The sequence below is a fragment of the Oryx dammah genome, unplaced genomic scaffold, assembly GCF_014754425.2.
Source record: "Oryx dammah isolate SB20612 unplaced genomic scaffold, SCBI_Odam_1.1 HiC_scaffold_18, whole genome shotgun sequence".
Lineage (NCBI taxonomy): Eukaryota > Metazoa > Chordata > Mammalia > Artiodactyla > Bovidae > Oryx > Oryx dammah.
Genome location: NW_024070202.1, coordinates 41,075,830 through 41,147,918, shown reverse-complemented (window position 1 = coordinate 41,147,918; position 72,089 = coordinate 41,075,830). Strand labels below are relative to the sequence as shown.

The window sequence follows — 72,089 nt, the reverse complement described above, 5'->3', positions numbered from 1 at the left end:
TACCTGTCCTCTTTATAGTCAGACTTCTAAAAAAAAAAAAAAAAAAACAATTCATTACTTACTGTCACCATTATCCTTTCATTCCTTGAGTCATGACTACCTGACTTTGTTAAATGTCACTTTTCAAAAATGTTGTCAGTGACACCAGTGTCCCTAAATCCAATGGATATATACATAAAACTAATTTTTAAAATAATTTAGATTTACACATTTATCATTTATTTAATCATTCTTCTTTTCATGTTTCAGACATTCCTTCCCAGATTACTTTTTTTTTTTGTATATGTAAAACTGAGACTTCCCTAGTGACTCAGTGGTAAAGAACCCATCTGCCAATGAAGGAAATACAGGTTTGATCTCTGGGTTGGGAAGATCCTCCAGAGGAAGGCATGGCAACCTGGTCCAGTATTCTTGCCTGGAAAATCCCATGGACAGAGGAGCCTAGGCTCCTCAATGAGGTCACAAAAGAGTTGGCTGTGACTTAGTGACTAAACAACAATATGTAAAAGTATTGATATTTTTTCTCCATTTTTGAAAACTTCTCCCATGTTTTCTTGTTCTTACACACTCCCTTGTCTGAATCCTACTTTTATTTTCCTTTCCTTTTCAGTGTACTTTACAATCTTCTCTTCTTGGTCAAAAAAAAAAAACAAACAAACAAAAAAGAAACTTCCACTGTTCTTATAGGCTGTATCCCAAGCTCTTTTTCCTTTCTACTGTATGTCCTTAATCTTGCTTGAACCCATATTTTCTATTTTTCCTGATGCTTCACAAATGTCTGTCTGCAGATGATACTTCTGTAACCTCTGGGTAAGAATTTCTAATTACCTACTCAGTTCTAAGGGGATATATCCCAAACATCTCAAATTCATTTTGTTTTAAAATCATTTTCTTCTATTCCCTCTTCCTTCCTCAGATCTGTTCTTCTTCTACCATCTCCTACTTCAGTATGTCTCCATCACCCCTGAAATTTCCTCCCCCCGACTGCCCACTAGGCCCCTACCGTATCTGGCAGCAGTGAATTCATCACCAAGTTCTTTGGGTTGGCCTCCAGAATGCGTTAGAAGTCTGTCTGCCCTTTTATTCTCCATCTCTGTTGTCCTAGCTTAGGCTGTTATCTCCTTCTGGAACATTTTGAGTAGCTGCCCACCTATTGTACTAATCTAGCCTTCCTTCCTCTATAGTCATTTTTCCATACCACACCCAAGGTGATCTTTTCAAATTGCAAATCTTATCATACTATTCTATTTTTGAACATTTGTTTTTAAATATAGACAGAAATCATTGATGTATCTTAAAAAAACCCTATGCGATCTGATCTTTTTAGCCTTTCCCCCTCTTCCTCTTAGAGCTCTCACCACCAGAGCCTTTTACATACACAGAATTTCTTTTACCTCAGGGCCTTTGTTCATGCACTTACTGTGGCCTGGAAGCTTTCCTTTCCTCCCTTCTTCTTGTTACTGCTTCCTCATCCTCAGTTCAAGTTTCAGTTCAGTTCAGTGGCTCAGTTGTGTCCGACTCTTTGCGACCCCATGAATCGCAGCACGCCAGGCCTCCCTGTTCATCACCAACTCCCGGAGTTCACTCAGACTCACGTCCATCGAGTCCGTGATGCCATCCAGCCATCTCTTCCTCGGTCATCCCTTTCTCCTCCTGCCCCCAATCCCTCCCAGCATCAGAGTCTTTTCCAATGAGTCAACTCTTCGCATGAGGTGGCCAAAGTACTGGAGTTTCAGCTTCAGCATCATTCCCTCCAAAGAAATCCCAGGGCTGATCTCCTTCAGAATGGACTGGTGTGATCTCCTTGCAGTCCAAGGGACTCTCAAGAGTCTTCTCCAACACCACAGTTCGAAAGCATTACTAAGAAAAAACTTCTTAGCCCCTCTGACTAGATCACTATTTGCATGCTATTAGCTAATTGTGTCTTATTCACTGTTTTCATAACACATGCTGCATTTTATATTTATAATGTTATTAATTTCTGTAGTGAATTTCTCCCTCCTAAACTAGAAGTTCCAGGAAGGCAGGATTTGTGCTTGTTTTTGCTCATCATTGGAGCTCTCTAATTTGATGGAATGCCATTCATTAATAGGTGGATAATATATATACATTTACTAAGTAAATTAATAAGTGAATGGTTTAATAAATTTAAGATTGGCAATCCTATCTTTGTTATATAATTCTTGTGAATATACATAGCTTATCTACCTTACTAGAATAGTCTGTTTTGAAAGTGGACACTAATCTTACCCACTCACAATTCCCTCAACTGTCTAAGTTGGAATATAATAACTAATGTATAGTAAGCAAGCTTCATTAACATTGAAACTGAAAAAAATACAAGTGAAAATAAAATTTAATTAAAATCAGTGTTTTATTTTTGGTGTTTTAAGCCAAGTTTCTCCTACTGCCTACTCATAGGTATCAGAAATTCTTGGGTGTTCTTCATACCAACAGAATTAAAATAGGAATCCTTTAATCTATATTTTTAAACAATTGCTATTGGTGTTAGCAAGAAAAGTTTATGACACATCAATCTAATGCAGTTCAGTTCAGTTGCTCAGTCATGTCTGACTCTTTGTGACCCCATGAATCGCAGCACACCAGGCCTCCCTGTCCATCATCAGCTCCCAGAGTTCACCCAAACTCATGTGCATCGAGTTGGTGAAGCTATCCAGCCATCTAATCCTCTGTCGTCCCCTTCTCCTCTTGCCCATAATCCCTGCCAGCATCAGGGTCTTTCCCAATGAGTCAGCTCTTCGCATGAGGTGGCCAAAGTATTGGAGTTTCAGCCTCAGCATCAGTCCTTCCAATGAACACCCAGGACTGGTCTCCTTTAAGAGGGACTGGTTGGATCTCCTTGCAGTCCAAGGGACTCTCAAGAGTCTTCTCCAACACCACAGTTCAAAAGCATCAATTCTTCAGTGCTCAACTTTCTTCACAGTCCAACTCTCACATTCATACATGACCACTGGAAAAACCATAGCCTTGACTAGATGGACCTTAGTCGGCAAAGTAATATCTCTGCTTTTGAATATGCTATCTAGGTTGGTCATAACTTTCCTTCCAAGGAGTGAGCATCTTTTAATTTCATGGCTTCAATCACCATCTGCAGCGATATGTCTATATTTACAATAGATACAGTGATAAGGAAAAACCAATGACATCATGCACACATGTCTAAGGAAAAAATATCTTTCTTACAGTCTTCCTACTTTCCTTCTTTCTTCATCCATATGTCAGTATTGATATAGCCCCAAATCAGAGTCAAGTTTATTTACAATAGACTTACAAATCTTGCCTTTCTTGTCCCCTGATTCATAAGTACACTTTGGATTTCATCTGACCAATTTTTGCTAAGGGCAGAAACACCTTTGTCCTGTGTGATAAAGAAATTGTTACTTGTGACTTGAAGTCAGTGATTCACTAGTTAAAATTAGATGCTGAATATGTGTTTGTACCTAATGATGTGTATTATATCCTAATGATGTCTCATACATTTTATTGCCTATTTTTGGGGAAGTCTCAACCTAAGCAATAACATTTTTCTAGGTTCAACTCTGGAGGTTAAATCATCTGGAAAATAGCTAGGCTGAGAAAGCCACATTGGGATTATTTCAACAGTGTTTCCATGAAAAATTAGTGTCAAGGAAGACTTGTATGCAGATGAGTGACCTCATATTGATTTTATGCAAAGGAACAAATGATTTCCTGGAGAAACAGAGAATCTTGTCTTTGGTTCAGCATTTTACAATGATGATAAATCAGATAAATGACATTCTGATGGTTCTAGTTTTGGAACAATTAAGATTTCTGTCAGGGTAGGATTTGTGTTTCAGCGTTACAATTTTATAACTTAAAAATGGTGTTCAATTCACTTCAGATACTCAGGATGAAAGCCAGATATCTGGAGAACTCCCAGGACTTCTCTTTATTCAGGCCTTTTTTTTTTTTTTTTTCAATAAAAAGAAAACTGCTGTAGCAAGTAGTATCATTCAGAAAAAAGCAGCAGTGCTGGCTCCTGGCATAAAACCATCATCCACAATATGGCCTCTCCAGGCTCGGTTCATTGCTCTCTCTCCTGCAATCTTCACACTGTCAGTTATTAAAACTGCCATTTATGGTGCTGGAGTCTGTTCCCTGTGTCCATGATCTAAAGGAATACAAACAGCACCCTTATTTCATTGAAACTATGTGAACACATCAGGATATGCTGAACAGAATTGAAAACCAGAAAGTAAGTAGAAAAGCCTTTTGTCCCAAGGACCTATTACAAAGTCTTTGCAATAATGCTATTGCTATATTACCTAATATTTCCCAAGGGGATTCTCTAGTAGCTCAGATGGTAAATCATCCACCTGCAATGCAGGAGACCCAGGTTTGATCCCTGGGTCTGGAAGATTCCCTGGAAAACGAGATGGCAACCCACTCTAGTATTCTTGCCTGGAGAATTCCATGAACAGAGGAGCCTGATGGATTGCAGTCCCTGGGGTCATAAAGAACTGGACACGACCAAGTGATTAACACACACACAGTATTTCCCAAAACATTAGCTGTAAAAATAATGGATCCAAAAAAGAGTTCTTACACTCTGTCTCCTTCTCAAAGGTACACAGTGTTAAAGAAACTTTTAACTTAATTTAAGTTGTCAACTGAAAGGAAAATACACAATGTCAGAGTCGTGTTTTGAATTTCCATTTTTGTCAGGCATCTTACTAAGGACCATAGCTGGAGAAACAGCCTCTCAGACAGCTCTGAGGAACTGCTCCAAAGAGATAAGAGAGGAACAAATACCTAGTTAAATTTTTAGCTAGGAAATACATGTAGTCAAGCACACGTCTTGGTTAAATCTATTACTGCCAAGCACAAAGGTCTCCCACATTGCAGGCGGATTCTTTATCATCTGAGCCACCAGCGAAGCCTAGGAATACTGGAGAGGGTAGCCTATCTCTCCTCCAGGGGAACTTCCCAACCCAGGAATCGAACCAGGGTCTCCTGCATTGCGGGTGGATTCTTTACCAGCTGAGCTAGTTTCTGCTATACATCAAAGTGAATCAGTTATACCTGTATATAAAACCCCTCATTTTTACCACAGACCACTGAGTAGAGTTTCCTGTGCTAAACAGGAGGTTATGGATCAGGAGATTGGGATTAATGTATATACATTGCTGCTGCTAAGTCGCTTTCGTCGTGTCCGACTCTGTGCGACCCCACAGACGGCAGCCCACCAGGCTCTGCCATCCCGGGGATTCTCTAAGCAAGAACACTGGAGTGGATTGCCATTTCCTTCTCCAGGGGATCTTCCAGACCCAGCGTTGAAACCCGGGTCTCCTGCATTGCAGGCAGATGCATTACCTCTGAGCCACCAGGGAAGTGACTATATTTGCAAAAGATAAAGAAAATTTTTGCAAAATATAAAGAAAAATTCTTTAACCTCATCTTTTTAATCCTGTCGACTAAACAATAGTCACAACCTGAAAATATTTATTTTATTTGGTGATGTCAGCTAGGAAAAGATATACAACTTGACAATTGTGAGTTAAGTTTTATTTGGGGCAAAATGAGGACTGCAGCCCAGGAGGCAGCACCCCAGATAGCTCTGAGAGACTGCGCCAAGGAGGAAGTAGGGGAAGGTCAATATATAAGATTTCGGTGAAAGGAGGAAGTTCAATACCATTAAGCACTCATTTTACAAAAGATTTTCTGAGGATCTGATGTCACCATGAAGGGATTTAGTGCTTTTCTAGATATGAGGAGATACAGGGGGTTGAGATCATAAAATCAGTTCCTAAAAACATCTATCTAAAGAACTGCCTCACTAGATTGCCTGGAGCACAGAGTGCCTCACTCCACCCTGAACTCCCTCAAGGGGTGTTGACTGTCAGCAGCTACAGCAGCACAGGGTTCAGTCTCCTTAGAGGCAGATGGCAAATGTCCTTTTCGTTCAGTCTTTGGCAGCGCTCTTGGCAAGTGCCAGTTTGTAGTTGACAGAATATTTAGGACTCAGAGCCCAGGGGACAGCATCTCTGTAGCTCTGAGAAAACTGCTCCAAGGAAGCAGGAGGGGTAGTCAGGCCATATACAAGTTTGCAGCAAAGGGAGCAGGAAGTCTGAACATCAAAGATCAGGTATCAAGTTAAGGCATTTAGCATTGTCTCTATGGGAAGATACATACAATGCTGGCAGCAGCAGCGTGTAGGAAGATGCATGCCTCTGGCCTCACTGAATCCTTTCCTTTCATATGCATCCCAGCTCTCTGAGCTATCCCCTCATAGCTCAGTTGGTAAAGAATCCACCTGCATTGCAGGAGACCCTGGTGTGATCCTGGGTCAGGAAGATGCCCTGGAGAAGGAAGAGGCCACCCACTCCAGTATTCTTGGGCTTCCCCTGTGGCTCAGGTGGTAAGGAACCAGCCTGCAAGGTCAGAGACTTGCTAGAGTTCAATTCCCGGGTTAGGATCCCCTGGAGAAAGGAAAGGTTACCCATTCCAGTATTCTGGCCTGGAGAATTCCACGGACTGTATAATCCATGGGGTTGCAAAGAGTCAGACAGGACTGAGTGACTTTCCCTTCACTCAGCTATCTGGGGCCAAATCCTGTTTCCTTGTTGACCTTAAGGAGTGGCAGATGGTTGCTTCTCACTCCCCTAGCTCTTCAGCAGTCGCCTTGTGGGAGTGGCAGCATCTGCTGTACTACAACTTTGGGAGGCCTTGTTCACATTTGGGGGGCAGAAACCGCTGAAGACTATGACATGCTTATCCATATGGCAGGAGATATTTTCATTTCACAGGATACTACTTCTAAATATTTTCTAAACTTCCCCCTCCCTCTCAGCCAAGGGCTCTGTTGTACCATGAATCCTCTTTCTATATCTCTATGCAGCTTCACAACTCCATGTTAAGCTTTCTACCCCCTCTACTAATAAACAATCATCTCTTCTAAGCACTTCACACGTATTATCACATTTATTCCTGCGCTCTGACCTATAACTGTTATTATTTCCCTCATTGTGTGAACATGGATACTGAGTAGTTAAGAACCTTATTCCAAACTATGCAACTCATCAGGGACAGAACTAAGTTATCAGCCCAGATGACAAAGAACCTTCAGACACCATTGTTCTCTATTTATGTTCTGTCCACATTAGAGAGCAGGTTTCACTTGGGTGTTTGCCCTTAAAAGCAAGCGCCTTTTCTCTTGGTGACTCATAGCATCTTCTCACACATATGAGTCCCTGTGACAATGAATAAAAAGAAACCCACATGCCGAAATTATAACTCTGAGTATTATTACAGTACAATATAGTAATTATGTATCATATTCATTATGGAACTTTAAGGAAAGGGTAAAATATGTTGAATATATTCAATCTCAGAAGACAGAATAATTTATAATATAGTTAAATTGTTCATTATGGTTTAAGATACCAGAATTTGAAAGGAGCAAGTCCTCTACTGATCTGAAAATATCGTGTTTAGCAAGAAGTTTCTTGTACAGACAGGTGATCAAAAATAAATGCTGTTTGAGCTCTAAATTGGCAGTTTTTCATACCCTGCTTACACAACTTACACATCTAAATGTAAGATTCTCTTTCAAAATTTGTGCTCAGCTATACTATTCCTGCTTGTTGCCACTCCTTGTTGGTATGGAAATAAGATATGGCACCACATGGGTTACTTGGTGAAGTGATTAAAACTGCAGCATGTTTTTATTATAGCTCTAATATCCTTAGTCAGCTGATGGCTAGAGATTAATGTCACAATTAGTATGTGGATGTTTGATATGCCTGCCTCCTGGGTTTAGAACACTTGTAAAATGCTGTGGGCTCAGCTGGGCTTTTTGTGGCCAGAGCTCACAAATGTAATATAAATAATCTGATGGGCCTCTGCTGAGATGGGGTTTGAAGATAGGCCTCTCATGGAGTAATACTTGATTTAACTTAGGGGGGAAAAAAAAGACTTTCAAAGTGAAAATATTGCTTTCAGAAGGTAAATATCACAACACTTTTTTTACACTGTTACCTGATCATCAGAAAGTCAAATTGCCTGCACTTACCATCCACATTGTGTGAGTTTAATAGATGGCAAGCTGCTTGTCATTTTGTCTGATCATGCATGAAGGAGAATTTGCTTTTTCAAATCTCTTTAAAATTCGAAGCTTACATTTTTAGAATTGAAATACAACTGAGAGATAACACAGACAGTCCATAGACAGTAGAAATTTATCGAATCTTTAAGCTTTTTTTCTATGTAATCATTTAAAGTCTCATGAATTATATCAGAAAAATTTAAAATTCCCAACTGGTTGGCTTAAATTTGTGAGTTCAAGAAAGACAGGTAGGTTTCAATAGTTTAAAAAACATTTTAAAAACAATATTTAGCAAAGGTATGTTAGGTCTTCATGAAGCATGAGGTGATGAAGGCAATCGTAGTTAGGAACTTGGCTCAATTAATTTACAGCAAAAAAAATTAAGATTTACTAGATTTGATAGATTTAACAATTTAAGAAAGGACATTAGAAGAAATCTAAAAATGTTATGATCTTCCTTCCTGTTAAATATACATACACACTCATATGATTAATGGAAATTACCAAACACCTAAATTTGTGTCAAAGATCACAGTTACTAACCTCACCAAGATTAAGTCTTTACTGACTTCCCACTGAAATCTATCACCAATATTCTTATGCATCTCAGTGAAGGAAGTATCTTTTATGTAATATTTTTAAATGTGAGAAATTTTAAGGAAAATAATAGATTCAAGTTATGGAAAACATACTTATAAGAGTTCCACTATTATCTACTTATGGGTTTCCCTGGTGGCTCAGTTGGTAAAGAATCAAAGCAGGAGACCCAGGTTCAATCCCTGGGTCAGGAAGATCCCCAGAAGAAGGGAATGGCAATCCACTCCAGTATTCTTGCCTGGAGAATCCCATGGACAGAGGAGCCTGGTAGGCTACATTCCAAGGTGTCGCAAAGAGTCAGACATGACTGAATGACTAACAGAGATTATCTACTTACATTTGTAGATATTAAAGGGTCATTGATCTGTTTATAAATTCTCCAAGTTACATTGCAGGTTTTTAAGTGTAAGCATTTTCTGAAAAGCTGTAATAGAACTTTGATCAAGTATGTTTGATAATCTTCTGGAATGTTCCAGGTAAGGGTTATTTATAGTATAGAGAGAACTAACTTTAAAAGGGACTGATACTTTGATGAAAATATGATTTGTTTGTAAGGTGGTTGTGTACAGAGCAAATTCAGAGTCTGTCCTGCTAAGGAGATAAAAGTTGCTTTTGAAAGACTTGAGACTTAACAACAAAAACAAAAAGAATAGAAAAATATTAGCAGTATATTTAAATCTTCTAATTATTTTTAAAAATATCATTAAAAGTTATGAAACAAATGTTTAAAGATTATAAACATTAATTCTTTTATTGTTGGGTTTTGCTGTTTTTACGGACTTCCCTAGTGACTCAGTTGGTAAAGAATCTGCTTGCAATGAAGGTTCAATCCCTGGGTTGGGAAGATCCCCTGGAGAAGGGAATGGCAACCCACTCCAGTATTCTTGCCTGGAGAATTCCATGGACAGAGGAACCTGGTGGGCTACAGTCCAAGGGGTTGCAAAGAGTTGGACATGACTGAACAACTAACACAGATTTTGCTGTTCTAAGATAGTGCTTTATGTGATGTAATTCTCCCTTTGTGAACAATTAAGGCAATGCTCACACTTTAAAGCTTATTTGTTTATACAAATGGACTAATTATTATAGGATTTTGTAATGTTCACTTATTCATTATCCCAAACTTCAAAAAGAAAAAAAAAATCTATATGTCTTATATGGCTTCTCTGGATCAAAAATCTCATTTCATATCTCTAGGACGTTTAAATGTGTCTCTGTTTATAGAGGTGTCAGGCTGGCAGGAAAGGCAACACTGGTGTTGTTTTCTTTCAGATGTCTATAGGATATGATAGCTATAGCTTCTCTCAATAGTAGTGTGTTTGACTTCTCTAGAAACATGTCTGTTCCTACTGATACCAATAGGATGTGGTAAATGGCTTTGGGAAACAGATTGTTGACATATTTATGTAGATTTGTTTAGAATATTAAATTGGTATATTGATTTACCAATTGGAAATTTTGCCAAATGCATTCAAGATTTTTTGCAAGTCTGACTTGAGGAGAAACAAATGATGTTCTTTTACTATGATACATCATTTTCTTTAGATATTTTTATTTCTTCCTACCCCACCAGGAGAAGGCAATGGCACCCTACTCCAGTACTCTTGCCTGGAAAATCCCATGGATGGAGAAGCCTGGTAGGCTGCAGTCCATGGGGTCGCTAAGAGTCAGACATGACTGAGCGACTTCCCTTTCACTTTTCACTTTCATGCATTGGAGAAGGAAATGGCAAGCCACTCTGGTATGCTTGCCTGGAGAATCCCAGGGATGGGGGAGCCTGGTGGGCTGCCGTCTATGGGGTCACACAGAGTCGGACACGACTGAAGTGACTTAGCAGCAGCAGCAGCAGCAACAGCAGCACCCCACCAGGAACATTAAGATAGAGTTAAAAATGGTAAAATACACGCACAGAGTAATAGAGCATGAATTTACTTGCCTTCCTTATCATGATAAGGCTTACAGAGCAGGAGATATAGGGTGAGCAAGCACATAGAGTGGTAGTTAGCCAAGATCTGGCAGGTGAGGAGAGAACTGAAAAAAGTAAAAACCTAAAGGTTGAGTTAATTAATCAATGGATGAGAAGGACAGTGTTTTAGGAGGGAACACATTTGCAAGTGGATTTAGACTACAGAATGGCAAAGATGGGCTAGAGAGGAAAAAAGGTACCAGGTCAGGGAGACCATGTAGATGTTATGACTTTATGATGCTGGAGAGCCATGGAAGCATTTGAAGCCCTGTAATGTAACTGTTCTGCATTTCAGAAAGTCCATCCTGTCAGCTGGGTGGAGAATAGATAGAAAGTGGCAAGAATGGATGTTGGGCAGAGAGTTTAAGGAGCCAGGAATCTCTGCAAGAGAGAGACTTGAACTAGACAGGGGTGGTGATGATAGAAAAAAAGCAAATAAAGAAAGATTTAAGATGTAGCAACTGAAGCGACTTAGCAGCAGCAGCAGAGCAATAATAGAACTTGTTGAATGATTTAAGATAGGTAACACATGAGAGAAAGTAGGGTAGAGCCTGAGGTCTGGAATAAACAACTGAGAGATCACAGGAGGAGGGACAGATTTTTGAGATTAATTAAACTTACTAAATCCTGAGTTTAATTGTTTAAATGTTGAGTTTTACTTGTCTGATTATGTCCCCAAAGGCAGTTAAAGTATACATCCAGGGGTCAGGAAACTGATCTTAGTTAAAGAAAAATAAAGGTGTAAAAGTACTTCTGATTTCTAGATAAGAATTTCATGACAGAGGAGACTGGCAGGCTACAATCCACGGGGTCGCAAAGAATTGGACACGACTGAACAACTACTATTTGCATCAGACACAACTGTGGAAAACCCACATATGGGCTCCACCCTCAGGAAGCTAACAGTAAAGTGGAGAAATAAATACACATCAATATCTGTGTACAAATATTGTATACAAATATCAAACCTACACATAAATATTTCATTGTAAATGTCAGCAAGGTATAAAGAGTAGATTTATTATAAAAAGCTATACAAGTATGAAGCAGGTGAACTTGTATCTCTGAGATCTGCGAACCCCTGTCTCAAGATGTCAACACTGATTTAACATCTGAAGAATAAGCAGGGGCCCATAAGGCCTGGAGTGGGAGCGGGCAGTCCCGACAATAAAACAGCAAGAGCTAAGGACCTGCTGTGTGAAGGACCAGGGCCTGTGCCCTGACTGCTAGATTTAACCTGAAACTGTATTTTAGAATGAGAGTGATCTAAGCTTTCAGGAATTTTAAAAAAGTAGAACTGATTTATTACTCTTGGGCAACCCACTATATAGGTCTGGGGAGGGCAGACCTATATCCCAGGGTAGACAGAGATATTGGATATTAGTACTCATCTGTTTCAGTCAGAGAGGTCATTATGGGGATATGACCTTATTGTTTATTAATTTGCTAAAAACTTATTAATGCCATTACGTATGTGAGATACTATGGGGGAGAATGGGTGCCATATTATTCTTTTAAAAAGTTATTATTGTTTTGAGGGATAATTTATATGTTCATTCATTTTAAGTATGTAATTGAGTGTTTGGTAACTTTATAAGTTGTTACATTGGTATTTAACTTTTTTTTTTTTTAAACATGAATCAATGCAGTTTTACTTCTTTGGATGGTACTGGATGCTCTATTATACCTGGCTGAACTATGAGTTGTCCTCCTGGTGAAGTCTTAACTAGGGACAATGCCAGGTGCTAGACTATTCTTTCAAGGAAGAAATAACATGTCTAGTGCTCAATTGAGCAGTGAAAACAGAATAAAGTCACATTTTTTATTAAGTCACATTTTAAGTGCTAAAGACTCTACATATCATTCCTCTTCCTATTATTGTTTTCTTTCAATACACAATTAAGACAAACTTACTCTGGTACCAGTGTTCAAAGATGTTGCTGATTCAGAAGCTCAGAGTGTATTGGTTTGTGGTGATTGTTTAATGTACTCTGTTCATCTGTAGATAAGAAAAGCAGCCACGTGGAACAAAATTGTGTTCAATGTCTCACAGGGGGATGACTGGTGACAAAACTGAGATTGAAATGCCAGTTCTCAAGCACAGCCAAGGGTTTCCTACAGTGACCATATCACCTATCCTTGAAGGAAAAATGTAGTTCAAGAGGACTTTTTGCCTCAGATTCAGGATAAAATGCCTGATGAGTAATTTGCTCTTGAAATCTGAGTTTAATGAAGTCTTCATGTGTAGTGGTCTAGAATATAACTGCCCAGATACTTCTTCTCCTGCTTTAGAGCAAAACAGTGTGGCTGCTGCTTTAGATTATGAAGCAATGCTTCTTTTTATATTTACCAAAAAACAGAATTATCAAAATGAGTATGTACTTTTTTCTGTTTTAGATGTAATCCATGTGGTTTGTGTGTTTTTTTAAATAAAATTTTCTACCTTTTGGTTCAAAAGGTACAGATAATTATGAAGGTATTATAGGGGAGCACATCGTATGTGTGAGTAACAACACAAAGTTACTCTTTGTGTTGTTCTTTCTCAGATATGCTAGAAAATAAACATGAATGGACTCACTGATGAATAACTTGACTAATTCCAAGGGAAATAAAATCACTTCATTTGTTGGTGAATTGTCTTCCTTAGTTTATGCAATATATAAATGTACATTTGAAAGAAAGTGAAGGTCGTTCAGTTGTGTCAGACTCTCTGCGCCCTAATGGACTATATAGTTCATGGAATTCTCCAGGCCAGAATACAGGAGTGGGTACCTTTCCCTTCTCCAGGGGAATGTTTCCAACCCAGAGATCGAACCCCGGTCTCCCACATTGCAGGCAGATTCTTTACCAGCTGATCTACCAGGAAAGCCCCAAATGTACACTTGTCCATCACTATTTCAAAAATGTCATTAAGTATTCAGATTTCAACTGAGTAAGATCATCACAGCATAGATCATCTTTTTCTTTGGTGTTTTACATGGGGTGCTTTTTGTGTTGAAATTTCATATGCTAACTATATGTACAGTCATCTAGTATTTTCTCCAATGTAAGACTTTTAAGATGTTAAAAGACAGTTTTCATTGGTTTTGATATTACACTGGCATTTCATATTTGACCTTTTTTTTTTCCAGAAAACTCACAGCAATATACATTGAAAAAAAGATTTTCCATTCCATATATGTCCTGTTTGTTTTAATCTGACCAATTTAGAAAATGTGAACGTCTTTCAAACAATCACTATATTTGTGTGTCACATATATTATTCTTTATCTGAAAGGTATAATAATTAGAGGATTATTACTGTCCTTGTGAAGTAAATTAGAGTCTTTTTATTTCTTTTTTCTTGCTTGTGACTATATTTCTTAACTAGTGTGACAAATGTGGCTTAAAATAACAATTGTACTATTACTAGTGAAAAATGTGCTGGTAGTGGCGGTGCTGTTAATAGAAAAATGTCACAGAGCGCTCATTTTCCTCTTGATTTAGTGCAGTGGTGGTTACAGAAAAAGTTGTAATAAAAAGAATAATGGAATGGCTAATATTATAGAAGAGTGGAATTTTACTTTGATTTATTGAAAAGATAACACACTAATAAGCATCTAATTAATAACTATTCACAAAACATAATTGTTGGGCTTCAAATTATTCTTTCACTATAAGCTAATCAAGATTTTAGAAACAATTCAAATTAATGGAAAAATACACTTTGCAAAATTAATGGTTACTTAGATTTAATAATAGTTTGAAAATGGCAGAAAATAAAAGCATGCAAAGAAACTAAATATCTGTATAATATCAAACAAATTTCAAGCTGTTTTAATAGCCATTACTCAAAAATTTGATTAAGATCGTGCATATTATGATTATCAGAAAATTATCATGTACTACTGAGCTGGAAACACAAAATGATCCGTGATTCCTAATAGGATTTTATTATCTGTGTCATTAACGTTACCAATAATCCAAATTCATTATGTTTGCAACATTTGGGAAGAAAAACATATGATATAAGTGTGCCCCCAAGTGGCTATAGGCCATTGTAAAAATGTAGAAAAATTCCTAAATGTTTTGAATGAGGGCCTTAGCTGGTTATATTCTCCAGTAAATCCTGGCTCTACCTTAGGCAGAGGAGTGATGGTTATAAACCCTCCCCTTAGGCAGATTGTTCTCTCTCCTATTTTTAAAGTTATTCCAAGTTAGAGAATGCATAATTCTCCTATAGTTTTTACAAATATTTTGCTTTTAGTAGATACACATTAATCAACCTTTCTACATGTGGTGTAGCACTGTGAAAACACATTAAGTCAACAGAAAAGATTATTTTTTTTCCCTCGTATACATAGTGTTTGATTACGTTAAGCCTGAGTAATTCTCTGTCAAGTATTTAAAAATACCTTTTGTGTTTAAAATAGGATATTGGACTGAGTAAGAAAATGTGTATTAGGACAGGCTCATGGCCTATAAAAGTAGTGAGCCTATTTTTGTGATATACACGAAAACTGTTAATTATTTATAAATGTTGTTAATCAGTAAGATATTGGATATCTATAAGTTATGTTGTAGATTCCACAGAATTTGAAACCCCCTTTCCATAGACCTTCTTCATAGAGTTGCCAACTTTTGTATTTTGACACAAAGATATTACCCAATTAATACTCTTCATTTAACTCTCCAGTCACTAGTTCCAAGAGGCAAAAGCTTATTTGTTGATCAGTTCATGCTTCTGGAAGAACTCTGCAAGAAGTAGTTATTAGTGACCCTGTTAGATGTAAGCCCACACCAGATTTCTGAGGCCGTGCAGTGTGTCTACAATTCAACATATGTTAGACAGTTATGAGATGGGGGTATTAAAAATCTAAAACAAGCAGGGTTATAAAACATTCTGAGTCAGGAAGAAAAGACTCAAATAACAGAAAAGGAAAATATCATTATAATCACATTTGAATTTTTGAATGACAAATACTACTTCCTTGAGATACTATGAAAGCAAAAACACTAACTATACAGTTAAAAGATTGAATTTTCAGTTGAAATAGAAGTTTTGAGTCTAATCAGTTGTAACATTTCTAGTCTCAAGGTGAGTTTCTTCTAGCTGAAGTATAACTTCCTATGTTTCCCATTCTGTTACTTTGTTTAACCTGAAATTCTTTGTATCCACTCCAACCTTTTCTTTTAATTGAAAAATTTAAAAAGTAAAATCATAAATAGACTCAGTTTTAATGTGTACAATCATTGAAGAAATAATACAGACTTTTATATTTCCCTACTAAAAATTTCTCTTAATTAAAATTTGTTTAGCATAGTAATTGTTTTGATTGTGAAGAAAAGTTTTTTTTTTTAATTTAAATATAGAATTGGAAGGAATAGAACAGTTTTTAAAAAGATAATCCCAACTGACCTCTAATTTTAGTTTGGTAGTTTAACATATATTTTTAAAGTTCTCAGAACAAGATTTCATAAATAAATGGTGTCTATTAATTTTTTGCTAAGATCACAATGAGTTATATATTTTTAAGACCATTTTTGACCTTACCCTTTCTACCTATGTTATCTAAAATAGGAACTCTAAGCATAAGTCAGAGTCAAAATATAAATTATAATAGTAATACTATTTCAAAAAATTACTTTCTGGAACATTCTCTTCAGACTGATAGAGAAAAATAGATTAAAGTAGAACAGGAGAACAAAAAGACAAAGTAGTGGATAAAATGATAGTATTTGTAATCTTAATTTGAAATCTCAAAGCATTATATAGCTCCTAGTAAAATGTGGACTTGTTTAATAGATAATGGTTTTCAGCCAGAGAAATTTATTGAGTGCCTGAACTAAATGATTTCTTGTGCATTGTTTGTCCTTGTTATCTTAGGCTCCTTAATAACTTGCATTTTGCAAAGAAATTTCAAATTGTTGTTAATATAACATTTTTATTCGATCGTATTTATTGATAACTCCTTGTGTTTTTGAAAATAAAGCCAGAAATGCTCTTGTCAAGGTTACTCACTGAATGGGGATCATTCTTACGTGCTTAGGTTGGAAATGTATTATAGAACAGTGAAGCAGTGACACTGAGACAGGGCTACCTAAATCCACCAGAGCTACCGATAAAACTGTATGCATTTCTTTGGCATGTGTAATCTCCATCAACAGGTACATGTATAGTGAATATTTCATTTGCACTGGTTGAAAAGGAGTAATTGACCAATAAAATGTCACATATATCATTTTTGAATGTTTCTATGGTATAGGCACAGATATATTATCAGCAAAAATGAGTGCCTCTTAAATTCTGGCCAATGGAAATAATATAGAATACATTGTTTTTTTCCCCCATTGTTCTATGATTTTAAAATAGGCCACAATGCAGAATTTACTACCAAGAAAATTCAGTGTCACTGATATGTACAGTAAGAGTGCTACCAAAATGTATCAGTTTTCAGAACTGAAGGCATCAGACACCCCCAATCCTTGCTACCTCAAATAAATCAAAGCTTACCAAAGAAAGGTGACAATACATTAAAATGTTTGTGTGAAAATTTTTGCCTTACAACACTAGTTATGCAAGTTAGTATCTATTAAAACTAAGTACATCACACAGCACCTTTTATATCTTGAAAAGTGTACAGGAGAAGGAGTAGAAGAAGAAAAGCATCAATTAGAAAAGCCCACAGTCTTTCAGATTCTCTTTGATTATTATATCTGTAACTGCATCAAACACGAACTTGACATTTTGAGTATCTGTGGCACAGGTCATGTGGGAATAAATTTCCTTATCTTCTTTTTTTAAATTCAGGTCTAGAAACTGGTTCTTGATGTAATTCCCTGCATCTTCAAAAGTATTTGGACCTTGTTAAAAAAAAAAAAAAAGTTAAAGAAGTAAACCGTAATTGCATTTAAAAAGCATACAATTATAAATAATCTTTAGAATTTTACTGTGTGCTGTTTGATGTGCTCAGGATTAAAAAATCAAAATGGCAATGGTTAATTATCAGGGATTTATAGAAAATCTACTTTGTGTTGGAAACTATGCTTATCCTGCTGAGGGTTTCAAGTGGTTAAAATGTCACCTCTGCATGAAAACATCAAAATATAGTAGAACTACTAACATATTTGGGGCCTCCTCTGGTGGCTCAGTGAAAAAGAACCCACCCACCAATACAGAAGACGTGGGTTCGATCCCTGAGTCAAGAAGATCCCCTAGAGAAGGAAATGGCAACCCACTCCAGAATTCTTGCCTGGGAATTCCCAAGGACAGAGGAGATCGGCAGGCTACAGTTCCTGTGGTCGCAAAAGTGTCAGACATAACATAGTGACTAAACAACAGCAACAACTGACGTATTTATACAACAAAGTGAGTAAGAAAGCCTAGATGTATGTCAAAGACTATGCTTGTAAATATGTGCGTGTGTGTTAATAGGAACTAAAAGAAAAGAATGGAAATTGAAGATGAGTGGAATACATAATGAGGTAGTTTTTGAGCTGGACTTTGAGGGTAGGTAAGAGAGAGGAAAAAATTGTGTCAATGAAAGTGAAAAAGTGATAGGCATGTACTGTAAGATTCCAGCTAGGTAACATTCTGGGGAGGGCAAAAGTGTAGTAATAGTAAAAAGAACAGTGGTTGTAAGGGTTGGAGGTAAGGAAAAGGACATGGATAGGTAGATCCCAGGGAGTTTTAGTGCAGTGACAGTCTTCTGGGTAACACGAGAATGCTGGGTATCTGATGTGCGTTTGGTATTACCCATCAGACTGTGTAACACAGAGTTTATTCTGATGTAAAATATCATCATGGACTTTGGTTAATAACGTATCAATATCTGCTCATCAGTTGTAACAAAATAAATGTATGACACCAAGTCAAGGTGTTTTAATAGGGCAAACGATGGGAGCTGACCAGAGAGGAAATATATGAAAACTATTTTCTGTTCACTTTTTCTATCAACTAAAAATTGCTCTAAGAAATTAAGATTATAACTTATTGGAACACATAAAGTGCTTAATTATGAGTCTATATTTAATTTGTAATAATCAATACAACATTCATGTAATTATACTTAATTACATGACAAATATATAAGCATATAATTAATATTTATAAATAAAAAAGCTATAAGCAGTCATTATAGATTAGCCTAAGTAGCTATTTTGACAAAGTGCCACAACCCTAGTACATCTGGGCTACCCACATATCTAAGTGGTAAACTAGGTTTATACTTATGCTTGAACTAAGTCGCTCAGTCATGTCCAATTCTTTGCAACCCCATGGACTATAACCCATCAAGTTCCTCTGTCCTTGGGGATGCTCCAGGCAAGAATACTGAATGGGTTGCCATGTCCTCCTCCACGGGATCTTCCCAACCCAGGGACTGAACTCAGGTCTCCTGCATTGCAGGCGGATTCTTTGCCAACTGAGCCACCAGGGAAGTCCATATTTGTGTTTAAACCATAAATATCTCCATCTAACACAGTTTCATTAACAACAGAGCATATAACTATTTACCAAAAAAAAAAAAAAAAACAGTCTCCAAAAAAACACAACCCTTCTAGAGAACCTGACATTTATAGTCAATAGCAAACAGGGTCAGTACTAAAACTCTAGGAGGTAGGAAAACTGGAAAAAAAAAAAGCTGTCACTATTCTCAAATTGATTCAAGATCTTCCTCTGGAAACTTAATTCTGACTTTGAAGAGTCACTGAGATCTAGTACAGCATTACAAAGTTTCATTGGGAAATATCTAAAAGATGTCAATTTGAAATAAAATTTATACTCTTATCATAATTTTAAGATAATAGTTTGCAATGCCATTTGATACATTATATGGAGTCTCAGCCCTGTTTGGTCTAACCACTTCCCCTTTATTCATTAGAGCTTTGCTTTAATGCAGGCAGTGTAGAGAGGGTTTCCTCTTTTATTTGTAAAATTCATTCCAATATGGATCATACACATGACTCAAAAAGTATCATAAGCCTCAAAACTCCTAAATATTATACATCAAGGTCCAGATAGAAAAGTGTATCTCTATACAAGAATTTACTACTTTGGAATTAAAGGAAAAGAATCTTACCAGTATACTCTGGAAAGCAGATACTAAGATGCACTTTGGTAACTTTTTCTTGAAAGAGATCTTTCTTATTGAGAAACAGGACAATGGAGGTGGTTGCAAAGTACTTGTGATTACAGATACTGTTGAACAGGTGAAGGCTTTCATGCATTCTGTTCTGTTAGATATAAAAGATGAAAATGTGTGGGATTGTTGTTTGCAAGATATTAATGGTGGGGATTATGAACAAGGATCTAGAAATAGCATCTGTCTTTGGAAGTTCTTAATTGAGTTGGGGAATGGGGTAGTCATATTAGAAATCACAAATGCTTATTTTTTATCTTGATCTTGTCTTCCTTTTAGACTTACCACTTCTTCATCTTCCACCAGAACCATGTCATAGGCACTGAGTGCAGCACAAAATATAATGCATGTAACTCCTTCAAAGCAGTGAATCCATTTCTTTCTTTCAGATCTCTGTCCACCTACATCAAACATTCTTTAAAAAAGTAAGGATAACAGAAAAATGAATCTTACAAATATCCTCCAAAATTTACATTAAGATGAACATTTGGAATTATAAATGAATGTTCTCATATGCTTAAAGATAATCTTTTAATTTTTATTGATTATGAAGTAAGACTTATTTGGGTAACTTGCAGCTCAAGGACTACAGAAAAAGAGAACTTTTATTTATTTTTTGGTTTTCATGCAGGCACCCCAGGTGGTGCTAGTGGTAAAGAACCCGCCTGACAATGCTGGAGATGTAAGAGGCGTGGGTTTGACCCCTGAGTTGGAAAGATGCCCTGGAGGAGGGAATGACAACCCATTCCAGCATTCTTGCCTGGAGAATCCCCTCGGACAGAGGAGCCTGAAGGGCTAGAGTCCATAGGGTTGCAGAGAGTCAGACTGAGGCGACTTAGCATGTATTTACACAGGGTAGAGTAAAATAATTCACATACTGACTTTGAGCAACTGGGAAACTTACAGCAGTTTGAAGTTTTAGTAAGATATCTGTTGGCCTTAGAGATTTTGATCAAAGACTATCTGTATTCTTAAATTACTAGAGCCCAGAGAAGATTGAAAGTTGTCATAGTTCTGATGCTACAAGTCTTGCTTGTTCTCTGAGCTCCTCCTGCATTCATTCATTCATTCATTTGAACAATTATCATCTGCTACTATGTACTCAACACTGTGCTAAGCCTACTGACCCAAAGATAAACAGATACAGTCACTGTCTTCAATGAGCTTGTTGTCTTGTAAAGAGAAAAATAAATTATTATAATATTTTTTAATAAATATTCTAATTTGTTGTTGTTCAGTCACTAAGTCATGTCTGACTCTTTGTGACTCCATAGCCTGCAGCATGCCAGGCTCCCCAGTCCTTCACTGTCTTTCAGAGTTTGCTCAGATTCATGTCCATATATATATATATTCTAACATAGAAGTTAAAATATGAGCCCAGAGGAAGATTTAAGTCACCTTGAGTGATCACGAAACTTAAAGGAAATGTCTGAAAATGTGGCCCTCCCTCTGGTTTTGTATTTTGGTAAAAAGCACCAATGTGGACAGAGAAACTCAATAATGAAGCTAGGACTCCTTTGTAATCCCCCTCTTTCCCTTATCTTCCATATAGTGCTCATGCAAAATGCAGTGTCTAATTCATCCACTCCTTTGAAACTCCTCTCTTGTACAAGCCACCACAGTTTCTCATCGGGGATACTATAGAAATGTTCTGATTGGTCTCCCTGTTTCTAAAAGCTCTAAAAACAAATTCGCAAAGCACTCAGAATTTTATCCTAATGTAAATCTTATTATACCACTTTCCTGCCTACAATTTTTCAAAGGCTTCTTTTCCCCTTAGTGTATGCTCAGTCACTTCAGCCATGTCTGACTCTTTTTGACCCTATGGACTGTAACCCACCAGACTCTTCTGTCTATAGGACTTTCCTGACGAGAATACTAAAGTGGGTTGCCATGCCCTCCTCCAGGGAATCTTCTGACTCAGGGATTGAATCTGTGTCTCCTGGATTTCCTGCATTGCAGGCGAATTCTTTACCACTGAGCCACGAGGGAAGCCCTTAGCATCAAACACAAACTATTTTTTGATGGCCTCTAAGGTTCTACCTGTTTTTGTTCATTCCTACCTTTACAAGCTTAGTTCCTACCATTCTCCTTTTCAATGCAATCCAATCACAATGCTATTCATTCAGCTCTTTTCATATAAATCTGACTTTTTGCTATCTTAGGACTTTTGCATAGTCCATCTCCCTTCCAGGCAACATGGTTCAGTTCCTCCTTCCATAAGACTGTTTTTTTCCTCAATGTTCGGGTCTTAATATCAATATCGAGGCTTTGCAGATAGCCACCTAGAGCATCCTTTGTAAATTGTTAACTCTTTCCGCTGCCCATTTACTTTCTGTTGTATCACCCCATTTCTTTTATAGTAATTGTCACAATCAATGACTGTGATTTATTTTTTCATATGTTTAGTAGTTATCATCTCCCTGATAGAACAGTGGTCTCATGAGGGCAGGGACCTTATTTACACTGCTGCTGCTGCTGCTGCTAAGTCGCTTCAGTCATGTCCGACTCTGTGTGACCCCATAGACAGCCTCCTACCAGGCTCTCTGTCCCTGGGATTCTCCAGGCAAGAACACTGGAGTGGGTTGCCATTTCCCTCTCCAATGCATGAAAGTGAAAAGTGAAAGTGAAGTCGCTCAGTCGTGTCTGACTCTTAGCGACCCCATGGACTACAGCCTTCCAGGCTCCTCCGTGCATGGGATTTTCCAGGTCAAAGTACTGGAGTGGGGTGCCATTGCCTTCTCCAAACATGCAATAAATACTTGCAAATAAAAAAATAGTTTCCACGTTAATGAAATGGAAGGAGGATTTTTACCCAAAGTGCATGTCTAAGTCATCAAGGAATGAGAGAACATGGCATGCTTGAGACAAATAATTATATTTTGGAGAATGTGAAGATTATGGTAAAATATTGAAATTTATGGCCTGAGTCAGCAAATATATATTGAGCATTTATTGCATTCTAAGTGTCAGAGTTTCAGTCTTGAGAACCTTCTGATCTGGTTGTAGTGGTGGTAGTTGTGTGTGTGGTCTGTGTGTGTATGTACGTATGTGAAATGGAGTGATCAGAAACTGCAGAGAAGAGTGTGTGTAAAAAGAATGTTCCAGATAGAGGCAATAAAAGCAAAAGCAAGAGGAAAGTATTTGAGCACCCAAGAGTAAGCCTGAGGTGTTAGACCAGAAATAGATTTTCTGTCTTTTCTATTACATGAGAAGATCAGTTTTTTATATTATGGTCAATGGCAATCCATAGGTGATTTTGAACTAGGGAATTAACATTTGCTTGTGTGCTTACTGTTAGGTCACTTTGATCTGAGTTCAAATCTGAAGACAGATTTGATAAGGAAGAGACTAGAGGCAAAGGAAAAATTACAGGGCTTTCATAATAGCTTGATCCCAAGATATTAAATATTCAACACCAAGGAACACCCAACCTGTACAGACATTTCAAAGGTAATAACTATATTGGGGTATTAAACATCAGTCAGCTGGTTTATTGAAGATAATCAGAAGTACCACACATTGTACTTCTCTAGTGCTTAATATTTCACATATTAATCCAGTGAAGAACAGTCGTATAGAACTAAAATTCCTCAAATATGTTTGTACCAATGCAAAGTCACTCCATTTAGTAGTCTATTGAAAGAGAAGTTGCTCATATTATTGAAGACAATGTTTAGGAGTTCGATAGTTATGTGGTTTAGAAATTTAAATTTGGTCTCAATAAAGACTATTAAGGGGTTCCCTGGTAGCTCAGCTGGTAAAGAATCCACGTGCAATGCAGGAGACCCAGATTCGGTTCCTGGGTTAGGAAGATTCACTGGAGAAGGGTTAGGCTACCCACTCCTGTGTTCTTGGGCTTCCCTTGTGGCTCAGCTGATAAAGAATCCACCTGCAATGTGGGAGACCTGGTGCGATCTCTGGGTTGGGAAGATGCCCTGGAGAAGGGAACGGCTACCCACTCTAGTATCGTGGCCCAGAGAATTCCATGGACTATACAGTCCATGGGGTCGCAAAGAGTTGGACACGACTGAGGGACTTTCAGTTTCACTTTCAAAGACTATTGCTGCTGCTGCTGCTGCTAAGTCGCTTCAGTCGTGTCCGACTCTGTGCGACCCCATAGACGGCAGCCCACCAGGCTCCCCCGTCCCTGGGATTCTCCAGGCAAGAACACTGGAGTGGGTAAAGACTATTGTAAGTGCTGCTAATTACCAAACCCTCTACAGTTTCAGACTTGCAATATAAATGGAGGAAGAGGACAGTTTTGACTTAAAGGTTATAATATGTAAAAATTAGCCAACAAATTTTTAAAATTTAGTAAACATCCTTATGGAAGCAAGGATGATAAATATGCATTCAGACTTTAAAACTTTTAGTCGACAATTATTTAAACTTCACCATAAAGTTGTAAGATAGGTACAATTATCTCTTTAAACAGCTTGCCCAAGGCTCATTAATCCAGTTGATATTTGAGGCTGCTGTGTAGCAGGGGCCGTGTTAGGTTCTTTATGTATGACAGCTATGTTGTGAATGTTAAGCTTTGTTGTGAAGTTCATTAGGTCTACTTACTTAGACTACAGATCCTAACAAGTACATCTGTCTAGTGTTAGCTGTCAAATCCTCACCAAGTAGAGCAGAAGCATATTTGTTGTGGAGCCTTCTTTCCCCAGGTCAGAAAACAGCTTTTTGTGTTGCCACATAGATAACAGTACAAAACTTTAAAACTTTCCCCTTCCCAAGGGTTGTGTTGCATTCTTTTAATGGACCATCTGGTTATCTCCTGACTTTGATCATTTATCTTCTCTGAACTCTGCTATTGATATTAACACGTATGTGTGAAAAGTAGCTATTCTCCTTTTTAGTCAAATATTTAGTTGATAAGAGGTATAAGTTATGTAAGTGATCCTTAGCCCACTGTTCTCTCTCTCAGCATATCTTACAGCCTCCCAAGGAAGGAAGGACAAAGATTACTTAGTCTTAAGGTTTTATTTATGTTGATAAAATGGCTTCTGAAAAATCTTAGATTGCATGCTAATAATCTTCTCATTTTATGACTCACTTGATAAAACATTTTTTTTTTCCTTATGCAGAGTGATGTTAGAGACACAGGTCCAGGGAGCATTGACCTTTTTTTTAATGCCGTCTGCTGTTACTGAACTGAAATGCTCATTGGCAAAGCAGATCAGAGGCTGGAGTTTTTCTTTTATATTGATTCTCTTGGATATTACATTTTATTTTGCTGCTGTTGTAGTAATTTATTTTTTACATGTCTTTTCATGTTTATCTCCTATAGATTTTAATTGGGGCTTACTTTAGAGAAGGGAATGGCTACCCATTCCAGTGTTCTTGCCTGAAGAATTTCACGGATAGAGGAGCCTGGTGGGCTATATTACATGGGGTTGCAAAGAGTCAGACATGATGAGCAGATAACACTAAAGCATTATAATCATGGAAAAAAATGTGGAGATTCCCAAAGTGGAGCATGTAAGAAATATAAATACACATTTCATCATCACTTTTCTAAGAAAACAATAATAGAAATCAGAGGACAACCTGTATATTTGCTGACTGAATATCTGGATTGGTTAAATATACTGGGACAATTAATGAGGTGAATGGATATGTGATGTGGCTTGAATATCCTTAATTGCCTGAACAGTCAGGATAACTAGAGCTTTGATGACATTAGATGGAACTTTCAGTTCTCGTTTTGAAAAGTTTTTTTTTCTTTTTTCTTTTTTTTATTGCTTGATTGACTTAATACATGTTTCCTTAAGTCTGATATTTAAGAAAGGATTCTTGAATATTAAAATGTGTTTAAATGCCTGACATGTATGATATAACTAAAAATTCACAGGTCAGGGTTTTAAGCAACAATTGAACATCAATTATTTGTTAAACTGCCCATGGTATTAATGGGCAAGCCATCAGACTTTTATGGCTTTATGTTAAACAGTTGACTAAGCAGTTGAGTTTTATAGTCCATTTTAGACAGTTGGAAAACTATTGAACTTTACTAATTTATGTTAAACAATTGGCTAAATATGGAGGAGGGCATGGCAACCCACTCCAGTGTTCCTGCGTGGAGAATCCCATGGACAGAGGTGGGCTACAGTCCATAGGATTGCAAAAATTGGACATGACTGAAGGGACTTGAACACACAAATATTTAACCATGTAAGATTATTCATACTTCATATTAGAATAGGTTATTATGAAATAATAGGCCCTTTATATACTTTCAAAGTCATTACATAGTCTAGGATAGCTATAATGCTATTGCAGCTATTTTTTTGTAAGATGTCTTTGCTCATCCTATAAGCATGTGACTCTCTTGGAAAAATAACAATTTCTGACATCCTTTATGTATTTGACCACAGAAAAATAAGATCTAATCTGAGTAGAAATTTATTTTAAGCTCTTGTGTTGAATGGGATGTATTCAACATATTTGACTACATCAGAATTGGTATAACTTTTTAAATTTTATCTTTCTATTGACATATAGTTGACATACAAAATTATACTATTTCATGTTACAACCTAGTGATTTGACATTTATATACGTTGTAAATTGATCCCCACAAGAAATCTAGGTATAAGGTCCTGAGGTGGCTACCTGAGTCGCGGCCCCGGTGCACCTGTGTCCCCACTGCACGTCTTAGCAAAGGAGCTTCACTAAGTGTTTCCCTGGTGCCCAGTTCTGAAAATAAATTAGGGCAGATGCTGCAGATAGAAAGAATATGCACCGAGGTCATTCTAAATCCCTTAACTGCTTGTTATTAAAAAACAGAATCAAAAGGATTAACCACCATAAGGTAGCCTGGGGTCGCTAAACTCCTGTAATTGTTAATATCATTATATATTTTCTACTAAATTTGTGTGTAACTTAAAATGCCTACAGAAGAGTTCTCTGATTATTGAATACTATAATGCTTAAAGTCATTAAAGTAAATTCTATCATGAGAATAAATTAGACATCATGTTATATAACTTATAATTTTGATAACATTAACCATGAACATACCTGTAACAAAAGTATAGTTATACATGATTTATTGCTCTGTGAGATCTAATAGAGAATAACAAACCTAAGTTGTGCTACAATTGCTTGATAGACAACCAGAGACACTCCTAAGCTGTCTCATGTTCCAACAGAAATGAACATAGTGGGCATGATTTAACTTCAAATTCAAAACAATTACAATTTATTTTATATCATAGATTGGGTAAATCTATGATATTGTTGAAAATAGTTACAATTACAAAATCTAAAACTCTACATTGTAATAGTTGCTGACCTCTTTTCCCTTGCTTCCATATAGTTTTATCTCCTTTCAATTATTTTAATCATAGAGCAATAGGAAGAAAGGACTTCTCTATAACTGATAACTCAAATGTAAAAGGGTTCACATTTGCATTGCATTTTCTATTTACATAGTAACTTCTGTAAAGAGAAATAATTCTACCAGTTTGACAGTTGAAGGTTCTGATATGATAAAAAACACTCCAAGGTAATTTGCATTAAATTAGGTGATACATGAAGATAATACAGTGCATTGACAGAGAGAAGTTTTTCATTTTGATGTTCCTGTTTAAAATTCTACAGTCTTGAATTTAATATGTAAATTAACTTTATCTTTAAAAGTTTTAGGATGATTTATGCTAGGTGAATACAAATCAGTGCTAATGTAAATACCTAGGCACTTACTGGAATGAAGCTGGAAGGTACCTTATTTTTATACTATTTAAAAATACTATGAAATTTTATACTGTGAGTGTCTGTGTACTTTTGGATAATCCTATTTAGTACTTCAAAAATAAAGTGATTTAGCTGTGAGAATTTATTAAGGGATTAATTATCTCAATTGCTGTGACTATTTAAATGATTTGAAATTTTTTTAAATGATTTAAAATAGTTCCTTAAAAGTATGTATAACTGTGTTTTTTACGCTTTATAATAAAATCTGAATTTTTTCAAAATTTCATTGCTTAAATATTCTTTCTAGAGAAATTCCCTACATTCTCATCCTCATAAATGATGTCCTTAATTATACATCCTCTTGAGCCAGAGAGAAAGCAAAAGCTAGTAAGAAAACCAAAGAGCTCAAAACCTGTTTTAGTGGGTGGGAAAGAGGTAGTGGTTGCATACTACAGAAAATGTTATGTCAAATGAGTCTTAATTGAGCTTCAGTCCAATTCACAAACATCTTACATCTTAGCATTGCTATTGTATAAAGAATTAGCAAGACCTTTCTCATTCCTTTATATGAGCCAATAATATAAGAAAGTATATTTTCATATATATACATATATATATGAAAGATTACTTATACAACTTAAAATGCTTTACAGAATTAACCACAGAATTAAAAAAGGAAAGGAAAATGATGCACCAATGAAAGCCTAGTGTCCTAATGCAAATGCTGTATTCCACTTGGTTTTTTAAAATGTATGGATAATGATATTACTTGGTACTGAGTGAACTTGATGTTTCAGGAAATGATAATGATTTCCTGAGCTTTTGTGTGTTCGTTGGCAGTTTCACACATACCCTCCTTTTAGGAGCACAGACTTGCGAGGTGCCAAAGAGCCCTGACAACAGGACTTTATCTCCCCAGTAGGCTGTCTTTTTATCCCTCTTCCCTCTTCTCTCTGAAGGGAATTATGGATGACCAACAACATTGGAAGAAGCACTTACTCTGCAGGACAAGAGTGGTTTCCAGCCCAATTTACCTTATAACCCGTCAGGGTTGAGCAATGTAAGAAGTGTGGTTTTTGAAGTTAGAAAGATAGCCATTTTAATCACATTTCTCATATTTCTGTGTGTGATCTTGGAGAAACCTTCTACCTGTTTTCAGCCTCCATTTTTGACTCTTTGTCTTACGTAAGGATAGCAATACCCATTCATCATATTACAGTAAGGGTGTAAAGACCGTGTTCATCGTTGCTCGGCACAGTACATTTATTCCTCCAGGCAGGATTAAGGCTGATTAGTGCCTACTCTGAGTTAGTCACTGTGGTAATCACAGGAGATACAGCTGTAAGCAAACAAGGCCTCTGGCCTTCTGGACCTCAGATCACATGAAACAAAAAGAGCAAATTGATAAACAAGGCAGTTTCGTGTAGTGGTAAGTTCAAAAAGAGAAAATGGTGTAATATCAATTGTGTAATGATACTGGCTCACGTTGGTGTGGCTGGAAAGAACTGTTTGTATATCTTCCCAGCTCTACATTTAATGTCATCATGTTTGTAAGCTGAAAATGGCTATTGTTAGGGTGTTTACACCCAAGAAATCCTCAAGGGCCAAAAATCAGTCTGAACCCCCTCCACCCCTGGGGGCTTGTTGTTACATATTTACCCACACTCTGCAGGATATAGTTATAACAGGGACATTTAGGCATGGTTAATAGATAAGGTGGTCAAGACTCCATGAGGGGACAGTGTTTGATTGGGAAACTTAATAAGAAGGGGCCAGTTCTTGCAGAGATCTAGTGTCAGAGCATTTTAGTTAAGAACAGTAAGTGCAAAGACTCTAAGACTTAGGATGTTCAAGGAACAGAGATATAAAAAAGATAACTTATGCTAGTGAGCGTTTCTGACAAGATACTAGATTGTTTGATGTGGTAAAGAAAAACTAGGGTTGGGAGTTTCTAGATGTTCAAGGTGTGACATTAATTCTTAAAACTGAGCCAGTTTTAATAATAAGACAATTTAGGATCCAGAAAATTCCATTAGCTTTACGTAAGATAAGCTAATACCAAGTTATAACTCTCCTGGGACTTCAACTAATTTTTTACAACAGCCACATTAGACAAGCAAAGAAGAGATAATTTTATTTCTCAACAATTGCTGCTAATTAATGGGGACTCTGTGATTGGAACCTTGGTAGGATTAGCCCCAAGGCCTGCAGTCAGCTTCTAGCCTGTTTCAGGGAGAAATTTGGAGAGGAGAAAGAGTCAAAGAAATGTGAGTGTGCCAAAATTGCTTTGAGAGGCTTAGGAGGGGTAGAACAGAGGAGCAATTGGATTCGGGCTCTCAAAGTACTACCCTGAAAACTGGATCAATGATCAGGAGTCTGGAGAAAGTAGTTGCCAAAGAGGAACTGTACCACAGTGATGACAGGCCTGAAGACAAGCTGCTTATGTTTGCCAAGAGATGTTGATCCCAATTTTTGCAGTTCCTTTATCCTGTTTGGTCTTTCATTCATCTTTCAGAAAATTATTTGTGTGCTTGACATTAATGGGTAGTTTTCAGGGCTTTCTTCCATATTAACTTGAAAGTATCCTGGCCATCTGTGTAATAATATTCTAATTAAATACTATATGTCAGTAATTACAATAGTTTTAAAGCAATTAAACTTTGATCCCACTGAAACAATCTTTCCTCAATGGATACAAATAATTCACGTCACCTTTTCCCATTTTTTTTCTACTTTTAAAATATATTCCCATTATTGAATGCATGATGACTTAATTATGTTTTTATTAATTAAATAATTATGTTTATGTTGCTGCTGCTGGTGCTAAGTCGCATCAGTCGTGTCCGACCCTCAGCGACCCCATGGACTTATGTACCCTTAATTATGTTTTAAGGGTACATCTAGAACATGGTTTTAATGTCTAACATTCTACCTCAGGGAGAAGGCAATGGCGGCCCACTCCAGTACTCTTGCCTGGAAAAACCCAAGGGTGGAGGAGCCTGGTAGGCTGCAGTCCACCGGGTCACAAAGAGTTGGACATGACTGAGCGACTTCACTTTCACTTTTTAGTTTCATGCATTGGAGAAGGAAATGGCAACCCACTCCAGTCTTGTTGCCTGGAGAATCCCAGGCACGGGGGGCCTGGTGGGCTGCCGTTTATGGGGTCGCACAGAGTCGGACACGACTGACATGACTTAGCAGCAGCAGCAGCAGCAGCAGCATTCTATCTCATCTGCAATTGTAGGGAGAAGTACTTAAGTGTCAAGGGACATTTTCTAACACTATAGTATGGATTTCTATTTCTTGGTATAGTAAATGGGTAATTTTATAACAGAATTGCTAGGAGGGTCTTGATAATGTGACAGCAATGAAAATAATGGACTCATACCCAAATCATGCTTATGAAATAGGTCTTGTTATTCCAGTAGATAGCATTACATTCAAATAGTTCTCTTCTAAATTATTTGCATTTTTAAGTGAAGTAAACAAAATAACATTTCAAGCAAATGGGAGAGTAGGAAGGTACAGAAATAAGATCCTTGGCACCTGTTGCATCAGTGTTATTTAAATGTATTTCCTTTTGTTTTTTTTTTTCAAAGTAGGATATCAGTTTCAAGTATGAGGAAACTAAAATCTAGCTCCCACCTGCTCAAGAAGAGATATTTTTTTCTTGAAGAGGAGGATGAGGCTCAGGATCAGGATTGGCATGGAGAGCTATAGGAGGGCAGTGAAAGACCATGGAATTGAAGTACACGAGGCCTTGTGAACATACACGAGGCCTTGTGAACATGCCCAAGGCCTCACTGCACTTGATCATGGGTTAGAGCTCTTCTCCATAAAGAATATGTGCCTGATGCATATTTCAGTTGAGAGTTTAAAAGAAGACATTTGCTCGTACCTGAAATGCAAGTCTTTAAAGGAGAATTGAGTTTCAATGATTCCAGTTGTTTTCACTCGAGAATGTAGAACATCTTGTTCATTCGGGACATAGCCAGGAGCTGCTATTCTGTCCAAATCATTAAGGTAGCTAATAAAAAAAAATAGCATATATAGTTTTAACTTTGTGTTAGAAGATACCAGGATTCAGTACAAACGAATTTTTCGTTTAGAGTCCATTAAACTGATTAACCTCCAGACTGATGCTTTTCAAACTCTGCTTCTCAAAATTATAAGAGCTCAGTGGCTGGGATGTTGCAGAGCACTGAGTGTGACACACAACTGACCTGCGGGTCCTTTTGTAAAGGCAGCTGGGTGAGTGCTGCCTTAGCTTTATTTTACAAGGCTGATATGATGGATTCACTGGTGTCTGAATAGGCATTTGAGAGGAAGGCTCTCCTTACAGGACTTAGATCATCCCTCCGCCAAAAATGCTTTCTTGTAATGATGGTCACTAGACTAGTCTCAAAATGCTGTAGTTTGTATTTAGGCAGTTAGAATTTTAAGACAGTGACTTGTTTTAGTGTTGTGGTCTTTTGGTTTTGTTGTTTCTCCTGGATCATCTAGTTTAGGAATTGGAATTGTTTTTATTAAGTGCCATGATTTTATCCAGTTAGGTCAGTAGTAGAAGAACCTTTTCACTTTCTTTCTGGTTCATGCTGGAACTACTTAGTTACATAGCTGACCCACTCCTGAGTCAGTGCTCCTGAGGACAGAAAGCTGAATTTATACACTGTACACTTTCCTACCTCCTCTTCTCTTCCAAGAGTGCCTCAGCATGTCCTCTGCTCTTCTCCAGAGGCCACATTTAAAAACCCTACTATCATCAGCCAAAATACTGCCCTCTTTCTGCCCACAGGATCTAGGGGTGGTGAGAAGCTGGAATGAGCATGATTAAGCTCTAGAAGAGTCTATTAGATTAGAGGAAATAAACCGCTTTTAGCTTCATCCTTCAAGCCAGATCATGCTGCTGGAGTAAAACAAAGTGCTTTATTGCTTTAAAAACAGTTGAAATTCACCTGTTCTATACTTTTGATACTAAGGTTTTAGGAGCTTAGCAATATGGCTATTTCTCTAAAAATATTAAATAGGGATACTGATAGTCTAGTAAAGTTTTTATGATCAAATTGGCTTTTATATTGAACCAAGTTTATACTTATAACCTAAATAAAAATATCATAATGGACATGCATTCATCTAGACAGAATTTGAGAGGTAGACTATAACTGAGTATTAGTTATTGTTCAACAGTTCAATTTTTCAGAGACTAAGTTGAAGAGATGTTATACCTTAAAGCCTAGCACAATGCCTTAAAAGTTAATGCTGTTTGTTTTTGAAAATAAATTCAGTAACAATGTAGATAATTATTCTTGAAGGATATTTCTGATTTTAAGCTGAAATAAACTAAGAATTGTCAAGTGTCCCAAAGGGATTTTGGTAAAGGACAATTAGACAGTCAGACTTCAGAAACACATATATGTATAATGTGAAAATTGATCACCATGTTTTTTCTAATAGTTTAATTTTATTATAAAAAGACAAATCAAGGTATAAATACATCAGAAGAAAATGTTAGAAGATATTTTGTTTTATCTATTTTCTCTGTTTCTGAAGCAAGGTCTTTGGTGAATTTCTTGTTAACTCAGGCTGCATATGTGGTAGTATACTGTTGGTCAATTGGTTCATGCAGGAGCAAAAACAAAAGCAATCCAAACAGAAACATACCTGCTGTGATAGAGATTAAATCCATTTTAGTTATGGGTAAATGAATGCTTTGGTGAAGACACGCTTTAATGTACTTTTATTTGCATACATAAATGATGTCAAACAAAGCAGAAGCATTGGCAGAGTGACAAATTTGCATCTAAAATACTCATTTTAATAAACATATAGAATTTGGGTGCTCAAGCCTGTGGTCTACAACTTAAAATAAGCCAGAGGCCTGAAATACCTATAGTTCAAATCACTTAAAAAATATCATTCTTTTCCTAATCATGTAAAAATAGCATCTTTTTTAGTGAAGTCCATGTTGAATCTTAAAGCATGTAGAGTTTGTTGCACACTAGACAGCCCCAATCAGCAAACTGCAAAGTATTAATAAAAATCTTTCCTGCTCTCACGATGCTTTTCTGTAAGTTTGCTAGTACTGATTGTGGAGGGCGAAGTGTTATGTCACCAACATTCCCTGATCAGGACTCATCCCTTTATTGACCTCAACTAAAAGAGTCTTTAGGTTTGACAGAAAATCAAATGTCTCATTTCCAGAAAAATTGGATGAATAGATTAATAGGTACATGAATGGATAGATGGAATGAAGGAAGGAAAGGAAGAGAGAGGGGGAAGAAAGAGAAAGAGAGAGGAAGGAAAAGAAATACAATTGCACTACAGAATGTATACGAAGTAAGCTGGATGTGGTATCAATCTGACATTAATTTTAGTTTAAAATATTAATGTAATTAAGTATTAAAAAAAAGACCTGCTGTTAATTTTTGGAAGAAAGCAATCGAGGTTCAGCTAATTTAGTAAGCTTTCACTTAATTTTCACTTTAAGAATCCATAAAGGCAAAAAAGTTAGCATTTACATTGTTTTTAAAAAATGTTGTAAGAAAACTTTCTTAGACACAGAGGGAGGAAGTCAACTTTCTTCTTATTTTCTAATGTTCTTTGCAAATTGATCTGGGTAGTTAAAAATCACTGCATTACTGGCAACACTCACAAAATTGGTGCAGAGATTTATAGATTTGTTTAACTTGAAGAACGGACACATTTTTAATATGAAACTGAAATGTAATAGTCTCACTGTAAAATATATTTTGTCAAAACAAAGAAAGAAAGCTAACATTAAGGGAAGTCTAAGAAAAACAGTAAAATGTCATTTTTTTTGCCCATTTGGGGTATGCAGTATGTAATTATTTTTGATATCAAAGAGCAAAGAATTTGGTAAACATAATGTAATATAATTGCAAACTTATTTCTGACATTATTTTAAGGGAAAATGTCTAACCAATAATGTGTATCTAAAATGAAATATATTAAAATTACAAGTATCGACCTATCTTTCTCTTCGTCCTTCTCCAGAACTTTGCTAAGCAACATTTTATAGGAATATTCCACAATTCAGTTTCTGATTAATTGTGACTGCCTTTTTCAATGATTCATGTCAAAAGCAATGTTTTCTATACCATAGAGTAATATTAAACCATTGTTTATGTAATCAAAGGGCGATACCCATTCTCTATGTCATCAGAGAGATAAGAATAGGACTTTCCTCCAAGGGTAATATGTCCATTGGATTTTGGATTTTAAATGAACATGAATGAGCAATCACAGAGGACTTTTGTTTCTGTTATGTTTTCCTAGAATTTATATGGTTTGTTTTCTCGCCATAATCCTTCTTATTATGCTTAAAATCTGAAGTATCATGAAAGTTTTTTTTTTATTCTGTCCTCAAAAACTTTTCTTTTGTTTAACCTTAACTTTTATTTTTTAAGTACATCTAGTATGTTCTGTTGGGAGTCCATCAGAAGAACTGCATATATACCCATTCACACATTCATTTGCAGGGAGAGAAATATAGAATATGTACTTACATTATATTTGTATGCATGTGCACACATGCTTACAGGCATGTAACTGTGGGACAGGTCGGGAACCATTTACTAAAATGGATATTTAAAATCATTTTAATGATGAAGTTATAAATACTGTTACAACCTCCTATTGCTTATGGCTAAAAATTTCTAACTGGTTGATATTATTGTGAAAATTAGATAATCTTGCTTGAGATTCCAAAAGAATCCCACTATATACAAACATTCCTCAAATCAATACGTTACTTTCTTCTGAAATTCTGTATCATGCCTATCAAACCAGGGGAGACAAAGCACATGTCATTAATAAGGTTATTGTAGAAGATGATTTTGGTAACTTGGTTAGAAATGAAGTGAGTATTCCACACGTCAACATGCATGTCACCAGTTTGTGTTCATCTAGAGCTTGGTGGCAAGAATACTCAGAAGAACTATACAAAAAAGATCTTCATGACCCAGATAATCACGATGGTGTGATCACTCACCTACAGACAGACATCCTGGAATGTGAAGTCAAGTGGGCCTTAGGAAGCATCACTATGAACAAAGATAATGGAGGTGATGGAATTCCAGTTGAGCTATTTCAAATCCTGAGAGATGATGCTGTGAAAGTGCTGCACTCAATATGCCAGCAAATTTGGAAAACTCAGCAGTGGCCACAGGACTGGAAAAGGTCAGTTTTCATTCCAATCCCAAAGAAAGGCAATGCCAAAGAATGCCCAAACTACTACACAATTGCACTCATCTCACACGCTAGTAAAGTAATGCTCCAAATTCTCCAAGACAGACTTCAACAATACGTCAACCATGAACTTCCAGATGTTCAACATGGTTTTAGAAAAGGCAGAGGAACCACAGATCAAATTGCCAACATCTGCTGAATCATGGAAAAAGCAAGAGAGTTCCAGAAAAACATCTATTTCTGCTTTATTGACTATGCCAAAGCCTTTTGGGAATACCAGACCACCTGACCTGCCTCTTGAAAAATCTGTATGCAGAGCAGGAAGCAACAGTTAGAACTGGACATGGAACAACAGACTGGTTCCAAATAGGAAAAGGAGTACATCAAGGCTGTATATTGTCAACCTGCTTATTTAAATTATATGCAGAATACATCATGAGAAACGCTGGGCTGGAAGAAGCACAAGCTGGAATCAAGATTGCCGGGAGGACTATCAGTAACCTCAGATATGCAGATGACACCACCCTTATGGCAGAAAGTGAAGAAGAACTAAAGAGCCTCTTGATGAAAGAGTAGAGTAAAAAAGTTGGCTTAAATCTCAACATTCAGAAAACTAAGATCATGGCATCCGGTCCCATCACTTCATGGCAAATAAATGGGGAAAAAGTGGATGACTTTATTCTGGGGGGCTCCAAAATCACTACAGATGGTAACTGCAGCCATGAAATTAAAAGACTCTTGCTCCTTAGAAGAAAAATTATGACCAACCTAGATAGCATATTAAAAAGCAGAGACATTACTTTGTCAACAAGGGTCCATCTAGTCAAAGCTATACTTTTTCCAGTAGTCATGTATGGATGTGAGAGTTGGAATATAAAGAAAGCTGAGCACCGAAGAATTGATGCTTTTGAACTGTGGTATTCGAGAAGACTCTTGAGAGTCCCTTGGACTGCAAGGAGATCCATCCAGTCCATCCTAAAGGAAATCAGTCCTGAATATTCACTGGAAGGACTGATGCTGAAGCTGTGACTCCAATACTTTGGCCACCTGATGCGAAGAGCTGACTCATTTGAGAAACCCTGATGTTGGGAAAGATTGAAGGTGAGAGAAGGATATGACAAGAGGATGAGATGGTTGGATGGCATCACCGACCCAATGGACATGAGTTTGAGTAAACTCTGGGAGTTGTTGACGGACAGGGAGGCCTGGCATGCTGCACTTCATAGGGTTGCCAAGAGTCGGACACATGTGAGTGACTGGACTGGATTGAACTGAACTGAGCTTGGTGCGTAATGAGTATATGTGTGTTTGTGCATGGGTGCACATGTACGCTCAGTTACTAAGTCATGTCTGACCCTTTGCAGCCCCATGGACTTTAGCCAGGCTCCTGTCCATGGGATTTTTCAGGCAAGAATCCTGGAGGGGGTTGCCATTTCCTCCTCCAAGGGACATTCCTGACCCAAATATCAAACCCGCATTTCCTGCTTGGCAGGCAGATTCTTTACCACTGAGCCACCTGAGAAGCCCACATAATGATTAAATTTTTCTAATTGGGAGAAAATATTACAACATATATATCTTTTCAGACATATATTAATAGTTTCAAAATTAGTTATTTAAAATGCTTCCATGGTTATGTTTTTTACATATTTATATAATCTTGCTCTTTTTTCTTTCCTTTCATTTACTTGTTATTTTAGCATGATAAAAATGTAAAACTATTTACTTTTGTCATTTGTGATTGCAAATGCAGAGTATACAGAGTTACAATTTTTAAATGTAAATGTTTCAACTACAGTTCCTTTTAGAATGCATTTACTTACTATCCTGCTGAGTCATTGAGCTGATATTCAGATGCCCTTTCAAAGCAGGCCTGAATTCCTGGATCTCTCCACAGTCGTTTTATTACCTCAGCCAATTCAGGTGTCATGCTGCCATCTTCCAGGGTATTTGCCATCACACAAAGCTGTCGTTGGTCTTCCTGCAGCATTGTTTTTGTCAGAAGGATAAAAATGTGTTGTTACTTAAACTCACAAATTCTTTTGTTTTCCAAAAGATCATTTTAATTTGATGATTTTTACTTTAGCAGCAATTTCATTGAAAATCTATTCACTATGAAGTGAAGTGAAGTGAAAGTAGCTCAGTCATGTTGGATTCTTTGCCACCCCGTTGACTGGTACAGTCCATGGAATTCTCCAGGACAGAATACTGTGTTGGTTAGCCTTTTCCTTCTCCTGGGGATCTTCCTAACCCAGGGATCAAACCCAGGTCTCTCGCATTGCAGGCAGATTCTTTACCAGCTGAGCCACAAGGGAAGCCCATTGTGTCTTTAGGTTAATAGAACACAAGTATCTTATAATAAAACTTCTGGCTTATGTCCACAAAGCGAAAACTGTGAAATATTACATGATGAAATTAAGATATTTGGTATTTATCACTGACTTCTAAATATGGTGGAAAAAGGGATAACAGTATTTTGGTGTAAGTCCACTGAGCTTCTAGAGAACCAGAATGCTAGTATCAAATAGCAACAAGTCTAATCTAATCGAGTACATTGTATTCCTTTGATCATGGCCATATATTTTCCAGGAAATAAAAATACCAAGTAAGAGAGTACAAATGGAAATCAAAACTCAGTACTCTAAAATTATAGTTTAGAAATATATTGTTGCTATTTACCATCACATACCTCTTTGTAATCATAAAAATTCCAATGGTAAACATTTTGATCCACATAAAGTTTTTGAACATCACTGTAGGTGTTGTCATGAGCATGATTTTAGGGCAAATTAATAGAGTAGAGCTGAGATTTCATTAGGAAGAGAAAAGAAGGGAAGAAAGTAAAGGAAAGAACAAAAGAGGAAAAGGAGAAAAGAAAACCAAGTATTGTGTCATTCCTGATGGGATATTTGGAGGTGACAAGGGCAAAAGGAAGTTTGAGTAAATAACATAGTCCACAGTTTACTTAAACTAATGATCTAAACTGGTTTATGACTAAAAAAATTTCGTTAAGAATGTGGGTTTCAGAATGATTCAATTATTGGCCGTGATGCTAGACCAGACAAATGGAGAAATCTAGGTTCAAATCTTGGTTGTCAGATTCCAAAGCCCATATTCTTTTTGCTGACTCTTTTTCGTGCATATTTTCATAACAACTCGCATGACATTTAGCACATGTGATAATATCTCACACAATCCTTACAACAGAGTAACATAGACACTATATTTTCTCTGTCTAACAAACGAGGAAACTAAAACTTGGAGGTAAATTTGCCAAATCAATAAAGATGTAAGCATCAAAAAAAAGAGTCAAACCTAAACATGTTTTCTGCAAAAATTAGGTGGCTACTAGTGAAGTATGTCCAACAAGATCCTGCTGCCTTTCTGATACAACTCAATTTATTACTTGAAATTGATGATAGGCTTGTGTCACCATTTTACTAAAAATCTGCTCTTTGTATAAAAAAACGAAGGGTGTCTGTAACACTGTTAAAGAAAGGCTCGTTAAGACTAAAAACTTCATTTTATCTTTCTTCACAATCCAATTTTACTGCTAAGCCAAACTGATTAGATGACCGTTAGGCCACACATTTTAACTGGCCCAAATCAAAGGCTTTGACCTGTCGTTTTATTGTGTCAACACAAGATGAACTTTAAAATCCTTCCTCCAGATCAGTTGGATATGACAGGAAACTGCAATTAGTGAAATATGACCAGTCACTTTTGCTGGCATCATTCTATTTGCCTTTTTCCACATTAAAGTGCCATTAAGAACAAATGATGCAATGAAATAGTTGCTTAAACAATATTGTACTTAAAGGGGGAAAAAAAAAATTACATCCCTTATAAGCTTTACAAACCAAGCTGTTATGTACTCTTTCATTCTTTTAAATATATACCATTTGTTAATTTAAATATTCTTTATTTGTAGAGGTGTCATGAATATAGTCTCAACTTGAACATTTAAATGTCAGAAAGTCCTCTTGGTCATCATTTACTATGAGCTATGGGCAAAACACTCAATCAATTTGGTTTTTGTCTTTGGAGATCTTTTATATTTTAGTGCAGGGCTTCCCAGGTGGAGCCACTGGTAAAGAACCTGCCTGTCAGTGAGGCAGAAGCAAGAGAGGAGGGTTCGATCCCTGAGTCATGAAGATCCCCTGGAGGAGGGCATGGCAACCCACTCCAGTATTCTTTCCTGAAGAATCCCATGGACAGAGAAGCCTGGCAGGCTACAGTCTATGGGGTTGCAAAAAGTCGGACATGACTAAAGCTGCATGCAGAGGTAAAGTTGACGGTGGTGATTTTCATACCAGACTACACATTGTTTCCACGTGGGGCACTTTAAAAAAAAAATTGATACCAGGACCCCCAACTCAAATAAAATGAATCTGAATTTCTGGGTATCAGAGTCTGCAAAGGTAGGTTTAAAAATCTCCCAGGTCATTCAAATGTGCAGCCTGAGCTGAAAATTCCTTGCAACATTTTTTTTAAGCCATAAATAATATCTTATTAGACATACTGCAATTCAATTCTTGAAGTTTTTCTACAGTTATGATAATTAGGGAGCTTTCTAGGTGGCTTTAGTGGTAAAGAACCCGCCTGCCAGTGCAGCAGACACTCATTCCCTGAGTTGTGAAGATCCCTTGGAGGAGGGTATGGCAACCCACTCCAGTATTCTTGCCTGGAGAATCCCATGGACAGAGGAGCCTGGGGGACCATAGTCCACAGGGTTGCAAAGAGTTGGACGTAACTGAAGTGACTTAACATACATATAAATTTGGTCTCTTTAATTATCATGTTTAGGGGATTGGTCCCACCAATGAAATTTGAATTTTTGAAATACATCACACCAAAATTAACAGCTGTATGAGAAATTATCTTTATATCAGAGTCAAATGGATTGAACCGTTAACTCCTACCGATTATCTTAATCCCATCAAACTCAATAAAAAATTCCAAATTCCTTACTGTGGTTCTATGTTTTTAGCCATGTCCTCCTTTCTAATTTTATTTCCTCTCTCCTCCTTACCCCACTACAATCCTGTGCTTTTGTCCCTCTTTCCTCAAGACCCACTGGACTCCTCACTATTCCTTGAACTCACCAAGCCCCCATTTCAAAGCTTTTGAGAATGGCTGATCTCTTCACGCCTTTTCTGTGACTCACTACCTACTTCATTCAGATCTCTTCGAATATACCACCACCTCAAGGATGGCTTCCTTAACACCCCTTTCATTCTTATACTTCCTCCCCCTTAACTGTCTTGATTTTTCTTCATAGTATACTTATTACTACCTGTATGCACAATTCTTTACATATTTTATGTTAGATTATAAGTATATATAGGCAGAAATTTTTTTTTGTTTTTACATCCTTAAAACCAAGAACAGAACCTAACACATAGTATACATCCTTGAAATATTGTTGAATGAATGAATCAATAAAATGAATATACTAATTAGCTCAGATCTGATCTAGATAAATTTAAGGGATGTTTAATCATTTTCCAAATATTAATAATTCACTGCAGGGTTGAGTGGCATCCTAAATAAATTTTATTTCCCTATCACGTATTTGGAAAAGTTTGGGAATTATGGTGGTTCTAGAAAAACTCATTTTCTTTACGTTGGGTAGCTCTAGAACTATGTTGCATAGAAAGTGAAATATGTTTCCTCAGTAAGTTTTTCAGACTTTCTTCATCAATATTAGGAACCTCAGATGAACCTAGAACCTTGTGTAACTCACTGTGAACCCTAGAATCATATTTTGAAAGATTATGGAAAAAATACAGCAGGGAAGGAAAAGATATCATAGCCTAATAATTTCCAGAAATGTTCAGTTTAAAATGCCAAGTTTTAATTACAGGATTTTTCAGAAGCTTTGCTTACAAATATTGTTTGTGAATTTCCTAAAACTTGTTACAGTGCATATGTATCCCAAACTTATTTGATTTTAGAGCTTTTATCATTGACCATCTTGAGTAATCAGTGTTCTTTACTTCAGATTATAGGATTCACTTCAGAGGGTGCTTTGTCAAAGATGGTCACCACACCCACAATGTGTGTTGCAATTTTCAGCATTGTTTCAGTCAGTCTAGTGACTGTTTTAGATTTCTAAAATAGAATATAGCAATATTGAGAAACAATAAGTAAATGCCTTTATTATTTCCCTGTTTTGTTTCTTCAACTTTACCATCTTTAAAAGCTTTTGAAAGAGCTGATGCTTTATAACTACTTGGTCAACACCACTTTTTCTTCTCTAGTGGGCAAATACCATTTCCATCTCGCTTATGGCTGATTCTTCAGTATATTCCTAGTGTCCAGTTAGTTGTCTGCCAAATAAATAATAGTTTAGTGAAAAACAACTTTTCAAATGATATTGGATGTATACTTCAATACATAAATGTTAACGAGCCTATATTCATTGTGATTATTAGAAAGTAATAATATCTGATACTGGGAGCTTATATGCTTTCATAATGAGAGTTTGTGTGGATTTATTATTCTTGCTTCCTCTTGTAATAGTCATTGTCATTTGATGACGAAAGCTAACACTTTGTGGATAAAAAACCTGAAACAAGTATCTTGTCCAAAGTTGCAGAACCAGTGACCAGTAAAGCTTATGTATATTTTCTGTTAGAAATCTTTCTCTTTTTGAATGGCAATCTGTGTGGTGAGGTATAAATGGTTATGTAAAAATATATATACTGTATATATAAGTTGGAAGCTAAATTGAGAGTCACAGGACACCAGAACTGTGAAAGCCACACTTACATGCTTAGCAATTAATCTGTCAAACAAATAGTCTGAGTCAGAGAGTATATTAATCTCAAAATCAAATACTGAAGAAGAATGTGATTGAAATTGCTATAATCTACATTAATTGAAATAAAAGTATGAGCTATGTAGTACCTGACAACTGTGATGCTTGATACTTGAGGACATAGTTACTCCTGAGAAGTTATGTCAGTTGTTTAGTGCTGCTTAAGTTACTCTGTTTACACCATTTAATGTACAGTTTGAATAAATGACATTTCTTTTTATTTTGTAGTTAGCATAATGGCAGCAATGTACAGAGTCTGTTTTCATTCCACCTTCATGCCAGATAATTAAGAGTTTTAACCAACACATTCCAGGTCTTTAGTGATGACTGCTATCTGATTTGCAAACATTGGGCTTCATGAAGCAAAAAATATAATTAACTATCAGTAGGCAAGGTTGTGACACAAATACATGGAATATTACACATGCAAACTGGCTAAATCGTTCTCAGAGGAATGTAGAAGGAACACCTGTTCTAAGAACTGTTATTGTTTAAAAGAAATAAAAGAAAAGAAATAGTCCTAATTCTTAAAAATATTTTTACAAAATTCCTTGCACAGGGAAAAGCACTATAACAGAAGCCAGGAGAATTGAGTTTTGCCCTAAACTCTAGTTATTTAATGCAGGCCAAATTGCTAATCCTCTTTGGCCCTTCTTCTTATTATTTTTTTTTACATAAGGGATTATTTCAAGTTGTCTCTTAATGGTCAGTTTAAAATCCTAGGTGCTTAGAAAAGCCAGGGTCTGAGTAGTAACTGAACTATAAATGAACACTAACTACATCACAGAATAATAAAGACTAAAACGATATTAGCATTCAGCTCCTTCAAGTTCGCCCTTCACATATGACGAAAACTGTAACCTGGAGAAATATTATCTTTAACCTAGTGGAGCCAAGTTGTCAGGAAGCTAAAAATGGAAGGAACACCCAGCAGAAATCCTGACTCTGCTTTACAGTCTGCCCCAAGGACATGCGGAGCATTTCCCTGCTCTCTGCTGGACCAAAGGGGATTTTGGGACATGAAAGAAGTATTTTTCTTTTCATCCTAATGACTGCCAAGAGTCATTTACATGGTTTAACCTTAAACTTCTCCAGAGGAGGGGAGAGCACAAGTATCACTGTCTTCTCTATACCTACTATATCATTCCTCTCTATGTTCATTGTTAGTATGTGAAGGTGAAATTTGTTCAGTTGTATCTGACTCTTTGCTACCCCATGGACTATACAATCCATGGAATTCTCCAGGCCAGAATACTGGGCTGAGTAGCCTTTCCCTTCTCCTGGGGATTTTCCCAACCCAGGGATTGAACCCAGGTCTCCCACATTACAGGCAGATTCTTTACTAGCTGAGCCACTTGTTAGCATAACAAGGTACCTAAAAATTACACTGGGAACAGTTTTGTTGACATCATCCAGAGGCACTCAGCTGCTCCCAGAGAGAATAAAGGGAAATGGGTGAGTTCTTCCTATAGATTGTATACAGTCTGTTTCAGGATATGATTAACTACCATTCTTTGCATAATACTATAGGTTTCATTTGCTAACTAAAATAGTTTTATATGTTGGCACATAAATTGTTTTCAAGTAGGCAAAATTTTTATGCATTTTAACATAAAATCTTATATATTATAAAATATAAAAAAGAAGACAAATGAAACTATCTGCTACCTTGTAAACAAATAATGACTGAGTATATTTATTATGCAAACATTTTCTCATACAATTTTGAATTTTTTTAAAAAATTAACTTTATAAAATAATCATTTCTTTGTGCCACATAGTTGTAATTATCATTGAACATTATTGATAGTTGTTGTGTTGTTACTAAAAATAAAATCTCCATGAAATGGCTCATAATTAAAATTAATATAGAGATATTACAGTTTGGTTTTATGGACTAGACTCTTGTATTTAGCAAATATAAGTATTTATATTTGATATAGTGTATTATTTGATACTGGGCTTTCCTGGTGGCTGATTGAGTTCTAGGAAAACAGTTATTGTTGAGTAAGATGAGAGCACACAGTCAAAAGGAAAGTTCCATTTAAAGGAAAATAGGAAATCTTACACTAAACAGAATTAATACTTGCAAATTCATGTTTTATATTCTTAATTTTTGGTGTAGATTAATACTATAGATCTATAAGGTCCCACTGTTTTATGGTTCAAACTCCGCTATAGCTGTCGTTATTTGCATACTTACTGCACTTCTAGGATTTACATAATCAATCTCCAGGGTTGCCATGGCTTTCACAATAGCTAGGATGGATTGCAATGTATTACTGTAAATTACTGCTTTGAACTCCATGCATTCTTGTTCACTGTAACCGTTCTTATGGATGATCCTATAATTTAAACATGAAAAGCTTTCATCAGTTGAATAGTTGATTTTTTCTAATATTAAACACATCAATAATAATTTGCTTGCATAAAATTATAGTATACATTTTTGTTAAAAACAGAAGAATGTTACCCATGCATATGATAAATGGGAACAATTTTGTGGCTTTGAGTTTTTATTTTCATTGGGATTTAATGTAATATTTTCTTTCTGAGCTCCTAAGCTAAATACAAAGAGGACTTAATGATTTGCTCTAGATAAACTACAATTTAAAATGGGTAAATCATGAGCTTTTTACTGAGCAAGATTATTTCTTTCTGAGAGAAAGATTGTCCAGATTCCCAGGACAAAGATATACACAGAGTTCTGAAACGTTTTTTAGTGTTTATAACATGATGTCTAGAGGAAATGAAGTAATTTACTATAGCATCCACATCTTTTCCTATCACTTAAGACACACAGGAAAAATAGGAGTGCCTGCTTTCTATTTATAACAGTAACAAAAGCATCCTTTTAAATGGTGGTAATTACCTTCTGTTCAATCCCTTGTCACTGTTCCATGTGTGTACGTGCAACTGAGTTCTCAAAGTTGAAATGCCTAGATATTTAACTTGGCTGAACTCTTCTTTCCCTTCCACTCATTCAATCAGAACTCAATTTTATTACTAGTGTTGGAATACACACCTATTAAAAGGGTCTCTGTCTATGCTAATCACTTTATTACATTTCTATTGCATAATATATTCTCGTTGTTGTTTTTTGTTTTAAATTGCTTTTAAAATGAACTGCATGTTCATTAGGCATCATTTAGATGAGAGATGACTAGGGATTTGTGTTGCATCCATACACACAGAGGCTTTAGTATAGGGAGTAAAAAGAATACAAATGCCTCCAAAGACATTAAAACCTTCAAATGCAAATACTCTTAGTGAAAAGAGTAAAGGCAGTACCTATAATTATTATTTATTGTTTTTAATATTTGATTGGCAATATTGGCTGTATTTATATTCAATACTTCAAGCATGGCCATATTTGTCCTACTGTATTAAACAATTAACTTAGGTGATTAAGACAGTCAATTAAAGACTACAGAGAAAAAACAGTAAAATGTTTTTATGGATACATTAAGAATAAGTTCAGGAAAGAAATCCCAGTTCTCTGTCAAAAATTAAAATTAGAATATTACTTTAATTATTAAATTTAAATGGCAATTATAAATAAACCTGGGGGCATTTAGGTTTTTTTCCTGGAACAAGTTCTTATCTCTGTCCTTTTTTCATGGAATAAGAAATACCTGTCACCAAGCAAATTAACAGCAAAGTTAACAAAATCCAGCTGTAGTGGGACTTGAGCAACACTGCTTTTCTAGGGGCTGCAATTACTGCAATTACTGTGAGACAGAACTCTCCATCTGCAAGTTCATTCCTAGATCTGCTCAAATTAATAAGCATTTACTAGGCATTATCGGCAACATATTTCAAACACCGAAGAGAATGAATGAAGTATAAAAGTCCTTCCTCCCTAAAAACATAGACCAGTGCTCTATTGTCCCATACAGTAGCCACATGTTAATTAAAATTAAATAAAATTTAAAAGTTAGCTCCTCAGTCACATTAGCCACATATGGAGAACACAGATGTAATAATATTCCTGTCATCACACAATGTGCTATTGGAGAGTACTAGATTACAGGAAGGTAGGACATGAAATCCTATTTTTGTACAGTATGATAATGTATAGCAAAAATACTAGCAGGTGGAATGAACTAGAAAAAGTGATCAACCCAACTGGGAGAGGTGGTAAGGGATCAGGGAGGATCATCAGCAGGGATGATCAGTTAATCTTTCAGGGATAAATGGTTATTTCCAGAGAGTCAAAAGGAAAAAGAACACTTTGAGCAGAAGAATCAGTGTGACCAAATAGATGCTTACAATCATCAAGCTTTCAGTATGTGCCAAACGTTATTTTAAGTGCTTATGCGTCATTTTGTTTCTTGCAATAAGTCAATAAAAGTAGGTATCAATAAAAGTTATCACCTACATTTCAAGGTAGAAACAAAGGCATAAATACATAAAGATGCTGTCCCTGACTTATTCCATTAATGGGTGGTACAGCTGGTCAACACACACAGCCTGATTTCAGAGCCTGCGATCTTAGCCACTAAGCTATATTGCCACCCATGGTATGCTAGTCCATAGCACTGTGTAAGTTCAGCATTTCTGAGGCAGAAAGGATGGGGAGGGATTATGGGATATTAGGATGAAGAGATAGGCAAGAGTTGGATTCTGAAATGTTTAAGAGTTCTGGGAGTTTGATCTTGTTAGGTGAAGAGTTCAATTCATGAAAGAGATAAAATAGTTTCTGCAGAGATAGCTGGTGGCATGATGCCACTGTAATCCAGGTAAGCAATGCTGAGGTTCTGAACTGAAGCAGTGACAGTAGGGTTAAGTGACATGTTTGGAGACATTACTTGTGTAGATGTTGCATAACTTGGTTGAAAGTCAGGGCTCACTGTAACTACACATAGATTTATTTCTGTAGAGGCTGCTGTTGCTATAATCATTGCAGGGGACTAAAGGACACATGGGAGGGTAAGTTGTTTATTCTGATTTAGACCTATCCGTAGAATATAGAGGCAGATATTATATGCTTCCCTAGCTCAAAGTGTGGGCTTCCCTGGTGGTTCAGAGGTAAAGAATCCACCTGCCAATGTGGGGAACCCAGGTTTGATTCCTGGGTTGGGAATATCCCCTGGAGAAAGGCATGGCAACCCACTCCAGTATTCTTGCCTGGAAAATCCCATGGACAGAGGAGCCTGGTGGGCTACAGTCCATGGGGTCACGAGAGTTGGATATAGTGACCAAACAACATCAGACTTCAAATAGACAATTTCATCATTAGTTGGGATCATTACATCACCAGGATACATTCCAAAGAAAAAGATCCTCAAGCATAGTAAAAAATAAGTTCAAAAAAATGTTTATCTTCTTCTCCTTTAGCAATGATGGTGCTTTGAAATTCTCCAGCAGTGACATAGTCATGAGATTTCACGTATTCATCTCCCCTTAGTATTTCATTTACTCATTTAGATATTGCATTCTTAAGTTAGAGCATTTTTGTGCTCATAATATCCTTACTCAGAATTCAGGTCTATTTATTTTATTGTAAAGAGAAAAAAATAGAGAAAAAATACAAAAATAAATTGAAATCTATGATGATAATAACTTTAAATATGCATTTCATTTCCATGCATGTGAAATGCCAATTAAGTTAAAAATATTGTTTCTTTCTAATTTCAAATGGATCACTGACATATTTTGAAATGTTTATGGCTTATGCTCATGATATTAAGACCCTGAATCTTACCTGTATTAATATATTTAAAACATAATTGCTTTTAGTAGTCATCTTGTTGAGAGGCAAAATTTGAAAGAAAAATGGAAATTATAATATTACTCATCTGTTATGCTTACAGATAAAGGATTGGAGGAATATTTGCATAGGAAATGTGACAGCTCTGCCACTATATGTGGTTTAGAGACTATCGATTAGTTTTTCCAAAAGTACTTATTTAAGTCATAGTCAAGTACATGGTCTCCCGTGTTGCAGGCGGATTCTTTACCAGCTGAGCCACAAGGGAAGCCCACGTGGACAGACATAAAACAGTAAATATTTAAAACAGTGGGCACCTACTTCATTTGTTTCACAATGGTACTTTTTCCAGATTCTCCTGCTCCTGCAATAGAAATATGGGAGTGTTATCAACTGATAAACCAAGTTCTTATAGACATTAAAACCTGTGACTCTCTTTCTTGTGGGTTAATCTTTGACATACCACCCTCTTACGTAAAGAAGGAGAGTAATCAATCAGGACTTGAAAGGTATTATTGGCTGTCTACTTTCTAAGATAGTAGCAAGGCCTCTATTTTGATACTATAGTCAGATATAGTTCTGGCTCCAAGGTAGAATGTGTTTTGTAAATCAAGAAGTTTATACCATCAGGAAAACATCAGTTCAGTTCAGTCACTCAGTCATGTCCAACTCTTTGCAACCCCATGGACTGCAGCACACTAGGCCTCCCTGTCTATCACCAGCTCCCAGAGTTTAGTCAAACTCATGTCCATTGAGTTGGCGATGACATATCTATATATTATTGCATTTGAATATAACTTTACAAAAGCTTTTCTCTCCTGAGTTTTCAACTTTCCCCTCAAATGGTTCCAACTTTATAGTCTCCGTGTGTGTGTGTTAGTCACTCAGCTGTGTCCGTCTCTTTGTGACCACATGAACTGCACAGCCCGCCAGGCTCTTCTGTCCATGGGATTTTCCAGGCAAGGACACTGGAGTGGGTTGCCATTTTCCTTTTCCAGGGGATCTTCCCAACCCAGGGATCGAACTTGGGTCTCCAGCATTGCAGGCAAATGCTTTACTGTCTGAGCTACTAGTCTCTAGATCACTCCAGAATGTGTCTTCCTATATCCTATGTGATTAAATAGCAAGGAAAAAAAAAAGACAATAATTTATTTCCAGAACTATTCAAAGCCTATTCTGATTGAGGATGAGCTTTTGTTTTCATCATCATGTTTATCTTGTTACACAGGAATTTTATGTTTAAACATAGAAAGCTGCCTATAATACTAAGCAAACCTAAACAGCTGCTGGGATAACAATAACAAAGGAATGAATATCTCACAATGGGTGACACATTCCTGAGAGAAGGGAAGGGAGTGGCAGTAATCATAGAGAACCAACTGCATGTATCTGGGGGCATCTGTTTAGCTGATGATATACAATATACAACTATATTTTAGTATTGTTGGCAAACATATAAAAAGATACAAAATTCACATGATTTAAAAATTTTTAAACATAAACTTTTAATGAAAAAAATATAATTTCCTGTGCTATACAGAAGAACTTTGTTGTTTACCCTTCTATATATACCAGTTTATATCTGCTTATCCACAACTCCCAGTTTACCCTTCTCCTACCCCTCCCACCCTGGCAGCCACCAATCTATTTCCTATGTCCCTGATCTCTTTCTGTTTCATAATAGGTTCATTTGTGTCATATTTTAGATTCCACATATAAGTGATATCATATGGTGTTTGTCTTTCTCTTTCTGACTAACTTCACTTATGATAATCTCCGGTTGCTTTTCTGTTGCTGCAAATGGCATTATTTCATTTTTTAATGGCTGAGTAGTATTCCATTGTGTATATCCTTTATCCTTTCATCTGTTGATGGACACTTAGGTTATTTCTATGTCTTGGCTATTGTGAGTAGTGCTGCTATGAACATTAGGGTGCATGTATCTTTTCAAATTATAGTTTTGTCTGGATATATGCCCAAGAATGGGATTGCTAGATCATATGGCAATTCTATTTTTATCTTTTTGAGGAACTTCTGTGCTATTTTCCATAGTGCTTGCACCAACTTATGTCACCACCAACAGTGTAGGAGGGTTCTCTTTTCTCCACATATCCTCTCCAACATTTGTAACTTGCAGACATTTTAGTGATATCAGGCAACTTCTTGAAATTTGGGAATTCTGGGTTTATAAATGGGAGAAGAGCAGGGGTTCATCAAGAGTTGATAAAACCTGAATAATATAAATCTGTTCATAAAGTTTTTATATAGAATCACTAAACTTCAACATTCAGAAAATGAAGATCGTGGCATCTGGTCCCATCACTTCATGGGAAATAGATGGGGAAACAGTGGAAACAGTGTCAGACTTTATTTTTTGGGGCTCCAAAATCACTGCAGATGGTGACTGCAGCCATGAAATTAAAAGACGCTTACTCCTTGGAAGAAAAGTTATGCCCAACCTAGATAGTATATTCAAAAGCAGAGACATTACTTTGCCGACTAAGGTCTGTCTAGTCAAGGCTCTGGTTTTTCCTGTGGTCATGTATGGATGTGAGAGTTGGACTATGAAGAAGGCTGAGCGCCGAATAATTAATGTGTTTGAACTGTGGTGTTGGAGATGACTCTTGAGAGTCTCTTGGACTGCAAGGAGATCCAAGCAGTCCATTCTGAAGGAGATCAGCCCTGGGATTTCTTTGGAAGGAATGATGCTGAAGCTGAAACTCCAGTACTTTGGCCACCTCATGGGAAGAGTTGACTCATTGGAAAAGACTCTGATGCTGGGAGGGATTGGGGGCAGGAGGAGAAGGGGACGACAGAGGATGAGATGGCTGGATGGCATCACTGACTCGATGGACGTGAGTCTGAGTGAACTCCGGGAGATGGTGATGGACAGGGAGGCCTGGCGGGAGCGATTCATGGGGTCGCAAAGAGTTGGACACGACTGAGCAACTGAACTGAACTGAAACTTTAATAAATTGAGGAACACTCAATGTTCCTCAGGTTATAATTAACATTTATCAATAAAAATGTGATATTGAAATATAATATTGATAAAAGCATATAAAAAAAGATCAGTGAGTGAATATTTAACCTTACACTAATTTCTGTATCCTTAAGAGAAGCAAAGGATATGTTGTTGTAAATCGAGTCATAAAACATCTTTAAAGTCTCTGTGCCTGTTAACTCTGGACAAATTTCAAAGCAGCACTACTAAGACAATTTAAATTTCCAGGAAAAACCCAAAGTTAGGAAACCTGATTACTAGATGTAAACATATCCCTTACCAGCATGGTAATCAACTGCCCTGTTTTACCAAAACTAGTATAATTTTATGGAACAAAAGTCATGACTTCTAGCAACCCTGAATCTAAGAATTTTATTCAAATTATATGAAAATCTGTATTGAATCAGAGGATCTTGACTACACTATCTAAATTTCTAAACCCACTGTCACCCACTATGGTCCTTTCCTTGCCTCACTTTTTTCCCTAGCACTTACCTCACTCTACAAAGTAACACATTATTCACATATAGTTTTTAAATTTTCCTGTCTGTCTGCAAGCACTGCAAAGTAAATTCCACAAGGGCAAGGGAATTAGTCTGTTTTGTTCACTCACATATCGAAAGCAGGTAGAACAGTGCTTAATAGTAGAATCTCAGTGAAACAAATGCATTATTTAAACTCAGACAGTACTTCAAAAGTAACATTTTGTCCTCGTGTTTTATATCAGTTTCTTCACATTGAATGATTTCTCCCTGACTCAATGTTTTCTTAAACTCTGATGAGCAAATACAACTACACCTCAGTTTAATCCTACTTCACAGAAAATTGTTTTTTTCTTACTCAGAGAAAAATTTTCTTATGTTTTTCCAAGAAAATTATGTATCTGTAGCTATCTGAAAGAACTGTCCACCTTATAGGATACTGAGGAATCAAAGTAGTGAAGCTATGATAAATAAAATAATTTTATTGCTGGTGATGATTTATAGATTCTTCCTCTTGGATAAACCTCCAGCATAGTTTGCTTTGTGGTTTAATGCTAGTCTTTTCCACACCACTCAGTGTGAAATGATACAACAAAGTTGATAAATACAAAATCAGCCTCAGCAAATTTGCTAATCTTTCTTCATAGATTTTAAATCTAATCAAACAAAACTCACAGATGGGGCACAACCATTTAATAGAGGCTGCCATGTCTAAGACTGAGAAATTTGAGATTAAAGTGAAAAGCACATTAAAATATCACCTCACTTGTTTTCAGAAGACAACTGGCTGTATTATTTTCCATGGCTAACTGTTATGTTTGTGAGGATGGCAAGAGTAGATCAATGAGCTTTGCACAATATCTTGGTTTACTGGCTTTATGTAATTTGCTATTTTGCTCCAGACGGCATTGCTTTGAAAGAAAAGTTATTCAATAAGATTATAAAACTATTCTTGGTAGTTTTTTTAAAAAAACTCCAACAGTAGAAGTAGACATCAGAAATCGCAGCATCATCCTACACAACTAAAAGTTTTGTAGTATATCTTCCTTCTCTAAGTATGTTTTCAGTTTTGCTAGATGGAAAATTGCAGAGTTCTGGGGATGTGGGAGGAAAACCAATTGGCCCAGTAGAAACCCCAGGACTTATCCATTCAGAAATATTTAATGTTGCATTTTCTTCAACTAGAGTGGAAGCACTGAACGAAAAAATGTTCGAGAAAATCTGAGAGGTGAAGAATGTCTCGTTTTTAACAATCAGTTACATAATGGTATAATAGCTATAATTTCTACAATGAAGTGAAAATAGTTTAGATAATTTTAATTTAATTTCAGTTATCTATCTTGAGAATAATAATCTGTGTAAAGAATTTTCCAGAATTGTACCAGAGTATGTATCATGGACAGATATACATTTGAACCACTGTTGAACACATAAAAAGTTTTTAAATAATCACAACTATATTTCATTAAGATCTGGCAAGTTTCCAGAACTATTTCTGATGCTAATGGGTATGTTATTATATAGAGATTGTTGATAACTGATCATTCAAATGTGTGTCAGATAGGCAGAATAATCACTTTTGAAAAAACAGCATTACTCTTTAATGAAATTCTGTATGAAAACAGTATTTTCCTTTGAAAGATTTTAAAATAGCTACCTGAATAATTTCCTGCTCTATGTGGTGACTTCAGGCTTCTATATGAAGGCCCAGTATAGGCAACTATAGGAATAAGATGAAAATTCCTGAAGCAAAGCCCGTCTGTCTAAAATCTTAATTTATTATTTGCCCTGCTGCAAAGTTTTTTTAGGAATAAATTATTGGGTCCCATTCTCACAATGTTTCTAGGTCTTAGTTCACAATAATCATTCCATTCTTGTAAGATTAGATCATGCTACACAGCCAAATATAGTCATCAAAATAACGTGTTTACGCAAGCCAAGGGCATCCTGAAATAATCTGTTCCTTCCTAATTGTGATGGTGACTAATATTATTATCTGGGTCAAAGTGTAATGAGGGAATTTTGACAAGCTATTTATTTCTTCAAAGTAGAAAATGTTTCAAATAATTAAATATTTGTTTATACTTAATTCACACTTTAATACTCATAAATTGTTTTATTCTTAATAAGTATAAATTAGAGATTTTATTCCACATGTTTCTTTGCAAATATATTCAAAAATTTTTGAGGGTACATGATGTCTATGAAGTGAAGTGTGAAGTGAAAGTGTTAGTGACACCGACGTGTCCTACTCTTTGAGACCCATGAGTCACCAGGACCCCATAACTCACCAGGCTCCTGTCCATGGAATTCTCCAGAAAGAATACTGGAGTGGGTTGCCATTCCCTTTTCCAGGGGATTTCCCCACCCAGGGATTCTTCCCCACCCAGGGATTGAACCCAGGTCTCCTGCGTTGCAGGTGAGTTCTTTACTGTCTGAGCCAGCAGAGAGGCCATTATAGATCTATACCAGTAACTAAATTTCACCTAAACACACTCAAATCCTGCTCACTCATTCCATAACTTATTAAAATAGGCAAAATGAAAATAAACCCTGATTTATAACCCTGCAAAAGCTTTTTTGTAGGTACTCTTAAATACACTTAACTGTGCAGAAGGCTGAAACCTTAGAAGCCCACCAGCTGTGCATGCATCTTCTTTCTATACATAAGAATACTGAATCTAGTAGAAATTATGATACTCATCTACAGTCCTAGACCTAACTTAAAACAACAAAATTAAGCTCCTGCTGCTGCTCCTGCTGCTAAGTCTCTTCAGTCATGTCCGACTCTGTGCAACCCCATAGACGGCGGCTGACCGGGCTCCCTTGTCCCTGGGATTCTCCAGGCAAGAACACTGGAGTGGGTTGCCATTTCATTCCCGTAGTAATACTATCAGTTCAGTTTAGTTTAGTCCCTCAGTTGTGTCTAACTAACTCTTTGCGACCCTGTGGACTGCAGGGTCCTAGGCCTCCCTGTCCATCAACAACTCCCAGAACTTGCTCAAACTCATGTCCATTGAGTTGGTGAGGTCATCTAACCATCTCATCCTCTGTTGTCCCCTTCTCCTCCTGCCTTCAATCTTTCTCAGCATAAGGGTCTTTTCCAATAAGTCAGTTTTTTGTATCAGGTGGCCAGAGTATTGGAGTTTCAGCTTCAGCATCAGTCCTTACAATGAACACCCAGGGCTGGTCTCCTTTAGAATGGGCTGGTTGGATCTCCTTGCAGTCCTAGGGACTCTCAAGAGTCTTCTCCAACACCACAGTTCAAAAGCATCAATTCTTCAGCGCTCAGCTTTCTTCACAGTCCAACTCTCACATCCATACATGACTATTGGAAAAACCATAGCTTTGCCTAGATGGACCTTGCTTGGCAAAATAATATCTCTGCTTTTTAATAAGTTGTCTAGGTTGGTTATAACTTTACTTCCAAGGAGCAAGTGTCTTTTAATTTCAGTCTTTTAATCATCTGCAGTGATTTTGGAGCCCAAAAAATCAAGTCTGTCATTGCATTGTTTCCCTATCTATTTCCCATGAAGTGATGGAACCGGATGCCATGATCTTAGTTTTTTGAATCTTGAGTTTTAAGCCAGCTTTTTCACTCTTATCTTTCACTTTCATCAAGAGGCTCTTTAGTTCTTCACTTTCTGCCATAAGGGTGGTGTTATTTGTATATCTGAGGTTATTGATATTTCTCCTGGCAATCTTGATTCCAGCTTGTGCTTCATCCAGCCGAGCATTTCACAAGATGTACCCTGCATATAAGTTAAATAAGCAGGGTGACAATATACAGCCTAATACTAATCTTATAATGATGCCTTCTTTTAAATTATTAAGTGGTAATATCAATATCAATATGATGTCAAGACATAAATTTAAAATCACTTTTAAAAAATTAATATGGAAGATATGAACTTTCACAGACATGGGTGTGCAGTTTGTGGTTGTAATCTTTTGGTAGACTATTAACATAAAAGATTTTTAGCTTTGTTTCTTGTTTAGAAGCAATTCTATTTCACTCACTATTCCTCTTTCTCATTAAGCAACAACTTCTTTGTCTCTTCCATGTTATAACCCATCATATAGCCTAGATAGTGAGTAGTGAAATGTAATAAGCAAACTCATGTTTTGGAATAAATATGAGGTTGTACTCATTGCTGAATCTGGGTGTCTTGATGGAAGTTAATCTCTGAGAGTTTCCTCGTTTATAAAATTGACTTACTCATGTCAATGTATGGCAAAACCAATACAGTATTGTAGAGTAAAATAAAGTAAAAATAAAAATAAAAAGAATATAAAAAAATAAAAATAAAATTGACTTACTGATATCTATCTCCTAGGGTTTGGGTAGATTGAAATAGTTGGTACAAAGTCTAACTTAAAATGAGTTCTCAACATTCTGTATTATTTGAAGGATTCTCCACTTTTCCAAGAGATGTTTCAATTATAAGATGTTCGACTTCTTTCATCCTTTGTTCTGGAACATGATTTTTAGATTTCTTACCCTCTGCATCACACTCCATGCGAGAGCCAATGTCCTTCTGAAACACTGTCTGACTTAAAATTTTGCCATAGATATAGGTGATTTTATTAAGGGTACTGATATTCTGGTTTAGTAAGATAGGGGTACAAAATAAGTCTGCCTCAATCCTAGTACTTATTTCTAAACAGAACACTTTTTTTAACAGATACTTATTATTAGTTTACCTCTTTTCTTCTTCATTTTCTTTTTTGGTAGCTGTATTTTTTTTAATCTATATTGAACTTTTAGCAGTTAATTTGTTTCTACTTTTTTGCATCATCACTTAGCAAACTGATTTTCCCACATACTATATGGGTATACTACATGTGTATAGCTGATTTTGAACTTCAGTTAAAGATATCTGCTAAATTCTGTTCATTTGGGCCAAGCATTTCTGCTAGTTTAGATCACTTGGAATACTGACTTTACCTTAAACTGTATCCTTGCAAATTCTGAATTTTACTCAAGTAGGAAATTTTGCCTTATCCACTTTCACTCAAATCCCTAATGAGAACATTGAAGAGGAGAAGGTCAAAGACAGGAAACTGTCAGTCCATCCATCACCATAAGTCCTTGTTCACTACCTGTAGTTAATGATGCTAAATATTCCCCATTAAGTATGACCATTACTACAGGTTTTTGTACATACTCTTTATTTTGTCATGGGAATTGCCTTCTATTTCTAGTGTGATAAAAGTTTTTATCAAGAATGTATAAAAGAAGTTTGTTTAGCGTGTATGTGTGTGTTCATGCACATATGTGTCCATCTCCTGTCATAATCATGATGTTCTTTCTCCTCTGATAATGTGAATAATATCAATGTTCCAATAGTATTTCAACAGGTCATTCTTGAGTTCTCTCTTACCTCTGGCTTTTTTCTTTTAATATACATTTTTACATTGTTGGAATCTGTTTGGTGATATTTTGGTTTGGTGTTTGGATCTGAATTCATGAAGGAGTTGGCCTGTTTTTGTCAAATTCTATTGTTAAGTTTATCAAATAATCTTTTGAGAAGGATTTCCTTTAACAGTTTTTATGATTTTAAAGTGATCTGCTCATGAAGTATTTGAAAGAATCCATTTGCAATATAATATGGATGAATTTGCAGATATATTCATCTATTTTCTTTTATCAGAAAAATAATATCCCAATGTACACTTATTCTCCCCAAACATTTAATTTTAATAATCTTATAAACTATGGAATTTTGAGAAAATAGTACATTAGATACCTATATTTTATTCCTTCACCTTACCAATTATTAGCACTTTGTCCTTTGTATTTTTTCATATATATAAATTCATACACACACATATATACATGTATACATGTATATCTGTCTTTATATTTATGCTTTGTTTTGCTGAACCTCTTGAAAGCAATCACACACTTCGCCTGTAAATATTTCAGAATGCACCTTCTAAGAATAGGTCATTGTCCCAGAAAATCACAACTCTATTTTCATGCTTAAGAATATCTATACAAATCCAAAATGTTATATAAAATATACTCCATATCATATTTATTTGATTGTTCCAAATTGTTTTTCAGACCTTTTATATTTCTTGGATCCAGGATCCAATCAAGTCTTACACATTTCCTTTGTATATTATGCTATTTAAATTCTTAATTTATACTGTTTCCCATGTTATACTGCTGTTGTTATTTTGTTTTCATAACTGTCATTTTTTAAAGTCTAGGACAGTTTATTATATAATGTCTAATATTCTGTATTTGTGTGGTGATTAGATCGAGTGTGGTGTAAATATCTTAGCATAAATATAAGTAATTTTGTGGGGTTTTTTTGTAGTAAATTACGTTAGTAGTCATATGGTGTCAGATATATTTCAATTACTAGTGTTACATCAAGTACCTATTTCTATGATGTAGCAATGATGAGCATTCTGAAACTGTAAAAAGTCATCAGCCAAACAAACATATTTCATTTGTGAGAATGTTGTGGCTATGTACTCTTTCCTTCCTAATGAAAATTTATTTAAATACTTCCAGTTTTATACTTGTTTTAAAATAGCTGATAATATTTAAAACATCATATATATATGCCTTCTAGGATTTTTGAAGTATTTTGGTGGCTCAGATGGTGTCCTTCTGGTGGCTCAGACAGTAAAGCGTCTGCCTACAATGTGGGAAGCTGGGGTTCAGTCCCTGGGTAGGGAAGATCTCCTGGAGAAGGAAATGGCAACCCACTCCAGTATTCTTGCCTGGAAAATCCCAGGGACAGAGGAACCTGGTAGGCTACAGTCCATGGGGTTGCAAAGAGTCGGACACGACTGAGCGACTTCACTTTCTTTCTTCTTTTTCTCATCTTTTTAATGTACTTCTTAGGCTAAAAAGGCGGGGGGGGGGCAATGAAATATATAATTATGTGGTATTTCCCACACGTTTGCTTTAGATAGAAATGTAGATGATAGAAGGATGGATTGATAGAATTTATCTAAGTGTTCCTTAGTTGGGGAACAGTTATACATTTTGTATGAATTCTTCAAACTAAGACCTTGGTTAATTATACAGTTGGCCTTTATATACTGTATATCTGGGAAAAGAGAACAGGAATTGAATACATTAAATTAACAGCTCTCACTTGAGTTACCTGTCCTGATTTCTGGACCCATATGTTCATCTGTTTAATAGATATCTCCACTTGGTTGTTCTCCAAACGACACAAATTTGAATGTCTCAAATGACTACTCTTTTTGTTTTGTCCCCAACCTAAACTTTGTTCTGTATTTCACATACTGATGAATAAAATAATCACTATTCCTTATTCTGTCTTTAATCATTCCTCTGACTTAACAGCCACAGGCAGTCAAGTCACCAGGCTTTATTATTTTGTCTCATAAGATCTCTCAAATCTCACTTTCAAACTTGTAATTTCTGCCTTAATTTACAATCTCATCAAGTGTTTGCAGAGTAGTGACAATTTCCTAATTGGCCTACCTACCTCAAGCACCTGCATAAAAGTCTTTATCTTATAGCATAGCTTGGATAGTCTTAGACAAAAAAATCCAAGTATTATTATTCTCATTTACATTTCTAAAAATCTATCAAAAATTTCATTGACTTAAAAAAATGCCTTATTATATGACATACATATTTTTTCCCAGTTCTTTGCAAATGCCAAATGCATATCTCTGCTTCAGTCACCATAACCAACCTACAGAAATGTTTTATGTTCCCAACTCTGTCATTCTTCCATCCATTATGCATGCATGCTTTTCTGTGCTAGGATATCAGTGAAGGACAAAAGCAGACATATCCACTGTTATTATAGAACTTAGATTGCGGATACTAATTTAAAAATGGCAGAGATAAAAATTAAAGCCTTTGTTCTCCTGTGAACTAATGTGTGATCTTAAAAATTGAATTACCTCAGTAAATTCCCATTTTCTTCTCTATTTAATGAAAATACTATTTCATAGCATTTCCTTGTAGATTGAAAACCATAACAGAGTAGTGGAATAAAAGAGAAACTTGAGACCCATTCTATCAGAGATAAGGCTAGAACCAAGCTTTGTAACAAAGATCAATCTTTCGACAATGAATAGAGAATGATTACAAAGAAAGGAATTAAAGAAGATTGAAGTACTAGAGTGAATATAATGGAAAAGAATATAATGAAGGGCCTCATTAAAAAGATGAAGTTTGAGGATGAATGGACAGCAAGATAAACTTGGAGAATGATTGCTAGGTGCCCCAAAGTTATTGATAAATAACAATTGTTGACTTAAAAAAAAAGTACGATGTGAGAGTTTGAGTTAAGTTTTATCTGGGGCAAAATGAAGACTATAGCCCAGAAGATAACATTTCTAACAGCATTGAGAAACTGCGCCAAAGAGGTAGGGGGAGAGTCATTATATATGTAATTTTGGAGAAGGGGGAGTACATGCAATCGAGCACACGTTTTTTGTAAAAAGTTTCTTCTAGTGTCACGAAGGTTACACCTAGTCATAAGGAGTAGATGTTAGTGCTTTGAGTGCTTTTCTAGATATAAGGAAATACAAGAATTGAGCTTATAAAATTGGTTCCCAAAACCATCTATCTGAAGACCTGTTCTGCCAGTTTTTCCTAAAGGACAGAGTGCCTCATTTCTAGGGGGTGTTGAAGATCAGCAGCTATAGCAGCATATGATTTAATCCTTGCAGAGGTAGATGGCAAGTAACCATGGCAACTGCTAATTTTTAGTTGACACAAATACGGATCCAGAAATTGGGCAAAAGAAAGGATGTTAGAGTCATTCTTCTAGAAGTGATAGCTACGTCCTGATATGAGGTCCCTGATACAGTACAGACTGAAAACCACAAAGGCTCAAGGACAAATTTTGGTGAGTGAAACTACTTATAAATGGAGGAAAAAGAAACAAGCTTGAATGAAGTGAGAGGTAGAAGGATATAAAAAATTAGAAAGTATTGCAGTGTAACAGGAGTTAAGAAAAATTCAGTTATTGAGGTCTCAGCTTTGTGAATTGCAGATTATCAGGGATCTGTGAGAGGTCATTTCTGGTAAAGAGGAGAATGAATATACAAGTTAGATCTCAATTAAGAGAAGGGAAGCAGTGTAGCAATAGAAGAAGTGACCGTAGACTAGCTTGAGAAGTATTTTAGTATAAACACACTTTAAAAGATCACTATATAAGGTGAATCAAATGAGCTTTTTTATGGAATCAAAGAAAAATCTCTAGGTGACTGGGAAGAAATATCATCATCTGCCAAGAGGGAGGAGCTAGCAGAGAAGAAGTTTGAAAGTGACAAACGGGATAATTCATAAAGCAAAATTCTTAAAATATAGGAGGGGATACAGTTTATAGCACAAAGGCTGAAGTTAGCCTTAAATGAGAATGAAATACCACAAATTCCTTAAAACTAGTTAAAATGGAAGAGAATGAAGGAAAGCTTAGTGAAGAGATGCTTTGGAGAAAGCTTTGGAAATGATGTTTGATGACTGTCTTACGAGCAGTGGTCATCTAGGGTGAGGTGGAAGGAGAGGAGATTGTAGTTGAAAGTGATGTTGGAAATGTACAAATAGCTGCCTTTTGGGATATTTTAGTAATAAACTACAAATAAGTAAAATAATTATTAGCCTGGCTAAGGTTAAAAACTGCCATTTGAATGCAGAGTTCCAAAGAATAGCAAGGAGAGATAAGACAGCCTTCCTCAGTGGTCTGTGCAAAGAAATACAGGAAAACAATAGAATAAGAAACACTAGAGATTTCTTCAAGAAAATTAGAGACAACAAGGGAACATTTCATGTGAATATGGGCACAATAAAGGACAGAAATGATATGGACCAAACAGAAGCAGAAGATATTAAGAAGAGGTGGCAAGAACACAGTGTGGTGTGATCACTCACTTAGAGCCAGACATCCGAGGTCAAGTGGGCCTTAGGAAGCATCACTATGAACGAAGCTAGTGGAGGTGATGGAATTCCAGTTGAGCTCTTTCAAGTCATAAAAGATGATGCTGTTACTCAATATGCTGCTAATTTGGAAAACTCAGCAGTGCCCACAGGACTGGAAGAGGTCAGTTTTCATTCCAGTCCCAAAGAAAGGTAATGCCAAAGAATGCTCAAGGTACCGAACAATTGCACTCATCTCACAGGCTAGCAAAGAAGGCTCAAAATTCTCTAAGCCAGGCTTCAACAGTTTGTGAACCATGAAATTCCAGATGTTTAAGCTGGATGTAGAAAAGGCAGAGGAACCAGAGATCAAATTGCCAACATCTGTTAGATCATTGAAAAAGCAAATGAGTTCTAGAAAATCATCTACTTCTGCTCTATTGACTATTCCAAAGCCTTTGACTGTGTGTATCACAACTGTGGAAAATACTTCAAGAGATGAAAATACCAGAGCACCTGACCTGCCTCCTGAGACTCTGTAGGCAGGTCAAGAAGCAACAGTCAGAACTGGACCTGGAACAACAGACTGGTTCTAAATCAGGAAAGGAGTACATCAAGGCTATATATTGTCACCCTGCTTATTTAACTTATATGCAGAGTACATCATGCAAACTGCCAGGCAGGATGAAGCACAAGCTAGAATCAAGATTTCTGGAAGAAATATCAATAACCTCAGATATGCAGATGACAATACCCTTATGGCAGAAAATGAGGAACTAAAGAGCCTCTTGATGAAAGTGAAAGAGGAGAGTGAAAAAGTTGGCTTAAAGTTCAACATGCAAAAAAAAAAGATCATAGTGTCTGGTCCCATCACTTCATGGCAAATAGATGGGGAAACAGTGGAAACAGTGACAGACTTTATTTTGGGGGGTTCCAAAGTCACTGCAGATGGTGAGTGCAGCCATGAAGTTAAAAGACACTTGCTCCTTGGAAGAAAAGTTATGACCAACCTAGACAGCATATTAAAAAGCAGAGACGTTACTTTGCCAACAACGGTCCATCTAGTCAAAGCTATGGTTTTTCCAGTAATCATGTATGGATGAAAAATTTGGACTATAAAGAAAACTGAGCACTGAAGAATTTATGCTTTTGAACTATGGTGTTGGAGAGTCCCTTGGACTGCAAGGAGATCCATCCAGTCCATCCTAAAGGAAATCAGTCCTGAATATTCATTGGAAGGACTGATGCTAAAGTTGAAATTCCAATACTTTGGCCACCTGATGAGAAACCTGACTCATTTGAAAAGACCCTGATGCTGGCAAAGATTGCAGGCAGGAGGAGAAGGGGACGACAGAGGATGAGGTGGTTGGATGGCATCACCGATCAATGGACATGAGTTTGAGTAAACTCCAGGAGTTGTTGATGGACAGGGAGGCCTGGTGTGCTACAGTCCATGCCGTCGCAAAGAGTCAGACATGACTAAGTGACTGAACTGAACTGAAACTTAAAAACAGGAAATTGTCAACCAGGAAACTGAGAATGATACATCATTTTATTCGACAGCACCTGGGAACAGAGGAAATTAGGTGTTTACCTGGGACCAGGATCAGCACTAAAGGCTGAAAAGATACTAAATAATGTTACTTTGGAAGAAATCAGTTGGGAGTAGTGTTATTAGAACAATAATAAGTGGGAACTTTGAGGAGTTATCCAGGTTTGAGGTTGTGAATGTCAATTAAGATAGAGGATTAGGGTAAAGAATATTTTAGACTTTTAGGAGGGACACAGGTGAAATGGTCAACTTTGAAAGGAAGCAATATAAAATCAAAGATAGAATTCAGTAGGTGTGAACAAGTATGAAATGGTAAAGAATCATATGCTGGTCAGGAAGTGAAATTTCTAGATATCTTAAAAGAAAAAAAATTTTAAGTAGCAAATTATATTTGAATATAAAATATTGAGGCAGGAATTAAACCTTTGAGTTCTAGTTTATTGACCATCTGGTGATGTCCATGTGTAGAGTCTTCTCTTTTGTTGTTGGAAGAGTGTGTTTGCTATGACCAGTGTGTTCTTTTGGCAAAACTCTGTTAACCTTTGCCTGCTTCATTTTGAATTCCATTACCAGTCACATCCACAACTGGGTGTTGTTTTTGCTTTGGCTCCGTCTCTTCATTCTTTCTGGAGTTATTTCTCCACTGTTCTCTAGTAGCGTATTGGGCACCTACTAACCTGGGGAGTTCATCTTTCAGTGTCGTATAATTTTGCCTTTTTATACTGTTCATGGGTTTTTTGTTGTTGTTGTTGTTGTTGTTCATGGGGTTTTTAAGGCAAGAATCCTGAAGTGGTTTGCAATTTCCTTCTTCAGTGTAATACGTTTTGTTAGAACTCTCCACCATGACCCATCCGTCTTGGATGGTACTACATGGAATGGCTCATAGATTATATTCTTTGCAGCCAAAGATGGAGAAGCTCTATACAGTCAGCAAACACAAGCCCAGGAGCTGACTGTGGCTCAGATCATGAACTCCTTATTGCCAAATTCAGACTTAACTTGAAGAAAGAAAGGGAAAACCACTAGACCATTCAGGTGTGACCTAAATCAAATCCCTTATGATTATACGGAGGAAATGACAAATATATTCAAAAGATTAGATCTGATAGGCACAGTGTATAAATAATTACTGACAGAGGTTTGTGACATTGTACAGGAGGCAGCGATCAGGACCATCCCCAAGAAAAAGAAATGCAAAAAGGCAAAATGGCTGTCTGAGGAGCCCTTTCAAATAGCTGTGAAAAGAAGAGAAGCTAAAGGCAAAGGAGAAAAGGAAAGATATACCCATTTGAATGCAGAGTTCCAAAGAATAGCAAGGAGAGATAAGACAGCCTTCCTCAGTGATCAGTGCAAAGAAATAGAGGATAACAATAGAATGGGAAAGATTAGAGATCTCCTCAAGGAAATCTCTATACCAAGGGAACATTTTATGCAAAGATGGGCACAATAAAGGACAGAAATCATGTGGACCTAACAGAAGCAGAAGATATTAAGAAGCGGTGGCAAGAACACACAGAAGAACTATACAAAAAAGATCTTCATGACCCAGATAACCATGACGGTGTGATCACTCACCTAGAGCCTGACATCCCAGAATGCAAAATCAAGTGAGCCTTAAGAAGCATCACTATGAGGAAAGCTAGTTGAGGTGATGGAATTCCAGTTGAAATATTTCAAATCCTAAAAGATGATGCTGTGAAAGTGCTGCACTCAATATGTCAGCAAATTGGGAAAACTCAGCAGTGGCCACAGGACTGCAAAAGGTCAGTTTTCATTCCAATCCCAAAGAAAGGCAATGTCAAAGAATGTTCAAACTACTGCACAATTGCACTCTTCTCACACACTTGGCAAAACAAGGCTCAAAATTCGCCATACCAGGCTTCTATAGTATGTGAACTCTTAAATATTCCAGATGTTCAAGCTGGATGTAGAAAAGGTAGAGGAACCAGAGATCAAATTGCCAACATCATCAAAAAAGCAAGAGAGTTCCAGAAAAACATCTACTTCTGCTCTATTGTCTATGCCAAAGTCTTTGACTGAGTGGATCACATCAAACTGTGGACAATTCTTAAAGAAATGGGAATACCAGAGCACCTGACCTGCCTCCTGAGAAATCTGTATGCAAGTTAAGAAGCAACAATTAGAACTGGACATGGAACAACAGATTGGTTACAATTAGGGAAAAGAGTATGTCAAGGCTGTATATTGTCACCCTGTTTAATTAACTTATGTGCGGAGTATGTCATGCAAAATGCCAGGCTGGATGAAGCACAAGCTGTATTCAAGATTTCCGGGAAAAATATCAATAACATCAGATATGCAAGATGACACCACCTTTATGGCAGAAAGCAAAGAAGAACTAAAGAACCTCTTAATGAAAGTGAAAGAAGAGAGTGAAAAATCTGGCTTAGAACTCAACATTCAAAAAAATAAGATCATGGCATCTGGTCCCATCACTTCATGGCAAACAGATGGGGAAACAATGGACACAGTGATAGACTTTCTTTTCTTGAGCTCCAAAATCACCGCAAATGGTGAGTGCAGCCATGAAATTAAAAGACGCTAGCTCCTTGGAAGAAAAGCTATGACCAACCTAGATAGCATACTAAAAAGCAGAGATATTACTTTGCAAACAAAGGTCTGTCTTGTCAAGGCTGTGGTTTTTCCAGTAGTCATGTATGGATGTGAGAGTTGGACTATAAAGAAAGCTGAGTGCCAAAGAATTGATTTTTTGAACTGTGGTGTTGGAGAAGACTCTTGAGAGTCCCTTGGATTGCTAGGAGATCCAACCAGTCCATCCTAAAGGAAATCAGTCCTGAATATTCATTGGAAGGACTGATGCTGAAGCTGAAACTCCAATACTTTGGCCACCTGATGTGAAGAAATGACTTATTGGAAAAGACCCTGATGCTGGGAAAGATTGAAGGCAGGAGGAGAAGGGGACAACAGAGGATGAGGTGGTTGGATGGCATCTCTGACTCGATGGACATGAGTTTGAGTAAGCTCCACAATTCAGTAATGGTCAGGGAAGCCTGGTGTGCTGTAGTCCATGGGGTCGCAAGCAGTCAGACATGACTAAGCGACTGAACTGACTCTAGTTTATTAGGATCAGAGTCTAATACACAAAATCAATATTTTTATATCTTGATGAGTTTTCCCTTCAGTTTCAGCTTGAATCCCACTTCCTTAGAGGTGAATTCTACACTGATATATTTGTAGGAAAAAGTTAAATAAGGAGATGGATTCTGAATTTGAGTATAAATCTTAACTGGAAGTATATTTTATGTAAAATTTATCACAGAGACTTTATACCATCAAATGTTTCACTACCCTCTTTCCTTATTAATTAATGGAAGGATAAATAAATTGTGTTAACTCATGTTGCTTATCTGAATATTTTTAAAAGTACAGTATTGCTCCTAAATCAATAATTAAGGTTTGAATATAGCAAATGAATATAAAAATGCTCTATGATATAACATGAGATGTTCTGTTTCATTACAGTTAATGAGAGTTATTCTCAGCAAGACAGGGTATTTAATCTCATTAACAAATACCATAAGTTGGCTAAATATGGAATGCCTTAATGAATGGTTTACATCTTTCATGTGAGGGACTTATGAGTCTGTTAATGTGTCCTGATTATTAGATATATATTAATCTAAAACAAACAAATAAATGCAAAATGTTTGTCTAAGTGCTTTTTGCCCATTAGAGAAAAGGGACACTGTAGAGAGCTATTTGATGTTGCCAGATGCCATTAGTTATAAAAAATATAACTGTAAATATTTGACTTTTCCTCTGAAGGTTTCAGATTGCTATGGTGCAAATAGTTGCTTTGGAGACAATTTGACTCTCCAAATAGACTGTTTCTTTCCACTTTACTGAAAAACAATTTTAAACATTTGTATAATATTTGTACAAATAGTAAAAATATTTGTATACCCCAAAGATTGATATCTTTATAAAAATAAAATACTATAAAATATTTTTAAACAAAATATATTAATATAACAGAATGATTTTAATTAAAAAAATTTGGAAACATTACTCAGGGATCACTTCTGCATGTTGTTCACAAGATTCATATCACTGGTTATCTGAAATAAGTTTTTTTTTTCTAATTATGCTTTGCAAGTTTTAATTGTAACATAATTATTCCAGGGGACCTGTGAAAGTGATCACATCCACAGACAAGCATTGACTCTTCTGGTGTAATAGAAACATAAAATAGAGCTTCTATACTTGTTGAATTTATACTCCAGCCAGTGACTGAGGAACACCTCCAGTTTTTCTGCGTCCTTTCCCACTCATATATAGAAATGCTTTTAAAAATAAAAAGACCCACTTAAACAGAGTACAAGTAAGAAATTTGATATAGCATGAGTCTTATGTCCTCTTTCCTCTTGATATACATAAAAGGATATACATATGTATATGTACATTGTATTACTTGATAATTACATAAAATTAATGTATATATACATATACATTAAAAATGATACTGTGATGTTTACAAGATAGCACATAGAAAAATCAAGAATAAATGGTTTTAGAATTAAAGGAGTAGAGCGCCAGTATTGTCATTGTTTCAATGATGGGAGAAATTAGATTTCATTAGTGAGGGGATTTGAGGGTGGGAAGGTTTACTTTGGTTCTACTGAATGTTTTTATATATTAATGAGGCCAAATTGAATATAAAGATAATAGGTTAGATAATTTGCTTTCAGTTCAAAGCATGAGAATTGAAGCAGAGTAATTACAAGATTTTATTGTTTTGAACTTTGACAACTTCATCATTAAATATAGAACCCATATGACTTTCTTGGTGGCTTAGCTGGTAAAGAATCTGCCTGCAGTGCAGGAGACCCAGGTTCAATCCCTATTTCAGCAAGATTCCACTCCAGTATTATTGCCTAGAAAATCTGATGGACAGGGGAACTTGGTGGGCTACAGTCCATGGGGTCACAAGAGTCAGACACGACTTAGTGACTTAATTACCACATAGAACTTATATAGAGCCCAGAAGGGAAAACATAGTCAAGGGTTTGAAATATCACTGAGTAGGGAGAAAGCTACAGAGAATTTGATTCATCTGTGTAAATAAGATGTGATAGAGAAGTTCAGTGACATATTGTTGGAACCAAATGAATCCAAATGTATGGGTAACACTGGAGATGAATTTATGCAATTGTGATTGTCTTAGGATATTAAAAGATGTAATAATACCACTAAAGTTCTTTGTATATCTTCTATAATGTTACCCTTTCCTCTTTATGTAGCCCATCACTTTAACCTAAAAATAATTCATATGTTGAAAATATCTATTCTTTTGAAATTTTATTCAAACATAGGGATTCTCTGTGTATTGTGTTACTAGTCCTGTGCCATGGTTCTTAGTACAACAGGGACACAGAACATGCTTGCTGGAATGTTTGGTGTTCCCTCTCATCTTTTATTTGTTTTCTCTATGTCCACTTATTACTTTCACTCTTGACAAAGTCTCAGAATATTCTGGAGCGTTAGGGAAGTTGCATTTGGTGGTTTCATAAGAGCTGGCCCCTACATCTTTCTAACTTACCAACCTCTCTTGGTAGTTACTTGTAAGTGCTGTGGGTGTGAGGCTTCAGGGATTGGGCATAAAGAGAGAAAACATTTCCTTTCCTTGGAAGAGCAAGTGGTAGGAATCTTATAGTTGGTTTCTGAGATACTCTTGCCACTGGGAGCAAATCAGACATGGTAAAAGAACACATAGACACAAATAAGAATATTTTGTTGTGTGAAAGATTCACAATTCTGAAATAAAATGGAGTGCTTTTGTGTATAATGAAGAGCAGGAGGAGCATATAACTATGATTAAATTGAAGTTCTTGTTTTATATTCTTTCATAGGTCTTTATTTTATTTCAAAATCATATTTATTTTCTAGGCACTGTGACATGTTTAGAAAATGCATGATATATAAATTATATTCATTCTTTCAGTTCATTGAACATTTATTAAATTCATAGCTGTGGTTAAATAGTGTACTGAATTTTGAGGGAATAAAAAATAGAGACATAATTCCTGACCTAAATAAATATTTAAATATCTTAAAAGGATTTAAATGGAGTATTTTTCAATTATACAGACAGTATTCAGAAACCTAAATAATATTATTAGTATCTTTAAAGTACTTTATCATTACTCTCTAAATAACTTGACTAATTGGTTTTAACAGTATAAGTAATTAAATAACATATTAGTGTTAATACAGAACAAAATATTTCCAAACAAAATGACATAAATCTTTGTAACATGTAATTAAAGGATTTCTTCCATATTAAAAAGTTGATATTCAGAAAATAACTAGAGTATAGTAAAATAATAAATGTCCATGAGTTATTTTAATAATAAAAGATTACTGACATAGAGAAATTGAGTCATCTAATAAATATTTGTCTCTCTGCTTAATAAAAGACATGCAATAAAATCCTAAGCAAAAAAGTAAATATTTACAGACTACACATAAAATCAATTTCGAAACACATTTTGGTAATAAATCTCCCATATGGTAATACCCTTGAAATTAAAGTTTGAGAAAAGTAAATACATCACTGTTGAAAAAATAGCGGAGTTTTAAAGGCAAAAGCAAAAAAGGATATTACCTAACAACAGCAACTTTACAGTTCTTGCATCTCGCTCAGCATCTTCCTGAAGCTTTTTCTCCAATTCTTTCGACCTTTTGGCTGACTCCTTGCTCTCTGAACTAATTCCAATTCCCATCTTGTAGTGGTAGATGCTTGTCAGTTTATTTGCTCAAACTTTTTGGAATGTAGAGCACAGCTAGTGCGATGGTTTGGACATAGGATGTAAGAGCAATGCTCTGCTGAAGTACCCAGCAGCCCATTCCCTCATTTTCTAAGATTCTGCTTTGACTAAGGAGATGCTGTCACCTGATAATGGGTAAAACCACACAGTTCTATGGCAGCGAAAAAGAAAATTCATTATACTTTCAAATTAAGTGGTTACTTCTGGCCCTCCTTCAAACCTGCTCATCTTCCTTAAAGAATAGTATACAATAATGTAGAAAGTTATTAAAATCTGTACACTAAAGATCTGAAATGGACAATTCAAATAGTGTTTGTCACTAATAGGCAATTTTTATTGCAAGATTTAAAGTTATAATTACTAACGAACAAACGTGTGTCTTATCTTTAGGTATATGAGTCTTCAGATTCTTCATAATCACTATGATATCACTATCAGAATATTTATATTGAATCACCCAGATTTATAGTTTTGCTATGCTTAGATTATAACTCAAAATGATTGAGACACTCTTAGTATCTGTCAGCTAACTAGAAAACCTTTTCATTAAGAAAAAAAATACACATAGTTCTTAGATCTATACACATTGCTATGTTGCCAAACATAGAACTTAACACACAGTGCTCTTAAATTATTTACTTTTGTCTCATAGGATCAATTTCTATAAATTGAGCTTCTACTGCTTGTGAGAAAGTCAATCCATCACCATTAATTGAGGGTCTGCTTGGTGCAGACACTGGAATGTGTTTGATTCAGGCAGTGCATTAACTGGGGCCATTAAGGAACAGCTGTTGTGCTGGAAGGACTTTTATTGATTTGGTACTGAGGGAATAAAAAGCAATATTCTTTGTAACAGTAGGTCATTTGGCTTTTCCTGAAAGGTAAGAACAATAAATATACCTAAATATGTTCCATGCCTTTCGACCATCCCAACAGACATCATGTCCTTCTTGACAATCTGCAAGTTTGGAGACAGAGATTCTGTTATACAATTTTTTTGCTTGTTTGTTTATATGAAGCATAAAGCACTTAGATAGTCAAGTGATATTTTCCTTTTAAGCAGAGTTAGCTACCTGTGGTGGCAGGCAAATCTCTCAGTGCACATTTTGGGATTTGTGGACGTGCCTAACAGGGAAATATTAGAATACAGTCAGTCCATCAGCATGTTAGTGCTGTTCTTGTGGGATCGTGGACAAACTCTGAACAGGTGTATTTTTGCATATTCATAAAACAAGGAAATAGGCTGCCAAATTCAATACATAGTCCTGCTTTGTTTACTTTTTCACATAAAATATTAGACTGTCAATACATAAGCATAGTCAAAACTTTCTGGATTTCATCTGCCCAAGCCATGTTATGATAGTATAAAGATGTGGAAAGGTAGGTATGCAAAGCATGTGATGTTGCTTTTAAAATGCAAAAGGCCTGCCCCAAAGGAACAAGATTTGCACCGGCTAGCTGGTTTATTTATACTCGCTCGTGAACACTGAGTCCATCCACACTAACAGCAATGCAAAAGAACACAAACATTAAAATCTTTTCCTTTTTGTTTTTACATCAAAATTGAATATAGAGTACCTTGACTATAGAAGACTCTTATGTGTTCCATAGCAATTATGAATAGATAAGGTACTTCCTACAACTGCATTCAAGTAAATATAATCCCTATTTTTTTTGCTGGGGACATACTGTGGCTTTGAAAGGGTATGCAATTTACTAAGACTTCTATGTGGGCTACTGATGAAAACTGACCAACTCTTCCAGGAGTATAATTGTATATTTTCTGTACTGTATACAATTACAAAATTCTACTGTGCTGTGTGACTCAGAATGTTTTATCTTCAACTTTATGAGATTGTTATGTGATTTTTTTTCATTAGCTGCTAAAATAATCTTGACATTAAATTCAAGGTGTATCTATATTTAGGGGAGGGAAGCTGGGGAGAGCCAGAGAGAAGAGAAAGGCTTCTCATCCCTCTCCCTTTGGGTGCCTGGGACTCAGCTTCACTAATGAGCTGTGGTTGTTAATATAGCTATTAATCCATGTTGCTTCACTTATCACTCACTATGCTTTTCTGGACCTAAGAAAATTATGGAAATAAAATAGTAAATTCTGTTAGAGTGAATACAGTATTTTATTAGCTTAGGTATCCTCCAT

The 72,089-nt window shown here is 36.3% G+C and overlaps 1 protein-coding gene across 1 annotated transcript; it reads right to left on the bottom strand.

Moving 5' to 3' along the window:
• Positions 1–17,301: 17,301 nt before the first annotated feature.
• Positions 17,302–69,886, bottom strand: GNAT3 (G protein subunit alpha transducin 3). The gene is made up of 8 exons (XM_040260739.1): positions 69,769–69,886; positions 48,535–48,577; positions 44,704–44,845; positions 37,501–37,658; positions 31,368–31,496; positions 20,054–20,183; positions 19,709–19,862; positions 17,302–17,492 (listed from the first exon to the last, which is right to left on the bottom strand). Exons 1-8 carry the CDS (start codon positions 69,884–69,886, stop codon positions 17,302–17,304), a joined length of 1,065 nt encoding a protein of 354 aa, XP_040116673.1.
• Between the last annotated feature and the right edge of the window lie 2,203 nt (positions 69,887–72,089).

Coding starts and splice junctions, on each gene's coding strand:
- GNAT3 (XM_040260739.1), bottom strand. CDS start 69,886: ATGGGAATTGGAATTAGTTCAGAGAGCAAGGAGTCAGCCAAAAGGTCG. Junction 48,578..69,768: donor TGTAAAGTTGCTGTTGTTAG/GTAATATCCTTT, acceptor TTTCTATTGCAG/GAGCAGGAGAATCTGGAAAA. Junction 20,184..31,367: donor TTTAAAGACTTGCATTTCAG/GTACGAGCAAAT, acceptor ACTTTTTTAAAG/AATGTTTGATGTAGGTGGAC.